The 72,089-nt window shown below is 37.7% G+C and overlaps 3 protein-coding genes across 4 annotated transcripts; 2 read left to right on the top strand and 1 right to left on the bottom strand.

Annotated features, from left to right (window-relative positions):
* Nucleotides 1-19,072: 19,072 nt before the first annotated feature.
* On the bottom strand, nt 19,073-24,108 carry LOC112553574 (UMP-CMP kinase 2, mitochondrial-like). The gene is given in 6 exon segments (XM_025220897.1): nt 19,073-19,925; nt 20,259-20,397; nt 20,400-20,488; nt 21,151-21,352; nt 21,662-21,800; nt 23,728-24,108. Coding segments are annotated over 6 exon segments (882 nt in total). The 5' UTR covers nt 23,917-24,108; the 3' UTR covers nt 19,073-19,801.
* A 2,245-nt stretch (nt 24,109-26,353) lies between these two features.
* LOC112553573 (asparagine--tRNA ligase, cytoplasmic-like) lies at nt 26,354-35,386 on the top strand. 2 transcript variants are annotated; one of them, XM_025220896.1, is made up of 18 exons: nt 26,354-26,514; nt 26,999-27,078; nt 27,214-27,276; nt 27,981-28,070; nt 28,372-28,461; nt 28,610-28,688; nt 28,939-29,009; nt 29,235-29,321; nt 29,609-29,695; nt 29,966-30,022; nt 30,406-30,483; nt 31,033-31,110; nt 32,354-32,475; nt 32,899-33,034; nt 33,242-33,355; nt 33,564-33,695; nt 33,931-34,062; nt 34,235-35,386. In XM_025220896.1, the coding sequence occupies exons 1-18, from the start codon at nt 26,475-26,477 to the stop codon at nt 34,364-34,366; spliced, it is 1,668 nt and encodes a 555-aa protein (XP_025076681.1). In that variant the 5' UTR covers nt 26,354-26,474; the 3' UTR covers nt 34,367-35,386. The 2 variants fall into 2 exon arrangements, with proteins under 2 accessions (XP_025076681.1, XP_025076680.1); XM_025220895.1 differs by having other exon boundaries at nt 26,996-27,078.
* Nucleotides 35,387-36,883: 1,497 nt separating this feature from the next.
* Nucleotides 36,884-55,113, top strand: LOC112553566 (conserved oligomeric Golgi complex subunit 1-like). The gene is made up of 28 exons (XM_025220879.1): nt 36,884-36,974; nt 37,376-37,463; nt 37,818-37,862; nt 38,721-38,787; nt 39,072-39,178; nt 39,808-39,877; nt 40,107-40,286; nt 41,685-41,732; nt 41,890-41,976; nt 42,301-42,448; nt 42,580-42,642; nt 42,949-43,011; nt 43,330-43,411; nt 43,756-43,861; nt 44,278-44,382; nt 45,557-45,651; nt 46,270-46,428; nt 46,685-46,861; nt 47,146-47,238; nt 47,395-47,499; nt 47,707-47,799; nt 48,040-48,133; nt 48,792-48,869; nt 49,111-49,187; nt 49,935-50,118; nt 50,417-50,548; nt 50,927-51,121; nt 52,196-55,113. The coding sequence occupies exons 1-28, from the start codon at nt 36,890-36,892 to the stop codon at nt 52,355-52,357; spliced, it is 2,988 nt and encodes a 995-aa protein (XP_025076664.1). The 5' UTR covers nt 36,884-36,889; the 3' UTR covers nt 52,358-55,113.
* The last annotated feature ends 16,976 nt before the right edge of the window (nt 55,114-72,089 follow it).

The following is a 72,089-nucleotide window of genomic DNA, read 5'->3' as shown; positions in this document are numbered from 1 at the left end:
TGGTCCTGAAAGTGTATTTCTTTATTTCCGTTCAAGATACTGAGAGGTTTGCTTTAGCTGTTTATTTGTGTGCTTCCCCTAACGACTCACGCCAGTCAAAGAACGAAGACAAACTGAATGAATCTGAGCATGCTTTAAAATGATGTTGCAGAGAAATCAAAACTATGTCTCCGAATACTTAAAAGGATTGCTATATGATCGTTTTCCTATTAAGAAAAAAAAAAACACAGGAAAGAGAGAACAAAAAAATTGGGAAACGTATAAAGACTCAGATTGACTGACACAGACTGACAGCTACACCTGATTAAGGCATGAAGTATGGATTAGAAACACATTCATTCTGAAGGCGTCTGTAAAGCAAGAATGTCATGTTGTTGAGTATTTAATGACAATATTTAGTTTTCGTGAAACTTCCTTTAACCCAAGTATGCTGACAATTGGCATATGTGAGTCTAAGTACAAAATTGCCTGCCAAAGGTGGGAAAAGGTAAGTTTGCTTTTACATCGCAAAATCTTAAGCAATCATTATAACGTATATTGGGGAAGCAGAGTAGATAAGTAGTAAGGAAACTTCCAGAGCAGGGCGCTGAAACTAAAGGGAGGCCACTTGTACTCCATGAGTGGATAACCGGATGCCAGTGAAGTGTCGTGAGCAGCTCAGTGGAGGAACTACGACGAAGCCTCGGCAGGTCTATGCGGGCAACATGGTTCAGAATTCTTTAAATTTTTTCCAGCTTTTCATCACAAAAACGAACAATGGACTCTGAAGACAATACAGCATCACAAGTCTTTATTGTCTTTCTCTGTCTACAATAGAGATAAAAGTGTACTTCGTTAGAAGCTTCCTTGAAGGATAATACAATACTACTGCAACAAAAACTATCACATCTTTTATTCCAAGATGGGAAAAAATTCAAATGAACTTGATGTCTCCGTTTTCTGAGTTAATCGTATTTACAAGATACTATATCTCGAATAGTATTTTTATTTTGTTTGATGATTTCATTTTTAGTGCCTTGAATGTTGACAGTGAGTCTGATGTTGGATAGTAGGTTGTAGTGTCGGGCGCACTATTCTACAAAAGGATTTAGTACATGTACTTTATGTAAGTATTCATACAAGAGTTGTAGAGACAAATGAATGTTTAAAAATGTATAGCTGTTAGTACTATGGGATTGACAACCTTAGATCAATAGGAGAAACATTATACAAATCTCTTGGTCAAAAATATATAGTTGAACAACTATTTTTTACATTTGGGATACTTTTTTTCTTCTTTTTTTCAGTATCTTCTTCTTTATTGCAGCCAAGGGGAGTTTCATTCGAAAAGGAGGAAAGTACTTTTTGGGTCCGTCATCCAAGCATCCTTTTAATGCAGCTGTGTAACTGCACATCTTTTTACAATAAATTCCTTGTTTGCTACACTCCATCCTAAGCGTCAAACGAAGACGAAAAAAGACGCCTTAAAGCACTTACAAAAGAAAAACATGAAAATATGGAAATACAGATTGAAAATGAATATCATGTGCATACAGTCTTACAATATACGAGTTTCCTCGTCAAATACTAGACATTGTACCTCGACAGCTAGACATATAGGTGGAACCTATATTACCCACTCTGACTAATCACATTAACGCGTTACTGTAAGGAAAACGATACATACGGTGTTCACAGGTCGTTCAGCGAAAATTAATCACACCCAGTTACCGAGCTTTCAATCCTGCTCTTCCCAGAATATTAAAAATATTTTTCTTAATATTATATAGGTTGTTCAAAATATATACTGTACATACATCTTTTGGCACAACTAAAGTACTCCAGTACCATCTTCTATCCTTGCTTCCACATACAGAATTCCAACAGCGTGTGTGGAGAGGTATCACCTAACATAAACCACCATATAAACAGAAAGGGGACAATTCTGTCCACGCAGCCTCTGCCCCTGTCAGACCTGTTAGGAAGCTTTCAGGAAGAAGAAGACCGACACCATCTAAAGAGATTTTAGTGAGATTACTGTGACTAACCGCTGCAATTTGTTGAAACAGGGAAACAAGTACCATACGGGAAGACTGCAGTTGCTGGAAGGGTATGGAACGTCGAAATCAGTTAATCCTTCACGCTCAATTAAATCTCGCACAGAAGATGTGAAGGTTTATTCATCTTTGCTTCTATATTTTTTTAGAAGGAATTCACTCTAAGGGACGCTCTTCTAGAAGATGCCAGTCAGTTTTTTCTACTGATGGAGCTAGCGTATTGGGTCTGCTCATTCATGCTTTTTGAACCTTTTAAAAAAAAGTCTTATTTGCAAAAGACAACAATACATTTATCATCTCTGATCGAAACTTGTAACCACTTATGCAATAAAGATAACAATGTGAAGCATTGCTACAAATATGTAACAAGTGCAAAATAGAAAGAAGAATGCTCCGCATGACCATGTCGGTAAAATCGTCAGCTTTCACAAACTGACTAACAAAATCAAACACGCGATCTGGACATGTTAGGACTACAAAGTTCAAGGACAAAATAATAATCAACGCTGTAAGAGATGAGACCTTTCGTTCCCGTGACCTCACCTGCGCAGTGTGTGCTGAGGATGTAAGTCTCAGTCGTGCAAATGTCACCGACATCAGCACCTGTCTCACCAGGACACAGTTGGACACTACCAGCAATGCGCACGGAATGAGGGACGCCATCAAGACATCAACCCATGATAACACATAAAATTTAAACAACATATAATTCTTAACGTGAGGTGGAATATTCTTTAAAAAAGGTTTATTTTTATACGTTATTTGGTAAAAGTTAATAGCGTATACTAACAATATTATTCCAGTTATAAGGCAAACAGTAACTTCAGGTCTCCTGTTTGTGCAGTGTGTGTGGTGACGATGAGGGAAAGCTACAGATATAGCTCTCTGTATAGTCAGTATAGCCAAGTACCACGACGACATAGCCATGCTAACATTTATAACATACTGTTGAATTATGTCAATTAAATAATGTAAGCGGTCAATGCGAATATCAAAACTAAGTGGGAGCCATACATATGGTAGTAAGTCTAGATACAGAACAGCTAAGTCTGACACTGCTAGCGCCGTGAAATACACAGATACAGTCCGATGTGTTTTAAGGCGACGAAAAATAACGATGGTCATCAGACTACCAAAAGTACCAAAGACCAGTAACAATGGACACGTGATCTTTGCAAGCCATGTTGCAACAAGCCACGCTGTGATTATGTCTTCTGACGGAAACCATTCTTGTTTGTCTGCAGTGCTCATCATGTGTGCCTCTGTTGAAGACATTATTTTCTCTTTTAAGGATGTACTAAAATAAGTTGATTTCGGAAGTGTATCGGTAATGTTTATTATGTATGCTTCTGCTGAAGACATTATTGTCTCTGTTAAAGATAATCTCACATACGCCATTTTAACTTAATTTTTCTTATGTCTAAAGTAGCAAGTTTTTTTTATAAGAACACTGACTCCTCCTTTCTCTGGATCTGCAAAAGCAATCATATAGATCGGCGTTACCAATATAAAACAGTTGTGTAATTAATAATCTGTTATTATTAATTCTTTTGGGAAAGCATGTGTTAACACGAAACGCAATCACATTAACTACCTGCCTTGCGTTAATTTAACGTAAGAAAATTGCTGAACTCATTGAAACCAAGTCTTAATACTGACATGGTCTAGTTGCTGTTACAAGTATTAAATATTCTAGCCACTTTTACATTTATTAAATATTCTAGCCACTGTAACAAGCATGAATACTTACTTTTAAGTAGTGTACAGTCATTTTGTTACCACGTCAAGGGTTAGTCTAATGGCACGATTTAAATTTATTGTAACAACAGTGTTTCCCATGATACTTTATCTTAGATCCGGATGCCATACTTTATAAATGTACTTGTCCATCCATTGTATCTGGATTTTATGCACGTATCTATATATATAGAGAGAGAGAGACAAGAGTATATTGACTCGTTAGTGTTTACTACAGCCACACGTAAATCTGTAATTATGCAGTGACATTTACATTCTTTTTAACGAAACAAAAATGGAACAACGAAAGACAAATAGAGAGCTCACATCTTTTAGCAAGATAAAATTTGCATAGCGCGTATGAACTATTTTACTTCATTTCCAAACTGGATAGAAATATTTGTTTGTCGACCAAGAATGTTTGATTCCAAGTATTATTTTTTTTTTAACATACAGTGTCTTCGGTCTATTCCGTGTTTGGCAAAAGACCCCATTTTTGTTATAATTTTTTGATGGCACGATCATATCGTAAATGTTTGATTACCTTTTACTATGTTTAAATGATCATTTGGAGCTTTTTGTTCTCAGGGAGGATGGGCATTTATGTATTTAGAAAATGCGAGCCTGTCAATCTATATATCTGACTGGGCAAAAATGTATGTGTGTGGTGTGGGCTTAAGGGGGAATAAAATTTAAGAGACGCTTATATTTAGTTTCGATAAAATTTAAATGTAATGTAGGGCTTATATTTATTCAACAGTATATTTAGATAACTAGATGGAAAAGTACAGACATTTTTTCTTGCATTTCTAGTTGGGGTTTTTTTGTGTGCAGACTTTCTATAAACTATGTGATTATTCTTGTGCCACTCGAGCACTCGATGCACTCGCACAAAAGTCTGTACAGAGACAACCTTCTACAGCACTAGAAATCCTTGTAACACAAATAGCGACTTAGAAGAAGGAGTTTGAGAACTCTGTCACGACGGACAAATATGATGGACAAGTTCATCGTTTTTGAGAAATGTCTTGTAAGAATTAATCTACAGCCATCACATTTCTATTTATTTAGGTTGGAGACCTATATGCAATATGGGTTTTGCAGACGATATCGATCTGATAGCAGACACCAACAGTGGATTGCAAGTCGCTACCAATAGATTGACAGACAGTTCAAACAAATACGGGGAAATGGTGTTTTGCCAATCAACAAAGGCTGTATCGTGACAAGACAGTCAGACCTGTAAACAGATGCCACATGCAGAGAAAGAACAGTGTACCCGAAACGAGGTCTGAACCCAAGACAGCCAACCTTCACTGTACTGGTGACAGGGACTAACCGTTGCGCCATTGACCGCCCAACGTTTGGGTAGGAGGAGAGTGATTGTAATTGAAAGTGCTTTTAACGAGGTTTATCATAAGAAGCCGTTTGAAATCACTGAAAGATGTTAGCTGCCGATGAGGGAAGTGTTTCGGGGCAAGAGTGACCAGCGTAGGCAAAGTCTTGCTGTCCAGAAGAGCATCGTACAGTGCGGGAGGAGAACGGAGCTTGAGTTAATGAATTTTTTGCACGAAGTGATGGGAATAAATTCTCAATTTCCAGTGGAGTTTTCCCTTGTTAACGTTTGAAATAAAGACCGATAACTTTGGCTTGCCATTATTTAACATCCACGTCACAGAATATGTACTAAAACCACAGCTCTCTGAAAATGTATACATTGCAGACAAACACACATCATACTTCAATACAATTTTATTTCATAATGAGATCGATCACTACTATTTATTACATTGATATTTTAAGGCTTTAAATACTGAAGAAAGTATTAGAGACGTAACACCAATAGTTCATAAAATTGCAATGTCATCAGATACACCTCTGCAAGAAATAGATAAGATGTGGAGATAAACGTACAAATAGGATATTCAGAATGAATATTTCACACAAAAGGTACTTGATTTAAAATCTATGAACAACTTCACGATTCTTTTTGCACATAATTTTTGTCTGGAGAACAAAAGGGGGTTGATACGTCACACTGTGGCTAAAGTTCGCCTCTGACATACAGTCGGACTTTGCTTACAACTTTATTTTTGTTTTGTTGAACCTGACACTTCATCAATAGATGACTACAGGTTTCAGGCTATATATATGATCATCCTGGCCTTCTGTGTGTTGTTGTTGTTGTTCGCATGTTTTGTATGTTTCAATGCGCTAATTGCGTCATCGCCGACGCCAAAAAATGGCCGGTGAAGATTGCGTCACGTTTGACGTAAATTCTATTCATACTACGAAGTTTCAAACATCCGGGGCACACTGAAACCTGTCACCTCACAAATTACTACAATGTCTACACACAAAGTGTCTGTCAACATGTTCCTGCAAAAAATGAATCCGATCTGATTTTTTTTTTTCTCTTCATCATACTTACGGTTGTCATGGTACTTTGTCTTGAAATCATGGAAATTTTTAATCACGGTGATAATCTCTTTTGTTTAGTAGGCAACGGAAGTCGTGTGTAAATTATGGTTTTCCGAATTCTAACATTGTTTAATGTATGCCAAGAATCTCAGAAACACCAACAGATTAACAACAATATATAAATTTTGCTTGATACTGAAAGATTTTTGTCCAATGGTGACGACCGTAAGATTTCACTGATTGTAAAATGTTGACTTTTTACATGCACAAGAACAAGATGAGCAGTTATCTTTTTAACTACATTTATAGACACTTCATGCCACATACCTGTAACAAATGTAGCAAAAAAAAAAAACCAAACAAAACCACCAAAAAAAACAAACAAAAAACTCACCAAAAAACAAGAGTATTAAAATTAATGTTATGACACATGATCCATTATATGGATCGAACTTTCGTCTCATACTTAAATTCGGGAGAATTAGCATCTTATACTAATCAATATTCTGTTAAGTTTCCGACACACATACAATAATATACAATTCCTAAAGATGACATTTGGGTGGTGATTAAAGGTAATTACAGGGTAATTACAGCATAAAACTTAGCTGATCTACTGTTTTGACTTCATGCTTTTGAACGAATGAATAATTCAATAAAACTAATACATATTTTTGAATTTTCGTTTATCGGTAAACAAATGGGTGAAACATGTTGGTGTTTAGTTTGACAACACAGTGCTCAGCTTGAAAGTTTTTGCAGTAATGGAATCACCAGGGATTCGTTTAACTTTTCTGCAGAATGGCATCATTTTCATCATTTCGGCGCGAAACTTGTAGGCACGGAGGCAGTACAGATAAAAATGCACAACGCTGTTGGACACATGCATGAGACGAAGAAGATGATAGATGAAGCAGCTGATGGGGAAATAATCGGAGCTCAGAAAGGGATAGATCAGGACGAAAACTCGGTCAGGAAGAGCTAAGATGAGGAAGATAGAAGACATAATCACCAGCATCACAGACAGCGACGACGCCTGCTTTTCGCGGTCGTTGACCCAGCTGGCGTGACCTGCGCTCAAGCTCTCCCGCACTTCTCTCACCGACGTCAGCAGCTTCTTGACCAGGACCCCGTTGGACACCAGCAACAAAACGAAGGGACGACAGAGGCTATCAAAAGATCAGCCCAGGACCACACGAACATGTAGAAATACATATAATAGTCGCCCCTATATTGGCAAAAACTGGATGATTTTTCCGATATGTTTTCATCGGTCCAGCTGATGAAGAACATGTGCGAGTACGCGAGTAGAACAATGCCAGTGAGAGAACAAACGACGAGAACAGATTTCTTATTCGTGCATAAAACATTTATGCGTAGAGGAAATATGACAGAAATTGCTTTTTGTGCTGTGATCGCTACGAGAAACCACGAAGATAAAGCACTGCTGACTTGCGCCAAGTACGGGTTTATAACACAAAAGACATTGTACAAGTCAGTAATTTTCAAGTCGAACTGGGTGGGTAGCCATGTCTGCAGGAATAGTTCAAAATACAAAACTGCCAAATCTGAGAGTGCCAGTGCTGTCAGGTACACCGTTGTTGCAGGATTCAACTTCAAGCGTCGGCAAATAATTATTGTCATGACACTCCCAAACGTGCCCAGCACAAGCAGAAGAGGACAAGTGACTAACAAAATCCATTTTCCAGCTTTCCAAAGGTTTTAAATTGATCCCTTTCTGGCAGGTCATTTATTTCATCAGAAACAGTTGTTGACGTATTCATTTTCCTTCCTCTAGCAGTGATATCTGTTACCTGTGGAGGAACCTTTCGGCTTCTTCACTCAGTCAATGGCAGTCATCTGAAAAGAATTTCAACGTATAACTTTTTGACATGAAAAGCAACAAACACAAATTTAAGGATTAAATTTTGAAAAATATAATGTGTCTTGAGTTTTGAGTCCATGAAATGAAACCTTTCTAAAAGAAGGCTACAAAACATTTAGTTCTAATCGAAATTCTACAAAGAAGTTTGCAATACGATTTTTCTTCAACTAGAGGATAGCAGAATCAATTTGAGAGTGACAGATTTCAAGACGGAAAGAAAAAAATGAGAAAAGGGAAAAAGACAAGTAGAAGACACAAAAAAGTCATTAAGTAGGAAATCATCTCTAGTATGACTGGGTTTAACTAGTTATCTCATCTCATCATCTCAGGGAATTTTTCAAAAGAAATCGTTTTAAATCATACATTAAAAATCTGATTCTTGAAATGGCATAAATGAATTTCCTGCTCTTATTTTTCATAGGTCAAGACAGGCAGACAAAAGTTAGATAGGGTTGAAAGATTTGAAAGAAACTCTTTAATTTACATGTCAAATGGATGGTGCTAAATAAGACAGTCGTTATTACCTCTAACATGGAAGCAGTTGTCAGTAACCTCGCGTGGAGCTGCTGTGCAAAGAGCACGCAAAGTACATAAAAGGAAACATTAACTTTTTTGTTGGATTTTTTCTCATTTTACTGGATATATCAGTCTCATCCCTAAAGGTGGATTAAAAACGGAAAAATGACACGAACAGACAATATGCAATGGCGAAACACTATCAAAAAATAAATTGTGTCAGAAGAGAAATTTCAGAGAAGGTTGATGAGTCTGATGCACAGGCTCCAAGGATCAAGTGCTTAACAAACACAAGTTATCAGTCAGACGATGATTTGGCGCGTTTTCATTACATGACCCACGCTAGTGCTCGTGTCATCAAATAAACTGCGGCATGGACCGAGGTATGAAAATGAAGCCCAATAACCTGCAAGGTACCCGCTAAGCAGTTTGGTCATCTCTCTATCAGTAGAGCAAAACATGATACAGCATGATACATTAGAAATAATCATTAAAACTTCTTTGGCCTAGTACAAATACAAGAGTGAATTAATTTGGAAACTTCCATGCATGGATTTTATATAGTTTTAAAATAATCTGCAGTCATCATTCATAAGTCTTTCCTTTACACCTCCCTCCCTTCTATACGTTCATCATTAGTTCATTTTAAATAAGATTTCAGGTTTCTGCATATATTTTCCTTCTTACTATCTATGCCCTGTGGCGGAATTCCTGTTTTTAAACTACTGTTTTAAATTTTAGGTTCCTACTGCTCTAGTCCTATGCTCACACTCGCCCGAGTGTTGAAACAAAGCTGCCAGGACCGATAGTGCAGTTTTAAGTATACTTCCTTTTGATGTCCAAAAAGCAACAATTAGTGATTATAAGTTCTAAACTTTTAGTAGGACACAAAAACCATCAGTCAGTGAGCTTGTCAATAAAAGTAAACAAATACTGAACCAGAAAAAAATTGTCATACCCAGTCGTGCTCCACCAGCTGTTTGTCCATTTGCAGCAACGATGCTACTGATGATGTCCGAGTCTGTGATGCCAACTAATTCCTCGCACGCCTACAATGGCTGATTTTTGCATTTCCATTTATGGTGTAAAGCTGACAGCATATCTTCCGCCAAAAAAAAAAAAAATCACGTTCTATTATAAGCCTGACATGATGTTGACAGAAGGTCGTCTTGCAAACATTTGTAATCACACTGTCAAATGTGATATTTGAGGAGTTGAAGATAACGCTGGCTGGGTGCTCCTCCCTCAATATTTAGTTTCGTGCCATCAACGTGCCATCAGGTAAAATTCCAGAGAACTGCAAGGATATTTTTGGACACGAGAAACTTTGATTTCAGACGCAAGTCTTGTATTTTTCTATTTCGTCGTCGTCCTCAATCAATCATCGTCATCATCATCGTGCACCTAATACACGTCTTCATATTCACCCACAGGAGCATTCAAGGCCCAATAAAAGCGGACAGAAGTTGAAGGGCTAACTTCTAGCAGGTCTCCAACGAACCAACTGCTACCCTGAGCGTGGCAGCCAAGCGTGACCATAGCAAAGAGCGTAGATATAGAGAGGCTGCACTCTGGCAGCATCACGTTTCCAAGGGACGCAACTTTTCTTAACAAGTAAGGACAAAGGTTCTACCCTCTCAGACCATAGTCTAAAAACCAACCAATTAGGCGAGAAGTCTCGCCTGTTGACGATCGTGATACTAAAATAGCAGAAATTTATCGAAATATGTAGATTTGTTTTTAAATCGTCCTATTAGGCATTTAACCGTAGCTTTGCATCAAATGTGCATTCGTCCTGGTCTGACTTTGTACAATACGAAATTTACAAAAAAATAATAATTTTATGTAGTAAAATTCGCGTGTCGTGGTCTACAATTTTGCACAGATTAAAAAAACCATAATATTTTTAAATGATCATATTTGGTATTTAATTGTGAATGGGAGCTTTACGCCGTGATAAGAAAGTTTAAAAAATAGATGAAATAAAGGTAAATGGAATATTGCGAACGTTGATCATGGTCTACAGCTTTGCACAGATTAAAAACAGAAAAACTTAATTTCTGCCTTTATGTCGTGATACGAAATTTTTTAAAATGTATTCATATTTATCATATATTGAAATATATACATAAGCTTATTACATCCGTCGTCAGGGTAACAGGACTTGTCCTCTTGACGTCCCTTCCATAACTTTACAGGCTGAAAGGTTTCTCAACTAGGGTAAGAATGAATGGAAATAACAAAAATCTGTGAACAGTGCGTATGTCTGTTTATACCGTGATGACCATTTCTGTCAAGCTAATATTGTGTCACACGTAAAAGCATTTAGAACTCGTATGCGGTGTATAAATCATATTCAAATGAATTACTTTTGTAATGGAGAAACGCGAAAAATATAAACATTTCCTAACATTTTCCTTTGAAATTTGTAGAAAGAGTCACGATGCCAGCACATCATGAAACTTTGTGGAACCTTCTAGATGGTGTAACGCTGCCGCTGATCAAAATCTTGCTTCCCTGGTTGATGTCCTGACTTCTGGAATTTATTTTTACTTGTTTTTTTTACCCTTTTTAGTACTTCTTTTGTGTGATTTATTTGAATGTTTTCTTTGCTTATTTCATTTTTTTGGCATGTTTGTGATTGTTCCCTTGCTTTGTTTTTTATTTTTTGCTGTTTCCACATCGCCATTAAATTTACAGAACATCCTTACTCTAAAAAGCAGTGTACGGTTATCTGCTCTTGGCTGCAATGCTGAGGACGTTATTATGTTCTTGGTCTGAAGGGGCAACAATCACGACCCAGTGTGCGCTGCACGTGACTTTGAAGAGGGGTGAAAATTAAAGCTGATTGTGTGCATCCTGACCATAGCTTTTGGTTTCCCGTGTGCTCCACTGCAACAACATTAGTTATCTGACACGAGCAGAGACAACAGGAGGAGATAAGCGCTCAGTGGTGATGGAGTCCTCTTCAACGTCAAAGGTCTCTTGGAAGCTCGTGGATATCTGGCGCCAATGGTGGAATTCCTCCCATGCAGAGCCCACAGCTTTTGATCTGTCCTTGTTATTATTTACTAGTTTATGTCCTTCAAGTCACCAACAGATTGCTACGACAATTGTTTGTATAAAAACATAAATTAAGTATAGTGTAGCGGCTTAGAACTTTTGAAAAGAATTTACTTTTATAAATAGCCTTACTCTGTTCTCTAGTCTAAATCTTTATTCAGTAGTTAGCATTTTCAGCATTCTTTTATTTGTAAATTACATTAATTTGATTGGTTCTTTTTGCAACGGGGTACTGCATCGGGTGAATTTCTCCTTTTGGCGCTGATAAGGGATCGTTCATTTATTCCACTGATAAATTTCGGAAAAAAAAGACATAATACGAAAGGATAAATAAAATTTTATTTAAGCTCATTATTAGAAAGCGTGTTTGTAACACATGGATCTTTACAACATTATTTAACATCGTAATTCGAAGTCTACTTATACTTATATAACTTAAATTATGATCTAGAATTGACGTGAAATATCACATTTCTATTACTAGAACTGCAGACAGAATGTAGGAAATAAATTCATTCTCCGTTATTTTTTTCAAATTTTTAAAATGATTTTCAAGATTATCATTAATTAATAAAATCAAGTTTTACTAAATTTCTCTCAGCACAACGTACACATTTTTTTTATCTACAAACGAAAGCTAAAAAAGGTAAGGTTGCCTTTAATGTTTGATGCGGAGTGAGAATTCAGAGACCATATATCTCCCGAGGCAGATGGTTCGACTGGGGAACAAGCATGACAAATTTATCATAGATGTTTCAAATACATTCAGTATAATCATGACCACCCTAGAGTTATATTAGTCGTTACGTGAAATTTTTATGTTTCGGCAAAACGAGAAAATTTTTTCTAGCTCCTCACGGAATTTGTTTCCAGTGAGACAATACAAGTAAAAATGAACAACACTGTTTCCGATGTGAAGAAGATGAAGAACAGCATAAATAATAGTCTTCACTTGATGTGGTATTCCCTCAGACATGGCGATGAGATGAAACACGTTGTCTGGAGATGTCAACAGAAGGAAGGTGATGGACACAGTAATGAGCATCACAGTCAGCGATGAAGCTTTCTTCTTCCGGACATTGGCTTGCATATCCGACTGACCTGCTGTCAGGTGCGTGTGTGCCTTTCTCACCGATTTCATCACCCTGTTCACTAGGATGCAGTTTAACACAAACAAAAGTGCAGAAGGTATTAATGATGAAATAACTATTTCTGTAATTTTTCTCATTTTGTAAAAATTTTGAATAGAAGATGTCAGCACCAAACAGTTAGTAGAGGATGCATTTGTTGCCTGACTAAAGCCACTATCTCGAAAAAGTTCCAGACAGTATATTGGTACTATTATACAGATGACAGCAAGGACAACAAAGCCGGACTTTCTATGTGTGCACAGTACTTGTATACGATGCGGCAAAACAACAGAAAGAGTTCTTTGTGCTGTGAGTGCGACCAAGAACCATGACGACACAGCATTGCTTATGGATGCTAGAATGTCAATCACGGTCCATTTGTCACCCAATGTAATGAATAAGGACAGCCAAGACAGTATGAGCAAATCGAAAATAAGCACGGCCATGTCTGCCATGGCCAACGCCACGAAATACACGGACATTCCCGGCTGCAGCTTCACTCGGTGGCACAACACTGTGGTCATGAGACTGCCGGTAGCTCCAAAGACAAAGAGAAAAGGACAGCTGATTTTTACTGTCCAGTTTAACGCTTCCTGATAATCAGGTACATATTTATCGCACGAAGAATTTGTTTCCATGGAAACAGATGTTGCGTTTTGTTATTGTGGATAGCACGCCTCAGTTCTGCTCTCTTGAAATAGAGTTTGAAAATAAGCTGATAGTCTGAAAATCTCTGCAAAATAAAATATATATATAAAATTTACATACAGTTGATAGATGTGTTGACTTTTTTAAATAGTAAACTGAATTTTATTGGATTATTGATGTCCCAAGAGTGAAAATAGGCAGTTTTTATTACTTTTATTGCAAAGTTTAAGTTCTCCACTTCCCAGAAAAATATAGGTTTCTCGGTCTAATGTTTCCCTAACAGCGGCAATAATAAAACAAGCACCACCCATTGTTATCTTCACCATCTTCAATTAGGCGCTATTGACTTTTTAAGCAATTATTTTTTATGGTGTGCTAAGAGAGCTAAATTTCTCAAACACTACCTGCTCTACCTGTACTGTTTTAATTCAGGATAATACGACTTCACATGGTGGATGCTGTCAGGACATATCGTGACGGGATTGATGAGAGAAGATATATACTCCAACACCAGAGGGACCAGAAATGGTCTCACTGTGCATATCAAGCATTATGTCTGATCATGACTAGAAGAAATGCAACTATCTCTCAAGAAACCCTCACGGCCATGCGAAACAAAACCCAAAATCTCTGCTTTCCCCCTTCCTTTGCACCTTTGTCCCATCTAGCATCCCCGCAATTCTCCTTCTAACCAGAGACCATCCTTTCTCCTTCACTTACCCCTGAAGCAAATGCCCGATAAATTTGTAAACTGTTTTTTTTAAATCATTTCAAGTTATGAACACAAAAATCCATATAAATATTAAGAGCCAAAATGTTTAAAGAAAATTTGTACTTTCTTATTTTATAGACAACACAAACTGATTTTTAAAGAATAATCGCTTTTGTTAAGTCCCTTGACATGTCCAAGTCATCGAAAGTAGGGTAGGACAGGCGTTATAAACAATGTTCTAAGTGCAGACGAGTTTTCAGAAAAATACCCATTTCTCCTTAACCTTACGACACATTCACTGAAAAAGTTGACAATGAAAACTGAGTAAACAAAATAATAAACAAATAAATACCTGGTTAGAGTTCGAGGTCTACTATCAACTGATAAGAATCCACCGACTTTCCTAGTTTGTGAGGATGGCCAATGTGCTGGGGTCTCTGACAAGCTGTCGGGTTTTGTCATGAAGACGACATCCTCTACCTCGTGTCCAGCGAAGACTTGCCACTTATTGTTTGTGGGCGTGCACGACGGCACGACACGCAATCTCCGGTTGTCAGCGCGTGCCTCGCGTCGCGCAGTCGCGTTGTTGACCGAACTCTTCATCGTCAAATGGTCGCAGGCTCTTGATGCACGATGAGGAGCACGCGGGCATTGAAACAGTCTGTTTGAAATGTTCGAGTTCAAGTTCTCTACCCCTGTTTGATTTTATGAATAAATGAAACGAAATATTCTGCGACAGTCACAGATTATTATTGATGATCAAATAAATAATTCGTGCACGATTATAAGTTGCACGTTTGGGGAAACACGCATCCATCTTTCCGTCTTTCCATCCATTATGGAGAGTTGTTTTACTTGTTTCGAAAGCTAATTTTGTGCCCACTATTTATGCTTCTTTACTTTTTTTAAAGACTCGTATATTATGAAGTTTGCAGAATACTAACATTTGGGACTGAAATAGTCTCGTCTTGTCATTTTGTAGTATCTGTGGACAGCAGCCTGCCGCAGAAAAGAGCAAGGAAGAAGAAAATGATTAAAGTGTTTGACTTCGACTTTCGTAGCCAATTACAACCGAAGTTTTAAAACGTATAAAAGGACTGGTTTGCAGAATTATATATATAAAAAAGATAATTACAGCTTTTTTAAACATGTCTGTAAAGGCACAGAGAAAAGAAAAAAGAAGTGAATATTCCAAACAGACGAAGAAAGATCTGTTCAAAGACAAGAGACCCCTTGTCGACACTTCAGTGTCAACCCTTGTAAGAGGCACACATGTCCAAGATAGAAATCTTCTATCAAAGGTCAGTTCTAACAAATCAGCAATTTTCTCAGTTTGAAAGTAACTCAAGAGCAGAAACCTATCGCTGGTGACAATGATCACGTGAGAAATTAGCGAGTGATACAAAGGTTCAGAAATCATTGCCATCTGATGGCACAAGAAGATAACACTTCCTCTCACGTCGTCTTCAAACACTTTGTTTCCAAGCATTTTTAGCTTGACTTAAAACTTGTTTTGAAAAAAAGGTTGAGGGCTTCGTTCATACATTTTGTTTTATTATTCTTTGAGTTTACTACAAGAACAGATAGTTAGGGCCTTGCGGTGGATCCCATGAGAGGTACTGATGAAGACGACGACGATGGTCATGATGATGATTTTTAAAGCACTTTTTGTATGAGGGCGTGCACACTGATCCTACCTATATCATTTCATTTTATCCAGCAACTTGCAGAGGAAGAACCAGAAGTTGTGGAGATATGATGAAGGTTCAAAGGTGAACTCAGCCAGCAACGAGGTCCCCCAGAAAATAGTCGGCCCACTCCTTCACCTTAGCCAGTTCCTCTTGTGATTGAAGATCTGCTAGTCCTACACGGAGTCCCAGCAGGCTAACCGGAGCCTGAAGGGAGGAAAGTCCCCGCGTATGGATGATGTCCCAGCAGAGTTGATCAAAGTTGGCGAAGAAGAAATAGTGAAGACTCTTATCAGACTGTGGTGGAGGATCTGAGGAACAGCGGTGCCCACAGGAGAAAGCGCGGCTGCTGTTTTGCTTTTCGGTCGAGGTCAAGAACACCTCCTTGATATGGTCCGAGAGGGCATCCACATTGCAGTCGGTAAGTTTTAATAGAGAGAGATTTCCCGATCACGACGAAGATGTCCTTTCTCAGTACCTCTCGAATAGCCATCCACCTACATCAGTTGCTAAGTAAAAGGTTACGACAACCAGAAACAAATTTCCTCATTTCAGCACGAAATTTGTTTCCAGTCAAGCAATACAAGTAAAAATGAATAACACTATTGCTTATGTGAAGAAGATGAAGAATGGTGTAAATATCGAAGCTAAAATTAAATTTCATCTTCAGTAAAGGGGCCAGAGTAAAAACATTGTCTGGTGTAGTCAACAGAAGGAAGGTGATGGACACTGTGATGAGTGTGATGGTCAGCGATGAAGCTCTCTTCTCCCAAACGCTGGGTCGGTCAGCTTGACCAGCTGTCAGGTTTGTTCGTGCCCTTCTGGCTAGTTTCAGCACCCTGGTCAGCAGCATACAGTTGAATACAATCACGAGTGCGGAGGGAACTAGTGATGTGATGATAATGTCACTCAAGCTCCTCATCACGTAGTAATTTTTAATAAAACTCGACTTCCATCTGCAGTCATCATCTAGCTCCCAGTCAGTTGCATTATGGGTAGGATGGCTCTCAGTCGGTCGAAGAAATTCGAAGCAGTAAATTGATATTATTATTAAACTGACACCACAGACGACAACAACGGAGGTTTTGTGTGTACACAGTGCTCGTATGCGATACGGGAAAATAACGCAGAGAGTTCGTTGTGCTGTGAGGGCAATCAAGAACCACGAGGACAATGCATTGCTGACTGATGCTATCGTTTCAATCTGGAAATGCTGGCCATCGAAATGGAGGTTGAATTGTACAGGAAGCCACGTGAAGAGAAGCAAATCGAAAATGAGGACGGCCAAGTCCGACATGGCGAGGGCCGTAAAGTACACGGCCATTCCTGGCTGCAGCTTCAGTCGGCAGCACAAAGCAGCTGTCATCAGACATCCAGCTGTGCCAAAGACAAGCAGACATGGGGAACAGATTTGTACTATCCAGACCATAACATCACAGTCTTTGTTACTATGATGATTGCAAAGTTCATTCATAGAAACATTTTTTTTATTTTTCATTATGGATGGTATATTTCAGGATAGCTTCTTTCTTGGATCATCGCATATGCGATGAAAAAGCAAAATCTCAAACCGACAGTCGAGATGTGGATAACTGCTGTCTGAGGACAAAGGTATGCACTTTTGTTGGTTTGATGTTCGGGTTTATTGTCCAACTTGTAAACCTTGCTACCATGTCACGATGTCCACATCACAGGTCTCCACGAAGCTCTCACACTCTGTTATAACGATGCCGTCAACTTCATCATCTCTAGTTTGATACTCTCACGAAAGCTCACAATTTTGTATAACGATGTTGTCAACTTCATCATCTTCAGTTTGATACTCTGATGAAGCTTTCACACTGTTATAACGATGCTGTCAACTTCATCATCTCCAGTTTGATACACTCACGAAATCTCACAATTTTTGTATAACAATGCTGTCAACTTCATCATCTTCAGTTTGATACTCTGATGAAGCTCTCACACTCTGTTATAACGATGCTGTCAACTTCCTCATCTCTAGTTTGATATTCTAACCAAGAATCAGCACGATTTATTTATAGGGTTGCTTATCAGTCTAACACTTCGCTTGAAGGTGTCAAGAGACTAAGGCATGTGCACTTGTAATGTTGACCAAGCTGTTCTCTGTGAAATACTGCAACTCAGATAACAAACCTCAGAAATATCGAAATAATAGCGCAAATGTTAATCTCTGGACAATGTTTTTTACAACAGTAAAGGGAAAATACAATAGCTTCTTATCGAACCCATACCAACGAAGTGAAGACCGTTTCATTAGTTTCAGTTAGTTAAAAACAACTCTGAGTTCTGCTGAGGAAAAAGCCACTATTCTTACACAGGGAGGTCGGTACATTGTTTTCTGACATTATTCTGCCTGAGCATGTAGAAGCCTGATTGAACATAAAAACAAACAGAATGAATTAATTAGAAATATTATTACAGGTTGAGGTTTACTTTTCAAGTGATAAAAACCTGCAGAATTTACTAGCATGTAGCGAGGCCTGAGGTGTTTCAATATGTAACGTACACTTACACACATAATAACTTTCCACATCTTTCTACTGACTGCTGGCCATTGCCAATAAAGATGGAGGAAAATTAAGAAGCAAAGGCCATGAATTATGCACCCGCCACACTTCTCTAATCTTACTCAGATTGGCGAGATACAAGACAGCAGAAAGCATTGCTATCTGATGAACATGAGACGATAACAGATCTTTGCTATCTTCTTCACTCCATTTTATTTCTAAAACATTTTACAAAACAAACATTTAGTTTCAAGGCTCTTGGGATAAAAAAAAACCCACTAAAAAACTTTAAAAAAATGAAGATAAAAAGAAGTCACGATGGTTTGTTGATTCAAATCAGTGAAATGACTTGACCTTTAAATCTGTTTTAATAAAAGTATAAAAGAAAATCCTCCCTACTATAATCACTAATCCGAGTTGATTTAGTTCTTTTTTCATTTATTTTTAATCAATGCATGACAAAGGGAGGTAATAAACCAGAACCCCTCCCCATTAAATTCAGTATTTGTTTTTGCCACATTATACTAAGTATGAGACCGTGATGATTGATGACAAAGATAACAATGGTAAGAGCAATTGGATTTTATGTGCTGTCGGGACAGACACTGTCACTTTGTTTATCTGGAAGTCAATTTTATGGCAAGAAAACATCGCGGGTACGAGACCTATGAAGACTAGACCAGACAAGAGAAGACAAGCATTTTATTCATAATCCATTGCAAGCATTTGGAACAAAAAGCAAATGTAGAGATAAAAGCATCTAATAACACAATATTTATATAAAGTATAATTTAAAAAGCAAATAAATAAAATACTGTAATCTCTATTCACCAATATGTAATAAAAACTATTGTGGCATTCAAAGATCACAGAAATTACCTCTGCCGCGACTAGAAAAGAAAATGAAAAGCAAATAGGCATATCCAAATAATTTGTAAGAGATCAGAGGGCTAACATTTGATGAACAAACATGACTAACATTTACATCCATGACCGTCTGTAAAACATCACAAAATTATAAATAACTACAGTAAAAGAAATGTCTTAAGCCTTCACTGAAAACAATGCTAGTAACATGACCAAGGAGAAGACAGTTCAACCAGCAACACCTTCAGTCAGTTAATTAATAAATTAATGTGCTAAATTTTAACTCATGCTTCTCCCATTCAACTCCAGGCAGTTTTTTTTTTCGCAACTGCGATCTTAAGTCGTTTAATGTGGTTTAAACAGCTACTTAATGGCTGATAGTTTGCACATTTAATTCTTTATTATAAGCCTTCCTTTTCCAGCAGCTGCCTTGAGTAGATTTGCTAATAACAAGCTAATACTTCCTCCAACCAAAGACAATAATAAAGAAACTGTGACAATGGTGCCTCAGTTGGGGTTTGATTAATATCATTCATGTAATCAGGAACAAACAGGAAGTCATGTTGATCATTCGATGATCTTATGTGCCCGTAATTCAGACATAACTTTATCCACCACTTCTTCCTTTGTTCCGCAAGCATCTACCTCAATAATTCCAGGTTCTCGCATTCTTTTGTATGCTGTCAATACTCTGTAACAAACAAACATTGGAGAAAGTGCTGCTTATGTATCAATGGGAGTTTTCATGGGAACTGTGATGAAAGGGTTGACCATGCACAAGAGTCCATGTCACAGAGCAAAGGTTCATTCTAGCTGTTCTTACAACATTTTATATGGATTAATAAAAATGACAAGTACAAAAAGAAGGATATATAAGTATGACATCTCTACACATGAAATTACTTGTCTTTGCTAGGCGCTTTCTGACTGACACATTTTCATGAGTCATAATAACAACTTTGAGGATGATCGACAAGAAAACTGACTAAAAAAAAAAAAAATAACATCTCTGATGAAAACCTACCTGTGTCGAAATTCCTGGTCTCTGGCGAGATTCTTTTCTTCAAGCGTCGACTGCTCTCCGTCACGTCTGTGGAGTCTTGCTACTCTGACCTCCTCTGTCACGGTCAGGAAGATGACCACACTGGGCTGCGGCAGGTCCTCGGCCAACGGTAAACACGGTGATTTGCCGCAGGCATGTCGGCGCTGCTTGCTTCATTGGCAATGGCGTATGCTGCACTGCTGTGCCAGTGTCTTAGTGAAAAAACAAACAAACAAAACGCAAACTTTGAATACGGAAACACTTATTTTAATGTTAAAGACAGAAACATGTATCACAAAGAAACTTTACTTTGTTGGTGAACAACAGCCAATGGTGTTTAAAAACGCTGGAGAAATTAATTGTTATGTCTATCCTTAGTTGTCACTTCTCTGGTTCTTGTGAAGGCTATTTTTCCTCCTTTTGCCCCTCCACTTAAATACTTCGCTCCGACGACAGCATTTTCACTCTGCGTTTGTCCAAACAAAAACAAAGATCCAAAACTTTTCTCCTGTCCATCTCCTGCTTAAAACTCATCTTTCCTGTAAACATTTCTCGTAATATTTTCACTTTTACTTGAATCTCTCTGTAAAAAGATACTGTAGATCTCTCATTAGTTTGTTGTTCGTTGGCTGGATCCTTTAGTTATAATTTTATTCTTTATTTTTTGTATCGCAAAAGTTGCCTGATCTTTTGGGATGAGACCTAAAGCATGCATTTTATTTAATACGTCTTCTAATCTGAACTCCGTATGCCAGTTACTACAGTTTGTTTATTGCGGGTGTTAATAACACATATGCTGGAAAAGAAAACGGGCTTTAAGATAAAATATAAAGGATATTGCTTATTAAAGCTTATGGTATGAAAAAGTGCTCACCTATCTAAAACTACAGGACATCTCTCGCACTCTCTTGCCAGAAGTTCTGCTGCTAAGTAATTACCCAGAGAGTAATAGGCTCTGCGCACTATCTCCGGTTGTTTGTCGAAGAAACTCCGTAAAGGCCGAATAACTTCTATCGGTGAAGTGAAATTCTTGCCTTTCAACTTACTTGCTAGTCCTTGAACCAACGTTGTTTTCCCTGCAACCATTTGTTATTTCTTGATATGAGCACTAAATATGCTTTGACATAAAATAGTCAATAAAGGAATATGTCATAATCAGCTTCATTTGAGCTTAAGAAAAGAGGACCAGAAAGGATAGAAAAGAAAAAAGGTGTGGTTGTGTGGATTGATGGATTGATAAATATTAATACATGTATCAATGTAGACTTATGTTTGTGTGCGTGCGTGTGTGTGTGTGTGTGCGATACAAAAACAGCAAACAGCACAAGCATACTAAAATGCATTTAAGAGAGAGAGAGAACATTCTATACAGAATACTGCTATACCTGATCCATCCATTCCTTCGACAACAATTAGAGGGTGTTTCAGATCGTCCTTCGGCTTTACCGTCCGCTTGCTTTCCTTAAAATCAGGTACCTCATTCAGGACGTTCCTCCAGAGCTCCTTTACTTCACTAAACTCACACTGAAAAAGAATAATAAGTAGAATATAATAGTAAATAATAATTAGAAAGTGCTTTGAGAAACAACAATTAAAAATCACTAAAAATGGGGATAATATAATAAAGAACAACAACAAACCAAAACAAACAAAACAGTCACGCTTAAAAATAGACAAGCAAATATCAACAAACAGAATAATTTACAACGTCCAGCAAAATGCAACATATTAACTTCGAGGCTGGCTTTCCGACAAGGAACAAATCTTTCACTCACCTTCACTAATGAGTCCAAGCAATTTAAAACAACAGCGATGTAGGGAAATAATTCAAACACAAAGCCAAAAATAATGGCTCCTGTTCTTAAAATTCCTATGCTGTACGAATTTTAAATTTTACACAAAATTATCCAGAATATGTGTACGGTTTGGGTGAGATGTTATAAAATATTAAATGTATTAAGCCTAGTTCACAATCTAATTTAAGCCTCCCTTGGCTTACGGATGTGACACATGTAAAGGAAGGAGATGTAAGTGCTGTGTAGTGTTTCTGCAGTTGTGAAACAAGTGTTTCTTTTTACTTGCTGCTATGTTTTACTTCCCTCAATTCTGTCATTTAGAAAGCAATCATTGAAAAGTCTCTTACAACGGGAAGTTATTTCTTGTCTTGTCTTTATTTTAATAGAGAATTATTTATATGTCTATTTTAAAAGGATAAAAGCATAAAATAAGGATAACACATTAACATTTATGGATTTATTTGTAGAGGGAGACCACCTGGTAATGACAAGGTAACACAATTCATCTCCCCTTATAAAATCATAAGGTACAAAAAGAAACTTGTCGCTGCAGGCTGGAAGAAAATAGCTCGATCATTCCACGAACTTGTAACCGTGATCCCAAGCATTGCTCATGGAAGATCTCATTTTTAAGAAAGAGAGACGGTGATAAGGAAATATTATGCTAAGCAAGCGTCCATGACAGTCGTCGATTCTCAAATTCATTCAGTCAACAATGAAGTGTTTGGCTTTTATAAAAGTATGAACTCTTGTTGTCGAAATGATTATGACAGTAGTATAATTAAATTTCGTATTTTTGAGTTTAAATGTTCCAAAGAGCAAATGCAAGTATGCAGGCCCGTTCTTAGCCCCCGCGGGGCCCGAGGCAAAGGGCATGTGCGGGGCCCTCACGCCACGATCACACGGTTTTAGTTGGGATCTAAAGTCCCTTTTTTCCTCAGGGATATCTCGTCTTTTATCATTGACAGCACGCTGCATACACATTACAACATAAGCCTACGATTAATTTATTTGTAACGTTCGTCAATAGGTTACAATCAAAAGCGCGGGGCCCCTTGAAGCGCGGGGCCCTAGGCAGATGCCTCGTCCGCCTGCCCCTAAGCACGGCCCTGCAAGTATGGTTGTTACAAGGATACTCCTAATCAAATTTTTAAAGTTCCGTGTGGAGCAGAGTACTTCCTTCAGCTGAATCAAGAGTTTAGGGATATCTAACCCCAGGGATGGTTGGGGTTTTTTTTTAAAAAAAAAAAAAGGTGGTGAGATGGGTGGGTGAGTGTGAACATCTGGTCCCAATATGCGTGGCTATCAGTTACTTGCTTCCCAAAGTCTGAGTAGCTACAAGATTACTTATACCTTTCACCTTTTTTTCCCCTTTCAATTTTTCATGGATCAAAATAATCTTACATGCAATAAAACTTTGAATTATCTGATTGTTCTCAACTCATTATCAGTAAAATAATAACTGATCTCCAGTGTAATAATAGTTATCAAAGTCAATGTGACATTGGAGATTAAAAATATAAACTTTAGTTTCTATTACTTTTAGTTTACCAACCGCATAGTCACAGAGACTGTTCAATCTTACTGGGTGAAATGACTTACAGTTTTAACAAGAATAAGTTATTATGAATCGCCAGCTTTCGCTTAGTACTCACCATGTCTAACGTTCTGATAATCCTGTTCTTGTCGTGAAAAGCGGGACTCAGATCAACCTCGTTGAAGATAGGAGATATTGTCAGGTCTCCATCCGTGACCGCTTCTAATATCTCGCTCCCTGAGTTAGGGCATCCATCCAGCTCCCAGAATTCCGTAGCACTTGCTGTGGCTGCATGTTTGCGATACATCTTTATTTGAATATTTTCGCAAACATCTTTGGCATGCTCTTCTAGATCCCCAAAGATTTGTGGAATGCCACCTGACGTAGCTTCACCTGGTGGGGTTTTCTCTAAGACGAACAGTTTTCGTCGAAAGATCGACTCTTGACATTTCTCGAGGCCGAGTGCTGGTGTAAAATCGTTTACAGACGATAAGTTGGCTAGAAGCTTTTGAGCTGCTATGCACGACAGTACATAGCCTTTATTAGTGTCATTCTCGTGAGCAGGTGTTGCCTCGCTAGTGCCAGACGACGGTTCAACGACGAACAGTCTAGAATAGTCAGAAAGGGGAGTCTCGGACTCTTTACCTTCCAGTAATGCAGTCTGTTCTGTAACTTTAATGCTGCGTGAGATATCGCGGACCCTTAGGTACACCGGCTCTTCTGTGAGACATAGATAGTACCTGTAATCAAACATTTTTTAAACAAATACCTGCAGAGGCAGCGCGTATATAATGTTCCACAGCCCACACAAACTACGAGCAAGTTTGGGCATGCGCGCCCGCGTGCATGAGCGTGTTATAGATCTTTTTCCTGGACTGTCTATTTTTGTCCATACGTAAGCTGCCTTCTAGTCATCGAAGTCTCTCTAGTCTAGTCATCAAAGGGGTAAATATAGTGCAATGACGTCAGGCCGCCGAGAGCCAGCACGGGCCCTGGAGCAGACGACCTCTACGGGCCCCTTTTATTTGTAACCGTAAATTATTTTCCCAGTATATATTAATATGTTTACAATCGTATTGTCATTATCTACATTTTATTCAGTAACGTAATATAGACTGCAAACATTAGAACAAGTGCACTAGGATTTACATCACTATACTTGCACATATTTATAGTTGTTCACAGGTGAGGGATTAGTAAATGAGAAAAAATAATGGTAAAGGGTCAAACTTGTATTACCCGCTACATAGAAAAATATCCCCAGAATAAGGAATGTTACTTCAACTTTTCTTCAAAACAAAAGGAAAAGAGGAAGAAAAAAAAAACCCCATGGACTGACCAAGGCGGGCCCACTTTAAAGCCTCGGGTACAGGCACACCAGATCACCCCACTCCCCCTCGTCAGGTCTGCATGACATCACAGATACTACTTTGCCTTACTTTCACTTTAGTTTCGTTTTTTTGGTTGCTTGATCTTAATTACTGGGAAGGCAACGAGATGGAATAGCATTAGACAAGTACGTGAGACAGAGAAATCGAAAGTGCAAGATGCCTATAGAAGCAATTAAATTGACTAACAGTACTAACAGTACAAATATGTGCACGCTATTTATAAAGGAATTACAGAATTACATCATATCACAGCTATGGTAATGCACGACTTTTTTTATCTGAAAGACATCTGAACAACTATGAAAAAATAAGATTGAACAAAACGTTTTATATATATACTTGAAACAGTTGGAAGAAGCCTTTATATAGGCTGTTTTAGGATAAAGGCTGCTTCAGGACAAAGGGCGCAAAAAGGTAAAAAAACTTTTAAACAATCCTGATCAGTCCCCAAACTTTAAAAACCATCATACGAGAGATTTTATTTTTACTTACACGTCAACCAAGATTGCCGTATCTAATAATGAAGTGAAAGGTCAGAAGTCATAATTAAGGGAAAGGGTACGTGGAGAATTTACGGGTTTGGGGAGCGGTAATTATCCTTATCGTGCGTTCACTAACTTGCAGGTTTTTGGATTTGTAGGCACGTTCGCACACACTAATTGTGAGTGTATTCTTGAAGTATTTAAAATCCTCGAGACTGCCCATTCTCCTGCTGTGAAATGGAATGGCCCGGCTTTCTGCTACCTTCCTAGTTGTATTGACAAGCGAGTTATGCGTGACCACTGCATAGCATCTTTATAGTCAAACCGTCGCTGTGTAGAGCCTAAAATCCTTGTTTTAGCGGCCTGAGGCACCGTGTAGCGTCAGTGAAAATCACACAGAAAATTAGTCTAAATCGTGCGTGTAGTTTTTAGCGATCTTTATTTTTAATCCGAGAAATGCCAAGATAAATACGTGCGATCAAATCAGTGTGACGTTTGCCAACAGTACGTGAACTGATAATTTAAGTGCAAAACGCGAGATGCATTCAGTCCTAGCCTGAATGTCGTCTTTGATAAATAAAATTTATCAGTTTCATCACATTACATCATTTACGATGGTATTAGTAACGATTATCCGCATCCTAACATGCTTCTTGTCTCCACAACCCACGTACACTATAGCAACTGGAAAATAAATGAAAATCGACCATGTTTATAATAAACATTGTACTTATTTTACCAAAATATAGTAAATAGAACACAAAACCAATTTAAATTAATAATATAAAAATTTATAACATTTTAAGACTATTTATATGAAAATCTTTTAATGTATCGTTTATTTTTAGAGGTCGTTTTTTCCAGTCGCGCATACTTTTAAGTATAGTGTAGTTGGACACGCGTTTCATCATCTATCTGTTTGTTAGTTCTCGGAAATAGCATAAATTAAAGAGAGTGTAGTCAGTTTTGTCTTGAATTGTCAGCGCCAGGGAATGACTGAGGTCGAAAAAGGAATGGATGCTCTGACAGTGGGTAAGCTTCAATTGTTAAAGCGAAGAATAGACAGACCGGCTGGGAAGAAGTGTAGCTTGTGTAAAGCTTCGTGTACGTGTAGGCTGGCTTTAGAGCAACTGGGAAAGGCAGTGCCTTGCAACAGATTTCAAAACAGCATAGCCATAATTCGCTAATAATAATTCATATACGTACTTGACCGTAATTGTTACTAGTAGAAAAGTTTTATACTAGTTTTCCAAGCTACAGGTTTGTAGTAAAATGATAAATATTTGATCTGTTGACAGATTTCATAATCATTTCAGGCAAAAGTGGGAGGGGAGAAGAATGCACATTTAGAGTTTCCACATGTAATAGTAACATGATGTAAGTTCATTACATATGTCGGTGAAATCTGCAAAAGTGAGGACTTAATGTGAACAGTGTTTGAATAGTACAAGGAAAAAAGAGGAATATGTTATGTTTTAAAGCTAAGGATGTTGCATTGTCTTTTCACAAACAGCAGAGATATACACCTCGGAAGCAAAGGGGTGTGATGAAAGTGGAGATGGTTCAAAACAGAAGCCTTTTAAAACTGTTTTACAGGTAAGCTGAGTTCAGCTATCCTGTCTTGAAACCTTTCTTGAAATGTTTTGTAGCTGTCAACATTTTTATTTTAACTTTGTATTTTTCTTGTGAGATATAGATGGTATTTGAACAATTTTGTTATTTCATTTTTAGGCAATGCGTAAGGCAGTCAAAGAGCCATTCCCACCTATTTATGTGGATGGAAAAGAAGGAGAGGTAAGGGAGAAACACAAATTTACATAAACATCTATGAAAACAAATATTTAACAGTTAATAACAGATTTAATGTAAAATATAAAATAACATTGATGAGATACAACTTTATCCCAGAGGGCAAATAGTAGCAGCTCTCTAAGGAAGTAAAGGTTAGAACCAGAGAGCACAGCAACAGTAATACCATAACACATTCATACCTGGCATATCTGACAGTCACTCATATAACCAGACTCACATGTGGTCTATATTTATTTGCACATGGTAGTGTGCCAAAAAACGGTCTGTTGATCCTGCATGCAGACACAAAGAATTGGTGGCCTGACGAAAGTTGATGGAATTTTCCTGATATGTTTATCATCACGTAGAATTGCAATGATGATTTTTTTTGCCTCTTACACATTTTCACTATTCAATTTCTTTCACTCTGTGAATGTGAAATAGCAATAATAGTAACATTCAGTAAATATATGTGTATGTGAATGCTAGATGTACATATTACCCTGTATAATTATGAATGCATGCAGACACTCATCCATATAACTAATACGCGTCTTGTCACCTTTATCAACCATACTACCACACCTGCTGCTGTTAAAGCTCATTGCATGTAGGATTAATAAAAATAGTTATGCCCTGCAATATATACCTCATAGCGATGTTATCTTTTCCTTGTTTACCTTGGATTTATCTGATTTTCATTTAAGTTTGATCTGGTGGCTAAATCTCAGCTGAAGAAAGTGCACAAAATATGGCAGAGAGAACAGTATAAGAAAATTGATGCTGAGGTGAAAGCTGTAAGTACCTGCTAACTATTTCTTCCTCTTTATTCCTATTATTTCAGCTTATGACCATCACACATAAATCCTCTTTTCATACTTCATAATCTTTTCAGTGAATTCTCAACTTAAATATCAGGATCTCTGATAGTGGCAGGTTCATTCTAAAGGTTGCCATGAGGGCTTACCAAAGACATAACAAAGTTGCACATCTTCATCAGAACATATTACATAGAAACCATATAAAATAATTTTTTTCCAAAACCTTCTGGTATATCAGGTAAATACAAGTTTGCATTAAATAACCTTCATGTGACAGGCAGAAGATGCAGACAGGCGTGAAAAGAATCTGGAAGAAGCGAAAAAAACTGTCATTGAATTGGATAACAGCCTACCTGCTCCAAAAAAGGTAGGTGGAATGAGAGTGAGTAGAAGAGAAAAGAGCAGGAGGAGTTGTTAGGGAAAGATAAGAAAGTACTTCCCCAAACAGGAAGACTGCATGTCTTTTCCTTGAAAATTGAGGTTCGGTGTAATTTTTTGTGTATATGTGTGTTCAGATAAAGATCAGAGACACAGTCAAGAACAGAGAAGTGAGAGTCCAGATTTTTGGATGGGTGCATCGCTGCAGAAGGCAAGGTAGATCTAGTAGCTTGAAGTGCATTCCTCAGTGGAACTTTGAATATGCCTTTTTTTTAACCTCTAGATATACTTGTCAATGATAGATGCAAATATTTATTTCTTTCATGATGTAGTCAGAATGAAAAAGAAAAAAATAATGTTCTTTTCTGCAGCTTGCTTAAGCCATTCTCAAATAGTTATAAACCGACAACATTTAATAAAATAAGCATATGCAAATGTCTTAATGTATCTCACTTGTCATTTTCAGGAAAAAACTTGATGTTTGTAATTCTTCGGGATGGAACTGGCTTTCTGCAGTGTGTGATGGCAGATAAACTGGTGAGTGAAATAGTGCAGCAGTTCAAACTTACAGTACATTAAATAATTCTGATGATACTTCACTGTTAATAAAGTGTTAAGATGAGTGCTGTCTTTCTGTGGGGGTTTCCCCCCCTCCCCCTTCTTTATGAAATGAAGAGATAGCCATGTTGATTACATTTAACTGTTTACTTTTTAATTTATTACTAGTTTTCTTATAGGACTTTGCATTTTTATTTGTTCCAGTGCCAGACATATGATGCTCTTGTCTTAGCCACAGAGTCAGCCATTGCTGTCTATGGTACTATAAGTGAGCTTCCTGAAGGGAAATCGGTAACTGTAGTTTTTGATACTTTCTAAGCTTGAAAATCATTTTATCAAACCAGTATTGTGGACTTGGCTTTCTAGTTATAACTGTTGCTGCAAAGTTGTTCAACTATTTTTTGATGTAATGACAAAGTAAATTTTTCGTTACTGAATAAGTCAACTTTATTTTCCAGGTATATTGTGGAATAATTGAAATGTCTCCATCTTCCCCCAGCATACATTTTGGTAGTCTTTGTTTCAACCAGTTTGAACACATTTCCTTGTCATTGCTGATTTTATGGATTTTTTTGTAGGCGCCAGACAACCATGAGATGAAAGTGGACTACTGGGAAGTGATTGGAGCAGCCCCATCTGGTGGAGCAGACAATTTGCTTAATGAAGTTAGAATTATTTGTTTTATTTCTTTTTTTTTTTGTTCTCTTTCTTGTTTTGTTTTGTGTTTTTTTTTTTTTGTCTGTGTATTTCTCAATGTATTTATGTTTCATTTAGAATTTAGAACCAAAAGACAAGAATTTTTTAACAGGAAATGTTATTCCCAAAGCTAAAGGCCTACAACGAAGATTGAAATATTACTTCTTAGCATGATTACGAAAAAGAATATTTTATTTGTATGTTTCTGTTTTTGCTAGTGATATTTTGGACTGTTTCAGGAGGCACATCCAGATGTACAGCTGGATAACCGCCACATGATGATTAGGGGTGAAAATGTGAGTGATGTTATGGAATTTAAAGTGTTATTTTTTTTCTAGAAGGCTGAACTTCACGTGGCAATTTTTTAAATGGTTTTGCCCAGGTGAGGAAGGGGAGGAGTACCCACGGTGTAGTTGCTAGTTGTCAGCACCGCAGTACTCCTACCTTCCCTTGCATAGGAAAAACCATTCTCTTCCTACAGGCTGAAGAAGTTGTGCCTTTAAAGATGTGAACTTTGGTGAATGTGAAAAGCAGGTCCTGAATGTAACATTTTTCGAAGACCTGAATATCTGGAAAATTTAGGAAAGTCTGTTTTGCTATAGTTTGTATGTTGTGGGGAGAGAGAGAGCAAAAGAGAGATAAAAATTGAAGTAAATTAATCTTTCAATGAATCTTGCAGACTGCAAAGGTTCTGAAGATGAGGTCTGTCATCATCCAATGCTTTAGAGATCATTTCTTCAATAGAGGCTATTTTGAAGTAAGTTTGTAGCTCTACACAACTGGCAAAAATTTGGATGTCTAGATGTAAGATTTCCTAATAGACTAATAAGTATTGACTACCAAGAGCGACCTCTTAGGCGGGAAAGTGAAGCCACGCTGACCCTGTTGTATCTGCTGCCACGCCCACCTTCGAAGACTATCAGCAAAATTGATTCTCTTTGGTATCAGTGTTTGAAAAATATGAAAGCATGCACATCTGATTTTTTGTGTGTGCCTGCTGCAGTACACGATCATCAGAACAAAGGTGCAGCACTCCCGAATCTAGTGATATGTACTTGTCTAAACAGGTCTTGGGCTGGAATTTTGCTCTCGTATAACAGGGGTCACTCTTTGTATCCTCTTTGATAGGACTTTTATTTGATTTTCCTGTGCAATATAATGAGCTTATTTTTTTTGACAGTGAAGCACACTTTAGCAGTGCACTTTTATTACTGTAAAGCACTTTAAGTCCTGCTGTTGTTGGAGAAAGGTGCTATATGAATGTGCTTATTAGTGTTATTTTATGAAATTTCTATTTCACTTGCAGGTGCATCCACCAACACTGGTGCAGACTCAAGTTGAAGGTGGCTCTACACTTTTCAAACTGGATTTCTTTGGTCAAGAGGTTTGACTTTTGGCTGTGAAAATACCTGTGTGTGTTTGCGTGTGTGAGTGAACAAGATTGATTTAATCCAGGAGTATTGTCCTACAGAAGGGGAGAGAATAAGACGATGTTACAATCAAAATTAAAAATAGTATACAGGAGGAGGAAGGTTAAAGGTGTAGATGTCGTATATATTTAACCATATTTAAAGATTTAGCTAAATCATACATAAAATCTATACTAACAAGGCTATTTCTAAATGTATAAAATAGAATGGCAAATTCTTTGTTGTTTTAGCACATTGAATTAGGACGCAGGGTGAAATGACCAGTGACCATTTTAACACTGTGTGAAGTGCCATATGTACTGTAATACTATTATCACTGCTGTTAATATGGTAATCCATTCCTGCCATTTGCAGACAATTTAAAAAAATTTCTTAGTAAATATATTAATATTTTTTTCCAAGAAATAATTTCATTTTAATATTAGACACCCAAACTGCTTAGCCCTTCTATCTAAATCATATATTTTATTGTCTTTATAAGGCAGTCTTTCATTATTCATTCTAGTAAATTTTAACCAATAGCTAATACTTTTAGTGACTAAATTCACTCTTACTAGATACTGGTGTAGTTCACCATAAACTAAATCACAAGGTGTGTATCCATCTACACCCAATAACTTTTTTAAGGGCAAAAAGAAATACTTTAATTGTACTACATTTTCTAGGCCCCGATATTTATTCACTAAGATTTACAAGTTGGACGTGCATCAAACAGCTTTAAAGCTAGTATTATTTTTAGGCTGCTATATAGATTAAGAGGCTCTAAGATTTTGCATATAAGATGTAAGTGCTTTCTTCCCTCTACTTCCCAAGTCTTGCAGCAGGAAGAGTCTTGCAGCTTTGTTGAAAACAGATATTTATAAACATTAACATCTGGCATAGCAATAGCATGATAATAACTTTCCCTTGCCCCAAAAGACCCACTCATGGAAAAATCCCACATTACTCTTATGTAAGTTTTCTTTAAATTCGAAGTAGGTGAAAAATCCATGTTATTTAGCTGGTATATGTGTTTTAGAGAGATCCAGAGTGTAAGGGAAGGTAGTGAGTTGGAGAATGTCTGTGTGTTAATATTGTTATTGTATTGATGTTCCATTCTTAGCTGTTATAAGAACTGGTATGATGAAAAAAATACATTGCTTTCTTAACAAGAATTGGCTATCTCAAAATAAAATAACATTCACACTGTTCTGACAGGCATACCTTACACAGAGCTCACAGCTCTACCTGGAAACAGCACTTCCAGCCCTAGGAGATGTCTTCTGTATGGCACAGTCATACAGAGCAGAGCGTTCACGTACTCGTCGTCATCTTGCTGAGTAAGAAATATGATGAAGCTAAATCAGCACAGCTAACAGTATTTCACTGTGCTGCTAGAAAGCTGTTTTGTATTGAGCATTAAAGAGAGGAAATGTATTTGACAAACATCAAAGTTATATTTTTCATTGATTGCAATTTTCTTTAAAGTTCTTATTTTCAGTTTTATTTATGAAAACTAACTAGCATTGCTTGATATATTAGCAGTGAGATCTGCACATACGCAGTAACAAGTAACAAAACCGCTGCATCTTCACCTAGAGTATATACAGGAAGCTGCCTTATAAATAGATTTTATAAAAATAGCAAATATTTCACTCCACCCATTGAATCATAGATTGGTGTGTAATTTGGCTGGAGAGAAGACATAGATTATTGCAAAACTTTAAATAAGACTCTCACAGATTTTAAAACTCTATATGCAGATACACACACTGTGAAGCTGAGTGCCCTTTCATCACATTTGAAGACCTTCTGGACAAGATTGAGGACCTTGTGTGTGATGTCACCGAGCGAATTATAAGTTCTCCTTTTGCCAGCATTGTCTATGACCTACACCCTGTACGGCACATTTGAACCAGTTTTTTTATAGCTTTGCTAGGGGGCTTTCACATGTTTACTATTTTTCATCCAAAGAGGCTTACAATTCTATATAAAAGGTTTTCATAGGTGTGTGCATGTGCATGCTATGTAAATGCCTTTAGGTTTGTTATAAACTGATGACATCACCTCTTTTTAATTTGCTTTCGTGATGCAATGATGTTTCAGGGATTTAAAGCTCCCAAGCGTCCTTTCAAACGTATGAACTACACGGATGCAATACAGTGGCTGAAAGATAACAATGTCACAAAGGATGATGGCACGTTTTATGAATTTGGAGATGTAAGTAGTTTTGATTAATTGTTGGCATACTTAATTTTAATGTCATGCGGATATTTCTTTTGCCTTCTTTCCTGCATACTGTTGTGAAATAATCTCCAGTTGCATAAAGTTAAATTGACATTGTTTGATAAATTTTCTGGAAAAATCTTTTTTAGAACAGTTTGTACATTTTAATATTTTAGTTGCAAAATTCATCTGTTATTGTCAGGACATTCCAGAAGCCCCAGAGAGGAAAATGACAGACACAATAAATGAACCTATCCTTCTGTGCCGATTCCCAGCTGAAATCAAGTCATTTTACATGCCTCGCTGCAAAGAAGACAAACGACTAACAGAATCAGTAATTGGGCTTTTGATCATTTCAGTTTTAGCTGGACATCATTATGAGAAATAGCTTTTAGAAAAAGGTTTTTACCAAGGCAGTTTTTATTTTTCACAGAAATTTAAAAGCTAGTTTTAATAGATGCTAATAATAATCTTGCCAGGCAACAGAGCTTATAGGTGCACACTGACTCTCATTCTGTATTATTGCTGCAAAACTTGCCATTCTAGTACAATAAATGTTGGTTGGTTAGGTGGATCTGCTAATGCCTAATGTTGGAGAAATTGTTGGAGGATCTATGAGGATATGGGATGAAGCACAACTTACAGAGGGATTCAAGCGTGAAGGCATTGATCCTACACCATATTACTGGTACATTGATCAGGTAAGGCAGTCACTTATTTTGCCAAAAAATATTTTCCTAGCAAATACTTTTTTTTTAAATTTGTGTAAAATTAGCATTTAATGAAATTGTTATATGATACACTTAAATGCAGTTATTAATTTCTCTTTTAGCATGCTTTATAAGATTACCAAATCTTCATTTCTGTCAACAGCGAAAGTATGGATCTTGTCCTCATGGAGGCTATGGCCTTGGTGTTGAACGTTTTATGTGTTGGATACTTGACCGCTACCACATTCGTGATGTATGTCTGTATCCCCGCTTTTTGGATCGGTGTAAGCCTTAAGCAACTCAAGGAGCTCACATCATCATCAGCGCCAGCAAAGACAGTTTTAAGAAGACAATTATGATACTAATGCTGTGCTTTTTTCCTGGATCTGCATTGTTTATTGCTTCTGTAAAAAGCAGTTTGTTTATAGCAGTCCGTGGCAAATAAAGGTTATCTTCTCATTTCTATAAACAGCAATGGTTCTCTTGAAAGAACACCCATCTTTTGTTTCTTCAGAGATCATTTGTTGTGTAAAGCTCGTCATTCTTTATCAATAGTTCTCTTGAAAGGTATAAATCAAATGAACAGCACTATTTATTCATTTTTGTGGTGATGAAAGAAACACATTTGTAATCTGCCCAATTTTTGCTCTGCTCTCATGTTTCTACCATCACACTAGAATTTCACGCAAGATTTCTCTGTCAACTCCCATTTGAAGATATCCAGCATGATCTGTATTTGACACTGCGTTATGAAAAAGAAAAACTATGCTCTTTTTTCCTATCTTTTTAAAGAATTTTTGGAAGTAGTTGGTAAGTTCACAGATATTCTACAATCAAGTTTATATACCAGCAGGCTGTAGCAGTGCTGTTTTTTATTTGGCATTTGGTCCTTCACCATAGTCAAATGCTCAAAAACTAGTTTTGTGTTGCCTTTGTGTTCTCCGATATACCCCGAGCAACAAACTGACACTTTTATTAAATGTATTTAAAATTGTCTTTATGTCAAGGATGTTTAGAGACACCTGGCTTTTAGGAGTTCTGAGTGTCAAGAGCATAAATAATTTAACTGGGGTGACATGGAATGCATTTTTTTAATGCATTGGCTTGATCCAGGCATCCAAAAGCATGGTGCTGAAATTTGTTAAACTGTGTGCATCATTCTTCAACTGACCCCATTGCTGTCAATCATTCAGGTGTTTACAGTGTTCTGACCAATACTGGTTTGAGAAAAAACTTGAAAGGTAATAGAGGTTTTGTTGATCGATCTTGCTGTTGCGCTGTTCTATTCGTAATAAAGGCTTTAGATGTGAAGACATTCTGCTTGCTCATGTGTATTGTATAGTTGTATACTTCTGAGATGGAATGCATGAAAAGGCTGAATTCTCTTACTACCATTCATTTGACACAAAAGTTGGGCCAGTGACAAAGATAGTGACTTATTGAGGGGTAACTTGGCAAAAATATTCCTTCTACAAAGTTGGTCAAATAACATGAATTTTGTAGATACACAGTTCATGGTTCACATAAACTTACCAGTGAATACTGATTTGTTTAGTAGTAGACAGCTCTGGGAGGAAAACAACAATGCAATCGTATAAGGTCTTTCCCTTTCTGAAGTACAATAAACTAAAAAATGTCATATTAGACTGATATACTTTACAATACCCATCAATCCATCTACTTTTGAAACTAGCCAACACCGGCTGAGTTCCTAAAGTGCTGTTGGAAAAAGTCAACATTACTGTCTGTTTAGGTGTGCAACCATGAAGATTGGTTAACTGGTTGCTGACATTTACTGTTCTAATGATAATGCATAATAATAATGAACCACTCTCCATTTGCTGGTAACTATAATTCTCATGCACATCAGTCTATTTGCCGACACCAAATCAGTAGTTCTTTGCATGCAAATTTAAATTGTTTAACATCTGAGAATAAAAAATATAGATGATAGTACTGTAAATCGTCTGAAAAGCAAAAATTGTGGATAAGAGGAATAAATCACTTGTTAATGCAAGAAGAGAAAATGTCAAGGGAATAAAAAATAGATTTTAATTGTAAAGCTGTTTTGTAGCATAGTTACAAAGAATCACGTGAAGAGTTGAATGACAAATTATTTCACTTGGTGGATAACCTTACAAAAAAAAAAAATTCATTTACAGAAAAATTGCTTCAAGAAAATCGGATAATACAAGTGCAACAAAGCCACCTTATACAGCGTTACTACATCTATTATTTCTACGTCCATTATATTTATCTTGCAAAACATTGCATCTGCACATCATTTTATATGTTCAGTGCCTATCATATGATGCAGGCGTGTACCGCTCCCATCAACTCTTACTCATCTCACCACTGTACAGAGCTGTCGCATTCCATACAAGTAAATGAATCGGGGAACAATAAGTGTCATCAATTTGCAGAGAAAGACGAGCAGGCGGACTAGTCAATCAACTACAATCACAACTATATAGACAGCTACGTTGATTGGTGTAAGCCTGTAAGGAGTAGTGGCGAATGCTCAGGGAACAGATATTTATGGTGGGAGACTGAACAAGAAAATTTTTACTGCTAAAAAACCAACCACGGACTGCACATTTTTAAAACTAAATCATGTAACAACAAAATTGGATCGTGATATATTGTTACATTAATGGTAACACAAAATCAATACAAAAACGTACTCAAATTCCAATTGTTAAGTAAAATAACATCCATAAATTTGTAAATCTGAAATTTGAATATAGCACTGATGTACTATTTTCTTTATCCTTATACTTCATGGAACATCTATATACCCACATAGACATGTTGCATAATGACAAACATGGGGGGCTACTCTTATGTCGACTGCCAACTTCCTCTTGACATGGCCAACATGGCGTCCAATCGTCAGTATCCAGGTAGTTTATTGAAAGCATTTTTTATTATTTATTTATTTTATCGTGTACATTTCCTTATACTTTACTCTTACTTTAATAGTAAGTGATATAAATTTCTGTATTTAATGGCTCATAAAGATCGTATGTCTACTGTTACTCTCAAAGGTAAATGCAGCAGACGACACCCACTATCATGACTGTTTTTGTTTTTTTTCGGATATTGATATCGTTTCTAGTTCTACCAATGCAAGCCCCTTGATGTTATACCATGAGAGTATTGCTGGTGTATCATCGGAGAGTTTTGTATTTGAATGAGTGCAATAAAAATATGTCACTAAATTTTCTGATAATATTTTACTGTAAATAGACACCGAAGGGAATCCCTTTACCTACATGTTTTACCTTACTTTTTTCTTGTTTAGGTCTTCTCAAGGGAGACATGCTTGATACCAACTCTCTCTTTGAAAAACACACAATAGAGGAGATAAGAAATACAGAAAAGAAAACTCGGTAAGACTGATTGTTCGGGTATACATGCTTATTACTGTCTGTTAACGGATGGGTTTTGGAGGATGAAATTTACAGGTTAAGTTTATATCTTCTGTATCTACGGATACTGTATCTACCAAAACAAAAAAAAAACTCTAACCATTCAGCTTGCTCTTTAATGCATATGTAAACGCTTGTGCTTTCAAGAGCTTGACAGATATACTGAAAAGGAGTTTAAAACTTGTGTTCACACACACACACACACACTCAAAGCAACATCTGACTGCTTGTGTATTCTGCACTTCGGTCACTGTTTTTTTTATAGATTTGTGTTTTACTACCGTAATCATGTTCATTCAAAATATTTTTTCTCAGGGCTGAGATAGAAAAGAAGAAAGAGGATCTGCGGATGATGGTTGGGTGAGCATTAATTTGGGAAGCACAATTTAAGAAGACTCAAGATGAATTATATTTGTAATTTTTAACCCTTAAAATTTTGTAAATGTTCTTATGATTATACAGTCGAACTTCGGTAAGTTGATCTTCAGTAAGTCAAAATTGTCCCTAATTCGATTTTCAAACATCAATTGGTTGGTTTCCCATTAAAACAATTCATATTCAACTTCCGTAGCTCGAATTGGCCTAGCCAAAAACTTCCACAACTTGAATAATTTTAAGCTGGTCAGCATATTTAAACTATTTGAAAATACACTGGAAAGTGTAAAATTGTGTACTCCTTCCTCATCAAGTTTGGGCTCCCATATTCTCATTTCTGTATAGGAAAACGTGTGTGATAAGCACAACTCCGTCTCCACAGGGTGCCAGACAGTCTTTAAAAGAATAACAAGAAATGAACACGTGGTTAAAATTAAACACCCACAGTGAAAAATACGTTCCTTTTTTGATGAACTTTCTTAACTTGAACTTCTATTTTTTTTTTTTTTTCATCAGTCCCTAGAAGCTTCGACTTCTTGAAGTTCGTCTGTATATTATTTTCCTTGCACAAGAGACAAATTAATTGTTACATGTTTGTACACATTGATTTTCTTAATTAATCATCATTTTAATGGCATTCACTGTGTAAATTAAATATTAGCTGCATTTCTCAAAATGTATCAAATCTTTATTTATCAATAAGTTTATAATGTATCAAATGATAAACTCATCAACTTTATGGTTTTTCTAATGCTCATATTTTTTACAAGGGATAAATGGTTAGATACAAGTCATTAATTCAAAAAAGAAAAATTAATTCTGGACAATAAAACTTGTCCATAGGGAGCGGTACAGAGATTTGATTGAAGCTGCAGACACTATAACAGCAATGAAGACAAGTGTGGAAAATGTAAGTGAACACTTCTCTTTCTTCTCACCATTATCCATGCAAAATCCTTTTAGTGTTTTCACAGATGAAACAGAAATCCTTTTTCTCCTTGAAGACTTATTAAACATGTGAAGCATTCTGGCATTTTTATGTTCAAATCAACATAACTAAATTTGGCATATTGTACTATTAAATGGATTATCTTTGGAGCAGAATGTGGCTTTTTAGTCATTTTTACTCTTTTTTACATACATTCAATTAGAAATAATGCCTTTCTGATATTATTGGCAATGTCATAATAACAGGTGATGAAATCCATCACTCATATGGAGGAGCTGTGTCAGAACTTGCACCAGAAACATATGATAAAAGGCGCTTCATATCAACAACCAATGAAATCTGACAACTCCAGGTAAGTTCTCCACATACCTTAGAAACTACTGAAAGGCTTATTTAAAGGCTGAACTTTCATCTTCCAATAAGAAAGAATGGATTTGATACTTACCAGTACAGATAAGAGCAGTAAGGGAAAATTAAGCATTACTGTAGTCATGACTTCATGTGCTCCTAACCTCCCTCCCTTTGGTCAATCAATTCTCTCCAGCCATACGTTAAAATGTAGGCCTTTAAGTCTTGGGAATACTGTCTTTGGCTGTGGGGAATCCTATATCTTTTGCAGAAAAGGAAAGAGAAGCATGCAGGCTTTATTGAGTTTACCTCCACACCCAGAAATGTCTACTATTATTTTTTGATGTTAATTAGCTTAATTTTTTTTACAGATATGTTTTATGTTCTTTGTCATGAAAATGTTCAATGTTTATATTGCTGATATGTTTATGCAAGTAAAGTTTGTTTTCAAATGAAAATGTTTGGTAAAGCATCATCACATTTCTGTTTTAAGCTTTTTATGTTGTCACTGGAACTTAAGCCTCTATTATCCCATCTCTTGTAATTAGATGATCTCTTATATGAGTATGTCTTACTACAGTTATTAAATAAAAAAACCAATCAAAGCACATCCACAAATGTTATTTATTTCAGAAAGCAACAAGAGGCCAACTTCTTTGGTGTTGCTGCACAAATCAAGTTCCTCCTTGATATGCCAGAAAAGGTATGCTTTTACCTCTATCTGTGCCTGTGCTTGCCTCTTTTCTGTCATCTAATGTATAATTTGGCTCATTACAAAATATAATTAGATGGTTCTTTGTTTCCTTGTTTTGCACAGTATATTGTTTTTAAGGAAAAAAAATTTTTTGAATTGCAAATACGCAAGCAGGTTGATCATGTAGTTATTTCAAGAATGTTTGATTTTTATGTGCTTTACTTCTGTGTGTATCTAGATCTGGAGCAGTGTGGAAAGCGGAGATTACCTGGCCAGTACACAGCTGTACCTGCTGGCTCGTCATGTCAATACCAGCTTACATCTGGATAGCCAGCATTCAGCAAAGGTCTTATCGTGGTTTCCTGTCTTGACCAGACAGTGGGCTGCCATCAGTCATTTTAGGTCAACCATTCTGCAGGCAAGTACACCCTTGGTCTTAATCACAGCATGGAGTTTATTCTTTGTGTAAACTGAAAGCCATACTTACATTTTTACTCTGGCATATCCCTTTAATGAGCTCTAGACAGCAGGTATTATATTTTTTTAAAAAAGATAAAGGCTGAAGTCTTTCTAAAAAAAAGTTAGTTTAATGTAGAAGTATTTATTATAAACAACATGCCTGTGACAACTACAAATTCTTAAGTTCTTAGCAGTACAGTGGTACCTCGACATACGAGTGCCCTGACATACGAGTGTTTTGAGATACGAGCCGCCGAGCGAGCGATATTTTGCTTCGAGATAAGAGCAAGATTTGAGATACGAGGAATCGCACACTACACCGCAGGGCGGATGTTGGGGTCGTGTGCAGCATCTAACAGTTTCTCCCACCTCAGACTAGACCTCAGTCTGTGTGCTTGTTTCCCTCGTTTTCGAAGCATTTTTGATAAGTTGGGTTCACGTTTTTTGCTTTTAGTACATTTACAAAACATTATCACATTTATTTTTGTAACCATGGGTCCGAAGAAGAAGATGATGTCTATTGAATTAAAGCGCGAAATCGTAGAAAAACATGAGCAAGGTGTGCGAGTAATTGACTTGGCGAAGATGTAGGGGTGTAGCACATCAATGATATGTTCTGAGCTTAAACAGGAGTTGATAAAGGGTATAACACCAGCTAGGGGCGTTACAATAATTTCTAAGCTCCGGACTTCTCTCCATGAAAAGATGGAGAAACTATTGATTGTGTGGGTGACAGAGAAGCAGCTTCAAGGAGGAACCTTAACACAAAGCATCATGTGTGAGAAGGCACGAGTGATTTACGGTGATTTGCTGAAGCAGATCCCACACACTTCCACAAACGAAGAATTTAATATGTTTTTATAGAATATGTATTTGTTATTCATAAATAAATGTTTCTTCTTGTAAATACACTTTTTCTTATTCAAAAACACTTAACAAAAACAACTGAGGTGGTGTTTTGGGAGCTGGAACGGATTAATGGCATTTCAATGAATTTCAATGGGGAAAATTGCTTTGAGATACGAGCAATTTGACATACGAGCAAGGTTACAGAACGAATTAAACTCGTATGTCGAGGTACCACTGTAGTTCGAATGGTAAAGTGATTTTTTTTTATATAAAATATTCACAACAAAAGAAGAATGGACATGTTCAAAATAATTTGTGGTTTTATTGATGACGTTAATAGCTAAATTTTGATCAATATTTAAAATGTGTTTTGTCATTTTTATTTGGTTATTTTTTTCTTAATGATGGAGTCCAAAAATGCAGAAACTACAACTGCTTGATTCTGAGATTCACAAATAATTATATTTGTCATGCATAAAGTAATGCTATTTTTATCATCAATCTTCAGGGCTGCCGAACCCTTCTGACTGACACAGAAGCAACATATTCTGACGAGGTTTGTGCTTTCTGTATTTTAATATATCATTTACTGTTATTCAGTTTGTAAGTGTTAATTTTATCTATGTAAGCTGTTTATAAGTTACTCTTTCCTTTTTACAGTATCCAAACTAGAGACAAATTATAACTGTAAGATTTGTGCTTTGTGCCAACAGAAAATGGCTCAGATCCTTTGCTCTGTTCTACTGTTAGACGACAGCAATCCGCGGCAAGTCTTTAATGAATTCCTGCTAGCCAGAACAGTAAGTATATGTGGTTCTATTTTTTGCATTATAGCTGCATTCTACATTTTGCTCAGATCAGCTGTTTAACATACATATATACACATGGAAAACATAAATAAATGAGTTATATCTGATCTGGCTGGTCCTTAAACAACAGTTTACATAATGGCAGAGGGACGCAATGACCTGATGCACAATGTTATTTAGATGCTAAATGAGCAACTTTGAATCTTTTTCAGCTTGTTATGATGTTTGTATTAGGGTACAATAATATTTTTGAATTTTTTTCTCTTTTAAAATCATTTTGCTCTTAGTCTGTCAATATTATATGTGTGTATTTAGAAAGCTTTACAGCAGACATTGCACTGGGGTCAACAAGCTAATGTAAAGGACCAGGTGTGTGGTGTCATTCGTTTGCTTAAAAGCACAATTCGTCAGATTCATGCTGTTTTCTACAACCCTGGCTCTGGCACTAGCCCTCAGGAGGGAGGTAAGCTACATTTTATTGTGATTTTTGTGCCGAGTATTTTACAAAACATACACACACACATGTGAACAGACACTGAGTATTAATATACCTGATATGCAAACATTTAATCATTTGTGATTTTATACTCACAGATTCCTACAACTTGCTGCAGAAAACACTTGCTAGCGTTGTCAACACAGATGCCCTGAGCCAGTGTATGTGATTTTTTTTCATTTAAAATTTCTTTTATGCATTAATATCTTTACATTAATTGTTTTGTAAACTACTTACATATGAAAAGAAAAGAAAATATGATGTCTTACTGTCAGTGGGACTTTCAGATCCTTATGGGATTAAATGATGAATATGTATCTTTTTACAACATACGAGGTTTTTTTATTAGTTATCTGTTTTGAATAAACCAAGTTGTACAGTGATTATGTGCACTCTAGATGCTTGCACCAAATTAAGTCTACCATTTTTCCCTTAGTTTTATTACAATTTTCTCCACTTGTTTCCAGTTTTTGGACTGGATGATGTCCAGGGTTCTTTGTCTATGAAATATGTCCCAAAATCTGTGAAAGGTAATTTTTTTAATTTATCTTCAACAGCTCTATGATATGAGTATCATCGTGATTCAAAAAAGAGCAGACTATTCTGGTCATCTAGGGTTTTCTTTCTAAGAACTAATTTTTTATTCTATTTTTCTCTTTTTTATTTTATTCTTTCATATGTGTTATCTTAAGAGTTAATGAATAGCGTAAAAGAGTCTCAGGTTGAATGCCATAGTTATGAACTATGTTCTTAATTTAGTCAACAGTATGTCATTGATTCTGGATGGTCAGCTAAGCTAAACTATTTGTTCTGCAACTAGAGTCATTTTCCTTTTTTTCTTTGGATAGACTTTCGTCCAGCACTTCGCACTCCCGCAATGTCTATCTCAGTGGAAACCTTGCAAGGAAATTGCCAGCAGTGGATAAATACGTAAAATATTTTGTCAACATCTTTTCTTCCAAACACATTGTGTGCATTTGTATCTTTCACAGATATAGCTTTTACCATTACTTGTTTATTTTACATACCTTATTACACAAGACTTCCCCTAGATGGATTAAACGAGGCCTTAAAACTATAAAGCTGGAAGTAGCATTAGACTCAACAAATAAAAATAATATGCAATACCAGTCATTTAAATAATATAATAGGGATTAGTGAAAGGTGGTGCTTTGTTAAGATGCATTATTTATCAAAAGACATACATTATTCTAAGGAGGAACATAATAATGACAAGGCCTCAGCTGATAACCATACATGTCCTATTGTTCTAGGTGTCTCCAGGATGTTCAGGCAGGTGTAACCAAATTATTAAACTATGTCAGCTCAGTGAAACGCCTGGCAGATATACGAGATGATGTTTGGAACATTTTATCTGAGGTATGACACATTTGTTCTGTCATTCAGAGCTGTTTGAGTAAGTGTGAAAAATATCCATCTGTCACGTGATCCATGAATTACAAATGAAGAACTACACTCGCCATAGTGAACAGTAAATTTATGATAAAACCACTTTGGGTAGAGTTTCCCATCTGAACTGAAAATTTTTATGTGAATAAAAAGATGAAGAATTTGCACATTACCACAGACATTTGTCACATATGCTTTAACATATTGTTTTGTGGATGGATTCAGGAGCATACTTAATAATAATCCATAATTTGTAAAGCACCTTTCCCATATGAAGTTGAGTTTAATATGGATAAAATGACAGCATCAACATTGTTTACAGTATAACAGTATAATATTTCTTATGTATACAGGATAACATAACTATTTACAAATCTGATTCACAGGAAGGGAATACAGAGCACTGGGATGTGATGTGCAGGCGGGTTGTGAACAAACCTCTCCACCTGTGGCAAGAATTTCTACAGCCACTCTTTTTAAATAGAGTGAAGGTAAGTAGGTCAAAGATATCTTTCATATTACCACACTGATTGGGCTTTTTTTTGTTTGTTTTTATGCCCTTAGGAAAAGTTTGAGTGAATTCATTTTCTTGTACATTTGTCACAAGCACATGGTATAATGTGTGCTCTTTCACAACACAAAAACATCTTTCCCACCAGGCGCAACAAATATTATACTAATAATAGTAGTAATGATAAAGTGTATAATCAAGCTCACAAAGGAGCATGCTCTCAATACTTAAGACAATTAGAAGGCATGGACAGAATACCAAGGACAGAAGGAGAAACAGCTATGCAGACAATAAAAAACAAAACAGAAAAGAGGAACTTAACATAAGCAAACAAATCATATTTGGAATCTTTAAAGTCACTGTGGTATAGTAACACATACATAGATACACTCACAAATATCAATACCAACATTGACCACCATCTTCTTAATAATTAATTGTTCATAAATTGTCAAATCTCAGGACAGTTTCAATCTATCAACTCAGACTACCTCCCAGTAGATTTGTGAAAAGTTCATCGCTCAGTTGTTGATGCCATAGAAAGTTTAAACACTCTTATGTACAACTGGGGATTTTCTCTTCTGTGAGTCCCTCGTAGACCTGAAGCTCTGGTAAGGTTACAGGTACTCTTTTGTCTAGTCTTCCCTAGCCAAAGAATTAGCCAATGCTAGTAATATGTGAGTGCCCCTCAGGTGGCGGTCTCATGCCCCTCTTCTATGAGACATCTTAAAAATTAAGCATGATTATATCCTCATATTTTGGGAATTATTGTTCTAAAAGGAACTTAACCTGATTATGAGGAAACAATTGTTGCCCCTTAAGGGAGGCTATCCAGTTCAGAAGTGTAAAGATAATGATTTTTGAAGTTGCATCACTGTAATGATGTGATCAATTTTGTGATCAATTTTGCTTTAAAAATTATGGATTATAGTTGACATAAGACGAAGTCTGAAGCATTCTACAGCATGTCAAATCAATGCAAGAAGCTAAATGCCACATATCCTGAAAATGAAGCAGACATCCTATCCAGCAAACTTCATTCTACTAGAAATAGGATGGAACACTCTAGAAAAATTAAAATACAAATAAAATGATCTTTCAGGAAGATTCTTTGTTGAGGATTAGTTTTCCTCAAGCTTTTTTTTATTTTCCAGGCTCTCATTCAGTGTCAACTTGATAGCACAGCAGAAATGACAAAGCGCAGCATGTCAAAAATTATGATGGAAATGGCTTCCAGCGTCAAGACTAGGTCTGTAACTAATAGCACTACAGTATAGGGCCATTAAGCCGTGGTGATTGGAGTCCAAACTGCTTAACTGTGGCTTAGGTGGTCTGCAGCTTAAATATCTTTTGATAATGCATAAATTACAATAAATAATAATGCATTTGGACATCCTGACTATCAGTCCAAAATTGTGGTATTTCCCAGTTTTAGACCAAATATATATATAATAATATAAATGTCTTTCACTTCCAAATTCTTAATTCCAAACTCATAAGAGTTCAACTCACCCAACTGTTTATTTGTAATGTCATATGCATATTAAAACAAATTACCATAAAATGTTGATGTAATACAAATGATTCAATCATAGTAAACCAAAGACATCTCCGTAACTCACTCTACCCTTGATACTTCTACATTGATTATCCAGCCTGCACGTGATCTTACGTTTTCTCCTTTCATTTTCCTTCTTTTTCTGGCAGACAGTGCACCAAAATTTTCACATCCCCATCTTGAGTTCCCTGAAGCCCATTCACTGAAGTAAGCCTCAGATGCTATAAAACATGGTATTGTTTTAACCAAATTACCTAGGTCTGAAATGTTGTTAAAGATAAACAGCATAGGATCTGTATCTATGTTTAGCCAAATGATATATGAGGAAGACCTTGGGCAGTTCCTTTGGTCAGAAGGAGCTGGTGACGTGCAGATGAACTTTGTGTGGCAGCCAGCAGCTTCTCGCTGTATTACTGACAGTGGGGGGCTTGCATATAAAGCGCGGGCTTTCACACCTGCTGTGCAACGGTAGGATTTAGCTGAAACGTGTTTGTGTTAGCTTCTGCCAGCTTCTCATTATTTTTCATGTTGCTTTAATTTTTGAAAGCTTTTTTCCCAACTTTGAGATGTTCTAGTACCATTAATGCACATAAAACAGTCTGCATTCTTTTTTTTTTAACAATATCACAGAGAAAAAAATTCTTTTCCATTTTAATTTGTGTAGATAGCATATGGCAGCCTGAATGCTTGCTTTAAATTGTTTATGCAAGAAATCTTTTTGCAGCTTATGTCAGAGTGTTGATGGGAAGCTGAAGGCCATGCTGGAAGACAACCAGCTTTACGTCCAGCCCTCAGAGGACACCTCAAAGGAACCAAGTACTGCTGGACCATTTGATCGTTATTCAGACGCACAAGACATTCTGCGCTTTTGTCAGGATGCAAGTGCCAGCTGCATCCAGCAGTATGTGTAATCCTTATTCTTGTTGACAATTGGAGTTTATAATATGCGAGGAGAGAGAGATAGTTTAGTCCTTGTTACTCCTCGAGGAGCACAAGGGCAGCGAGGAGAGGGAGATATGTGCACTTTATTAAAATCTGACATATAGTGGTTTCTTGTATGCAGTTTACTATCAATGAAAATACAGGATTTCATCCTTTATTATAACCACAGACATTATCATGTTACCACAGACATTATCATATTACTGGCATTAATGTCATTTTGCAAAAATTGATTTATTTCAGAATAGTTGATTATTTGATGGAGCAACTGTCTCTATGGGAAACAGCACTCAGAGACATTCCTGATGCCACCACACAGATCATCACAGAGCATAAGTAGACAATATTTTTTTTATTCTTTACTTGTATCTTTTGTTGATATCTTTACCAGTAATTAGCATCTTTTATTTATTCTTTGTTCGGACATAGTAGACTAGTTTAAATCTAAGAGGCATGGATTGGCTAAATTAAAACTTACTAACTGTTATGCAGGATTCTTTTTGTGGCTCGCACCTGTGGAGCTCTGTCTGAACTCACTCCTCATCTGCAAAAGTGTTTTCTGGGTGTGACAGAGCACCAGCGAAATGAAACAGGAATGTAAGTGCAATGTTCTTGACTTTTAGAGAGATATATAATGATTTTACACTATGCACATGCTTGTGTGTTTGTAAAGGGCACTTTTTAAAAATCTGTTCTGAAGGAAAGGACTAATTAAAAAAAAACGTTACAGATTGATTAATTTTAAGTTGGGACTAATGATGTGTCTTTTATTTTTTTGGTTTGATTGTTTTTAAATATTGCCAGCCGAAAATCCCGATCTATGCAAAAATCTCCAGGATCACAAGAGTGGCAAGCTGTAGTGCAGAAAATGGAACAGTGTCGCGCAAAGTCGTACAAGTAAGTGTTTTAATAAAATTATTTCTTATGTTTCGGGATCAGGATGAGTTTATTACAGGCATGTCTTTGCTCATTATAAACCAATGTAAGGCATTGTTCTTAGGCAAGAAATAAAAAATATCATAGCACAAAAATAATTATCTTACAACTTAAGTGTGTGTGCGTGTGCATGCATATCCGCATTGATGAGTGGGTAAATGTGCACATCTTCTCTTATTTTAGTCTTTTTTCTTCCCTCAGGATTTGGATAGATCATACAGTTAATAGCATCACCAAAACCTTCACAGAGGAAGTGACAAGCACTCATCACAATTCTGTGATCGAGAAATCTACAGTAAGCTGAAAATTATCTCACCTCCATTTCTTGTTCTTTCATTTTAGTATTTTTCTACCATAAACACATATTTGCAAATACTAGTTTAAGATCATTAAAGAATACTATTTTTTATGATAGAAAAACTTGCAAATAATCATTCCTGTTTGCTAGCTATAAGACTTTAAATATTAATGATTTTTATCTGCATAGGAAGAGTTCAGAAACCTACATGGCACTGTAGTGCATTGATTTATTTACATTCTCCCATTTGCAGCCCCTTCAAGAGCTTGAAGCACGTGTTACTCTTCCTTTTTATGTCATAAAATTAAAATTTGAACCCAGATTAAGGATCTGACTTTGTTTTAAGAACATTAAATTTTTGGCCAAAATATTTGGAGTAGAAAGTTTGCTAGCAGAGATTTATGTTTGATTGTTTTTCTTCATGATATTGGTATTCTGAGTGTTCAGTTTGGTGGTTTTTCCCCTAAGAAAATGCTGTAAATTGTCTTCATTACTTCTTTATTGCATACAAAGAGCACCTCCTATACTTACAGTATAATTTTATTTAGTTTTGTTTTATTTAACCATGGTTTGTAATCCAATACCAAGATAAATGTAATTATCATTTTCTGATATTTCATTGATGTTTATTTATTCTCTTGTAATCTCTGAGCAGCGGTGGGAGGATGTAGATATCATGGAAGAGACAGAGGAAGGAAGAAAACTTTCTTCAAAGATCCACGTTCCCATGCAGGTACTTGGCACATCTCCATCAAAATGTAGGAAATACCAAATCATTTGTAGCAGGAGTAAATACCTTATACATGTAGCAGTAAAAGGCATGAGCTGAATTATTGTAAGGTTTTGAAGTAAATATACTAGTTCAGGTTAATGTTATAAAATGCCAGGCACATTGCAGCTCATCATCAGTGCCTGGTAAGATTAATGACTGCTGAGGTCCTTTATAAGCTCCTGGACTGTTACTTGTCTGGCAGGCATCCTGGCATGTGCATTCAACATTATTCCACTTATGCCAGCAGTTGAACAGAGTCGGATCTCATGCATTTCCAAGGTAATGGCACACAGGCTTCATACACTTGTTTTTCTTAATTTATATTTATTTAAATTGTCTCTGCTTTCATGATGTTGTATTTTTGCATTGTTTAATCATTTTAATGCTTCAGGTAGTTGGCTCTAGTAGTAGTTTCGCTACTGTTCTTATATTCATTTATAGTATTTTACTCTTTTCTCATTTTATAATTTAAAAAAAATCTAGGTCTGGAATTATTGATGTATAATCTTTAAAATTCTGTAGTGATTTTGTTTTGTTTTTTTTTGATAATTGTTTTATTGGAAAGAAGGAGTTGAAAGAGAAAAATTAATGGTCTTATCAAAGGGAGAAAACTCCTTGGTGTGATTTTTGGTTCTCTTGTGTGGACTTTTATTCCTTATTGTAATTCCTTGGGTCATGTGTAAAGTAGGCAATAAATAGATATGCAGGATATCTATAATGCTATGGGATTAATCTTTAGAGGAGCTGCAGTCCAGGAATTGGGCATACATCACTGTTGGAGTACGAGAGAAGTAAAAAATAAGTGGTAAAAAAAAGAATAAGATGAACTAACTTCCCTGTTGTGTTCCATTATATTTGTTATTATCTTGGGGTTTCTTATTTCAGAGTGGAATATGCACAGTTATGGCATAAAGTTTTGCAATATTGTTTCTTCACCATGCACTTAAAACTTCTAATTTTAAAGATCATGCAAGATTTGCAACATATTTATTTATGGTCCCAGTTTAACTGCCACATTCATTCCAGATCTGTTGTGAGAGAAATCCTGCTGAAGATATTGCAAGGTATGCTGATGGCATATGAAAAGCTGCTCACTGTTAGAAAGAAAGGGAGCAAGAGTGAGCTGCCCTTGAGTCAGCAGGCGGCGCTACAAACTTTATTCAACGTGAAATACATAATGAGTATGATACCATGGAGGGATGACTCGGAGGTAAAAGAAGGTCATAGTTGTGATAGATATGTAATGTCTTCTTCACCATTCCCTGCATTACATTATCTCTTCAAAAGCTACTTTATTTTGTGCATACATGAGAACAATAGTGCCCATCTAAATATAATAAGTATTTGTTTGAATCAATATATCATCTGTATTTCTATCAATAGCTTTGAGAATACCAGTCTTCCTTTCTGCTTCTTATTGGTATGTGTGCATGCACGTATGCTTTTGTGTGTGTGTGTACGTGCATGGCTCATATTTGCACTTGATTCTATTATTTTATGAATTGCAGGCTAGTAAAGTGTGGCAACAACGTTGCCAGGTGATTGTGGAGGGCCTTGAAGAACATGTGGACCCATTTGACCTTGACGTTTTTTCACCTTACATGCAGGCCAACTTGATGAAAGCTACACAGCGTAGTGCTGTTAGTTCCTCATTCTCTTTTGTTTTTGGTTTTTTTTTTCTTACTTCTTATATTTGCAGCTTTCATAATGTACTCGACTTCATGCGTTCCAAAACTTTTGTTGAATTCTTTGTGAACATTTTCAAAAATAGTCTTTCTTTCTTGAATTCATCTTAAGTTCAGAAAGTAGATGGTGCAGCTGACTTTTCCAGTCAACCTACATTAATTAGAGTAGAAATTTTTTAATTCAAGTAGAACTGATGGAGGTTTTTGCTATCTGATGTTTAATTATCAACTGTGGAGACTATAGAGAAAGAGCTTGTGTGCATGATGCTGTTTAAAGGGAAGATGTTTTTTATTTCCCTCTCTGACCTCAACTTGATATGTTGACCTTCATAGGTATTGTTAGGAAACCTCTCTATGCTGGACAAGCATGCTATCACGGGTTCTGGGCGACCACCAATAGGAGGTCAGGAGCAGCACAACATCCTGCCTTTAACCACTTGTTCTGCTCGCTTTCCGCTACTGCCACTAGGATCACAGCCTTCACGCCCCAGTCTGCAGCAGACAGTTCTTTCCCAAACCATTAGCAGAGTGAGTTTTCCACTATTACTTTGTGTGGTGGTTGTCCCCCACCCCCCCCCTTGTTTTTTTTTGTTTTTTGTCAGCTGTTCATCGTGAGTGTGTAAGAGAATGTCTTAATTGCATAAGTATGCCTGAATTTTCTTTTAGACAGCAGCATATTTGTGATTTTTGTCCCTGCTATGAAATAATCTGAGGAAAACCTCAGCCTTCAATGACTGTAGCACCAGTTCACTTACTAATAAAAAGTTCATTTATATATTTATTTATTTTTATTATTTTATTTATATTTATATACTACATTTTCCTTTATGTCTATTGTGTAATTTTGACTTAAGTATTGTTCTTTAACTCTTTGGGCCTTGACCTTTGATTCTGATTCACAGGTTTTCATGAATTTGAAGTATTTTTTAAAAAATCACATAATTTAAGCTAAACATGTCAGGAAGATAAAATTATAATTAAAAGTCTAAGTTAAGAGAATGAAAGTGTTCCTTCCTCATTCAATTTTTTGAAATTGCACTTTCTTTCCAAAGGAAATTAAGTAAATCAAATTGTGCATCTAAAAAGAAATTTTTAATACAGGCTTATTATACACAGTTGATGATCATTGTGATGTTAAGTCCTGTATTCAGTAGATTTTAATGGTTAAAAACCTTTTTGGTATGAATAAACATAGCTTTGATGATTTAAAGAAAACTTTAGTATCGGAGATAGGCTTGAAGATGATGAAAAATTGCTAGCCATAGTTGTATATGCACTCGTTTTTTATATCTGGAAAAATTCAATATCTAATTTAATTTAATATCTTTTTATTCCTTTGTTAAGGGATGTAATGCTTTTTCAAATGTGAAATGGCTACATGATTGGATTTCATCCCTTTTGTTTACATAGTTTTACAGTAAAAGTTATTGAATATGATGGGCATAGGTAGGCGGCTCAGACTTAGTTCATGAAGGGCCTAGACTCAAAGAGTTAAACATAATGTACTTGAAAGTGTGTGTGTGCGTGTTGGGAATGTGCAGATCTTTTTTAGCTTTTAAGTTAGCAGCATGTAAATGTTAAACAATTTCTTGATCTATTCAGTCTATAGAATCACTGGGAGCAAATACACTGACATCAGTTGTGGAAGCTACTTTACCCAAAACATCATCCCAGAGTGACTTAAGCAGCTCATTTTATGACAAGCTAGACCGACTTGGTAGCATGGGTTCTCGGCTGTTCTCCAATATTGGTGGGAAGTCATGATTTTTAACTGTGTTCATATGGACCTCGGAACTCAATAACCTTTTTTGTTTTGTCTTTGTTTTTAATTATTGCCCCAGACATCTATGCAGGCACAGCTGCTGCCTGGCAACAACCAGTAGTAAGACATTGGGGTTTTTCCCTCTGTGGGAGTGTTATGAATATCAAATGGTTGTATGATTCAAGTTATTTATCTGTCATCACATGTAAAGGATGGGCATGCACCTTTATGTCAACATATGTGCCTATGGGCTCAGGGTGTGTGGGTGTGTTTGTGTGAGTGAGAGAAAACAAGCATGCATTATACGTTTGCATATATACATATACAGACATTTACCGTTTATAATTAACCTTTGACATTAAGTATGTTGGTGAAAATAACTTACTTTGTCTCTCTAGATTCTTTAAATGTTGTGATCACAGAATCTACCTTTCACATTAATTTGTTACTGGAAAAAAGTCCTTCCCCTAACCCTATTTTATGCCTTGTATAATAATTCCTGAGAACTTAGGACTGTTGCAGAAACAGCATCATGCAGCTGGTAAGACCACATCTTACAGATTATAGATTCTTCTCCTAATGAAAGTATAACTTAAGCTTTAGGTTTCTTTTTAAATCTCTGAGATATATATATATGTGTGTATGTTTAAAGAATAACGAGGGATATATATGTATATTACACCATATGTGTGTGTGTCCTGTCATAGAAAGTTTTATACTTGAAAAAAGGCAAGAAGTTTCTCCCAATTTTTTATTTGATTTTTATTTTTAATGAATAGTAGAGGAGGAGGTCCGAACTTGTATTTGTCGGTCTTCTGTTCAAAAGTAAGCTGTTCAGACATGACAAATCTGAGATTGTGTTTTCTCGTGTGTGTTGATAATTAAGAAGGTTAATTCAATATGGTCTTTGTTCCTTTGTACCATGTTAAGTTTGTCAGTCTGATCACTGACTATATTTTAGTTAGCGTTTCGTACACCTGTGTCACTTCTAAAATGGGTTCATGAAACATAGGTGTGTGGGTATTTTTTTTTTTTTAATGGGCTTCTTGTTAATGTTAATGTTGATCTTTTTCCCTATGTTTCTCTGCCTTTATGTCTGGTTAGCATTGTGCTGTTAAAGATACAGTATTTTTTTGTATATTTTACTCTATGCAAAATATGATGATCTAACAGGAACATTCAGTAGTGGGGTCTGGAGGATAAGCATGTGTGTATGTTGACAGGTGCAAAAATAAAGATGGAGAAAACATTGATAAAGAAGAATTTTTAATTCACGGAGCTGTAATTTTGTTTAGGAGCAAACTTGTAGATGATTTTTCTTCTTTCTGAACTTCACCTTTCTTAACTCTACCCACCTTTTATTTTATTTTCTATACTCTATGCTTTTTTTTTTTAAACAATCTGTTTACATTCACTCATTACAAGTCTAATGTCTTTGAATCACTGGTCTGAAGGTGATGTGCTAGTATCTGGAACTTCTGAAAACATTTATCATATTCCATCAACTTAAAATATAAATATGTATATATGAGTTTTGTCAAGAAGAATCTTTCAGCCTCCAAATGGGTCTCTAGATGGTTCTTTCCTTAGGATAGTGTTGTAATCTAGAGACAGACCTGTAGGGAATGGAAAGAGAAAAATTTCATTATAACCCCTAATAAGTTATATTAAGTGATTGGATCCTTCTCTGTTAACAAAATGCAGGCTGCTTTAGCCACAGTAAACAAGAGCAGATACCTCTATGAGATCTTGTCTGTGTGTTAGCTATTCAGATGTCTAGGATGATGGTGCTGCTGTCATGCTTTGGCGTGAGGGGAGATTGAACATCTCTCTCTCTGATCAAAATCGGATCAGAGCTATCTCTATGCATGTATTTTTATAGCCGCTGTGTCAAACTTATCCACAGCATCCTATCCTGGTGGCTAAGTTCTCATCTTTGGTCAGTGAGAAATGGTAACATTGGATGATCTAAGCAAATTAAAAAAAAAATCTTATTTACTGTCTAGTAAGAGACGCACTCACTCTGTGGTAATTACTGTTTGTCTTGTGCCATCAGTAGTTCTTTTGATTAGTGGCCTAGGGGACATGCGCGCAATATAAATAGGCTCGAAGAGTAGATCGCGCCAAAAAAAAAAAAAAGGACGGATACACGGTGTCTCAAAAATGTATTGCCATCAGCGTACCAAGGGACACAAACCACATGCCTTTGATGCTCCGCCTCCTGTTGGTAGCCTCCCATGTAACATCGATCATGGCAGCGGAATACTTTCACTGAGATGGAGCCAAGAATTTCTCACTTCATTTCTGTTGTTTGAAGCTTCTCTTGGGAGACCTCTACCAAGTTAGGTCTTATTATCTCTAAAAGCCTGTCCAACGATGGGCAGTGTTAGTATGCACGCCACAGTTTTAACTGTTAGTGTTTATTCTCAGCAGATCTGCACGTTTTTACCCTCCCAGCCCTCCCTTTTTGGTGTTTCACTTCGTCTTTCACCCCTTACCAACCCCACATCCATCCATTTGGCATGAATGAAGTTTTCTTTGCAGTTTTCACTGACCACATTTTTCAGGATAATTTTTTTTACTTGTCATATTTTTTTTTAAACTTGTAAAATATTGTGGGGCAGTTGTTGGATTTCTGATGTTTATAAATGTGGGAGAAAATAATGGTGAATTTTGGAGTTGTTATGAGCTAAGAATATTTGACATTTTGCACGTTAAACTGTTTTATTTGCCACAAAATAAAAAAGAATTTATTTTGTGTTTTGCCTGTTGTAATTTTTGGCAGCCATCGTCTCCAATTTATTGCACTTTGACAGAAACTGGTACGTAAATGTATACTTAGTCAAAAACACGTTCGTGGCCTATGCACTTGTTAAAAAAAAAAAATACGCACAAGGAGGGTTAGATAAGAACTACGTCCTTATTGAGCATCGAGTGGCAGTCAGTTGAGAGTTCCTACAGAGAATGAGCAGGAGATACAAGCTCGCGTCTGTATGAAGATAACGCCAGAATGCATCTGATTACAGATTGAGGCTCCACACGTAGGCTTGACATGCTTCCCCATCACCACACTGAAGATCTTCCTTTGTAAGTCGCTCCTCCTGATGACATTGCAGAGCATATTAACATTCTTCCTTGGTTCAAACCTTTTTTTGCTGCCGCCATCTTGTAACGAAATATCATCCGTCTAGCGATATAAGTGTAACAAGCTCGTCCAAGCTGTTTGTTTTCTTTCCTTTTTTCCATCTCATGCCATACAATACTAGATGATTATGTTTTTTTTTTTCCTCTTCTTATTGTTGGTATTGGTTGACAAATCGGCTCAATGATATTCATTCTCTTCCTCTTCTAAACATCTTTCCGCAGTCTGATGATCTATTATCATGATCTGATATGCCACAAAGTCGGTAACGGTGTTTGTGACGCAAACTTGTAACGGTGGTAACCGGTCAGGACTGCCTAACATCACCAAGTCGCAAACGAATTATCAGGTGGCATATTACCGTAGGCAGCTGACAGTGAGAAATCGCTGTCGAACTGCACTCATCATGGCCACGGAGTCTGGAAAGGAAGTGAGTAGCTCTGTTCTGAAAGTCTAGCGAATGGCATTGCCGATTGTCGATGTCAAAATTACTCCCTGTTCTAAGAACAAACAGGACTGGTCGATGGCTTTTTAACAGCACGGAACACGAAAACGAAATTCTTCCCTAAAGTAAAATTAGTTTACGTAAGGTTAGCAATGGATGCTATGTTGACAGACACCAATGGGAAAAACTACATATTTTTAACCAAAATAAAACTAAACACCCTCTTGACCAGTACCCCAAGGATTAGATTTTTTGTGCTTCCTTTCTTCCCTTCATTCTGGTTACAAAGATGTAATATTCTGGAAGGGGTTCAAACAAGAGCCATGCGAAACCTGAGATGATGAGAATAGCTGTGGAATTTCTGTTCACTTCTCATCTGGAGCTCAAGTGTGATAAGGAATGAAGCGCGAGCCTTCAGCGGTATGTTGTGTGTGTGCGCGCGCGTGCGTGCGTAAGTATCCATGTTCGAATGTGCACGGAGAAGTGAATGTGGAGCTGATCCTATTCGGCAGAGGCCGACATCATTTAAGAGGAAAGAGGAACTAAGACCGTGTGAAAAGGAGGAAAAAGAGCGAAATGACAAAATTGCAAAAAACTGTCGCATACATGGATCTTTGATTAATAATCTCTGTTCTCAGTTTTCAATTTGTCATTTTCAGTTCCTTAAAGCTGTAAAGGTTAATTGGCTGCCCTGGGTTCAGCTCTCGTCTCAGGTACACTGTTTTTCCTCTGCATGTGGCATCTGTTTATAGGGCTGGCTGTTTTGCCATGATATAACCTTAGCTACTGGCTGGGCATAAAAAAACACCAATCCCCCCACCCAATCCTCCTCACAGCTGTGTCCTTAACGACTCCACACAGAATCTGAAAAATCTTGATTACTTCCTTTCAGTCGCCATCAATGACAAAGATTAGACAAGGCGTTACTCCATTTAAGTTGACGTTAAGAACAAAAATTCATTAAAATGTTGTTTATGTCGAGGAGCGGCCGGTAGGCCGACATTTGTTGGTAGTTTAAGTTTTGGCGCTCGAAAGTCATCGGCGGTGACTTGCTGGAGCATCCACCTAATGGCGGGGAAGTGATGATGAAGCGGAGAAGGAACTGGTGAACACGTGTCACAGCCAGCTGTTGTTGTTGTCGAGCTTGAAAGGGAGAGTGCTTCCACCTGAAGGCGATTTCGCAGGGATACCTCCCTTTTATATTCTCACTGTACTGGCGACAACTTTCATCACTGCGTCGTTGCGCCATCCTCTTTGACAGCTCTATAAACCTCCCCAATAAAGCCGAGGACATTAGAAAATGATTTGTGGAGAATTATGACGAAAAGATGACAAACACAAGGAATTATGCATATTTGGAAAGCTATAATGCTAAAAACCATGATCGTTTTATTAAAATTATCTTCACTGGTATGGTGGATGAATGGTTAATAAACAACAGTTGCTAAGGTATCGTGATTATCACCATCATCGCTGCTGGCGTCCTTGCTTGCTATTCTTCATTTCAGTCATCAGAGAGGATGGTGGGGGTCAATGTTGTCACTGGAGGTTCTGGGATGGAGAGAAGGACTGCCACTAGGCCCACAATTTACGACCGTGCCGGCATGTCCCGGACAGTGGGAGCAAATGCCGTTGCCATGGAGCCGCGACGAGTGGCGACGCCTGGCTTTCACTGATGTCCCAAAACAGGAGCAGACAAGAACTGTCTGTTATTTTTAGCTAAATAACATGATGGTTCTTTATGGCTGAGCAAGTCATTTCTGGGTTTAGTGTTTTGGGCTGTTTGTTGAGATAGTTAACCTAATTTTACCCGTGAAAATGTCTGCCGTCTAATATTGGGCCATAGTTGAAAAGAACATCAGACGAATGTCACCCTAAAACTGAGTAAAAATTTGTAGACATCTTCGAATGCCAAGTCCCATTTTCATAGTTGAGTGTCTTTTTTTTCCAGTATAATATTTTGAAAATCTTGTTTATATCTTTTTTATCCAGTTAAACTATCAGACATCTTTGCCCAGGCTAATTTTAGGCCTTCTTCGACCACTTCGTCAACCAGCATGCGACTCTTGACTTTTATCACTCCTGACTGTCTGTAAATAACAAACCTGTCATTTATCATAAAATATAATAAAAATTTTCTCTCCAGATATATATATCTGTGTCGACTTTTGTCCAAACCCGCTTGGACACTCGAAGTGAAGACGTCATAGGCTGATGGTCCATCCAGTTTGACACATATGTATATGCCATGTTTTATGGTTCATGCACATCTTTCACTCGACTGAACTTTACCTGAGCTTTAGCAAATAACCTGAGAGTGCATCTTAGGTTTGAAGGCGCAATATACCATCACAAACAAACAGTAAAAGAAGATGGCGAAATCAGACAAACAAAATGGCGGGGATCAGGGAGCGTCAAACCCCGGAATAATCAAAGAAGAATCAGCTCTTGACGCCAAGAAAAGAAGTGATGCGCAGTGGAAGCAGCTCGGGATGCTGGCCGGCAATTTGGCCGCGCGGTCTCTGGCGTGCATTTACATAACCGCTGATGCTTGTTCGCATGATGCGGCACGTGCGCCCACCGCCGCCAAATGCGCGCGCAACACGCGTCATGCCCCTTACTCAACGAGACGGCTGCCAAGTGGAGAGAAATTCCATTTCGTGAAATAGCATTACCCGACAAGAGAATGTTTTATGGAGGAAAACTTCGTTTTGCTATATTGATTTAACCACGGAGGTCATTCACTGGGGCTCGGGGGTGGGACCTACAGCTTTATCATTGTTTAACAGCGCTTTTCCATTTCTCTCTACACTCCCCCAAAACGATGTATTTATTGACTTTTTTATTTATGCATTAAGCTGGTTTTTTTCCTACCCCTTAGACCATCAGAATTTCACTCTCTCTGCATCTCGATATTTTGTCTTTTTTGTGTACTTTCTAAAGCCTGGTTCATTCTCTTCTTTATTAAAGAGTATTTAGTATGACAGGCAAACACTCCTTCGTCTTTATCTTCTGCGAAGTTACGAAGACCAATTAACGACAAAAAAAGTCCTTACAGAGGTGCTTTGATTATTTAAAGATAAAAAGCTTTAGCGACCATTAAAATTTAATCACTTTCAAGTGCTTGACTACTTTTAAGCTTGCTTATTATTTTAAATAGAGATAAATGTCAAAGGATCGTGCGGTTTCCTAAATCGGAAGCTAAGTGCCTAATTTATAAAATTGCTATTAAGTGTACGCCAAGAAGCCTTACGCAAAAAAGCTATTATACAATTTATGCTGAAAGATTTTTTAAATAAAAAGTTTTTCTTTCTTTTTTGATGAAGTACAGACAGGAGAAGACGAACAGCGAGGACAAACATAAGCGCTGTGTGTTGTTCAGTCTGCTGAAAGCAATGTGAAGATTCGTGTTTTGCTGACTTGGAGTGTAAAATGTCTCTTGAAGCAGTTGATCAAACAAATTTCAAGAAACACATGTCATTTCCTTCCAACTTCATTTTTCCTACTACTTTCTTCCAACCCTTACCTTCGAACTGTTTTTCCAGTCACAAGGAAACAGTAACAAGGACGGCAAGACCCTGTGGACCAGTTGAAAGACCTTAACCAACCATACAGTGTCACAGCATCACATTATTCCCCATTTCCTTATAAGTGCCAGCGAAATGGCAGCTTCTTTGTGACCTTCACATAAAAAATTGCCACCACCCCAATATATGTCCAGTTAAAAAGGCCCTTTACACTCGCGTCCAAAGACTTCAATCATGCGGAGTAATCAAACGGTTGTAAACCTCAAAGGCTGTGATTTCCACTTGCACCTCACTCCAGCCACTGGCTGAGAACATCCCACAGAACTCATGCCAACACTTGAGCTGTTTCTGGCATGGATTGTGAAGAAAGACCACCCGACCCCCCCAAAAAATAGTTCTTTTCTGTCTCAGCCTTGAGACACTTTATCTCTGATTTTCGCTTTTTTGTGTTTTTGGTCGGTGTTAATATTGCATTAGTTCTTCTAATCGAGAAGACTGATTGTTTTGCCCTGTAATCTCTTTAATCTGTACATTTCTGAACATAGTAAGATTGGATTTTCATTACTGAATGTATTTGTGTCGGATTTTGTTTGGTATCAGTTTTGTTTATTGAAGTCCAGAGAATCTGAAGTAATAGCAAAAGGTGGTTGAGAGTGAGTAAGGGAGAGTAAACGAAAAAAAGAGTAAGCAGGTGAGAGAGTGAACGAGTGAGTTTGCTGAGGTAGTGAATGAGAGTTGTACATTTACTAAGTGAGTAACGGGTCTTCAATGTTTACATTTACTCAGTCCAACTAAAAGTCTTTAATCAATTTTACTAGTAATGAGCAGTCTTCTAAGTCTTCCTCGGCCATGACTATTCAAAGTTTTTATTTTCACTAATTGAACTGTGAAGTGTAGGAGTGTAAGGCAGTTGCCACTCCTGCAAGCTCCTTTCAAAGTCCGGGCGTGCCGAGGACAAAGTTGCCTTCAGGCTACTAACTGATGGAGATGGTGATATTCCAATCACAGCCCTGGAGTGATCCTCCCTCGAGGAGGGCTGTCGTTGATGGCTGTACATATATTTGTGCCTGCATTTACCTTGGTGCAGGCATTTGTCAAAGTATACTAACCTTCGCAGAAAGATGTCTGCGTGTGTGTGTGTGTGCGTCCATACACATAAACCAAACGAACCAGAACAAGCACATTCAAGAGTCAACAAATAAACAAAGAAATCAACAAACAAATAAAAGATTTGGTTAATCGTTTTCTATTAGCACAAAAAAGAAAGAAAGAAAGGAAGAATCAACGAACGAACGAAACAAAACAAAAAATAAATGAAAGAGAAAAAAAGGTAAAAAAAAAAAATTAAAGAATGAATGAATATCGACAGAATATTTTTTTTAGAAAGAAAAGTCGTGAATGTGTATTAAAATGTATTGTAAGATAATTTTATCGCCTTTTTTTCTAGCAGAATAATATCGAAGAACTGCTGTACGGTGGAGCGTGCCGGGACAGCACCGTGCAGACAGACTGTGGAAATGGGACAGATGTTCTCTCCACGGATCCCAACCCTCCGCCCGGAGGCGTGATACCTGTCGCTTTTATTTCAGACCTTCTTCTAAGCACAGATTACTTTTGCAGACCTGAACGGGGCGCTTGGGTGGAGCCAGACCTGTCTGCGCATAATTCCTTGTTCTGTCAGAGACCTCGCTCCCTTCCCCAGGGCCTGCTGCAGACGCTGACAGCATCCTCGGGTCCCGGGTTTTTATGTTCACCAACGCCGCGTGGTAGCGAGGGTGCCGGGGCTGTGGTGATACATATCACACACTTCACTTTAAAAAGATGTAAAGTGGCTAGAAGTCTTGCTGCTATTCGCAATAAATTTTAAGATTTATTTACTTTTAAAAAAAGCAGAATGAACACTTTTTTCCCCAGAATTTGTGTCTAGACCATAATATTAATGTAAATGGAGAGGCCGTTAATCACTGTTTGTCTGTTAACGCACGAGAGGTATATGGTATACCTTAACAAGTCATCTTTTGCCGGTATTTTGATCATCTTACGAAAGAATATCACACAGCAGGGCGTCTGGTCAGTTGAGACTACAACTGATGTTGCGTTTATCGTTAAACCCTCGGTAGTCGATGGTGAACAAAATTAATGACTGGCGAAAAAAAAACTGCTTTGACACAAAAAGTGATAGACGGAGATATAAGCAAAATACAACGCAAGAAAAGAAATGTCCTCACTAATGTGGATTTTGAAGGCAGTCGGGAAAAAGCTCTCCATTTCAGAGATTGGAATAAAATGAATGGAATTTAATCCGGTAAGGGCTTCCTTGTTACAGGTGGACAACTTAGTTTTATGAATATTTTCTACATCAGTAAATAACGAAAACAACAACAAATGACAACAAGATTTGTTCTACTTCGTTCTTGAAACCTTTTTGTGATGTCGAGTTCGTAAAGATACGTTTCGTTTATGCTTAAACCAGTTGAATTGAATCAGAATGTGTCATAAGTGCTTATGAAATAATGTCAAAACGAGGATCAAGCGAAATATCAATGCCCAAGTATTGATAGAAATTTGTACAACTTCAACCTAATGACCTTCGAAAACCAATGTCCATTGCTTGACTAGCATCCTTCAGTAAGAAAATAACAATATTTGATTTCTCTAAGTTTACAGAGGGTCTAAGGCGTTTGCATGTTTTGCTAGACGGTCAAACTGATGCTGCAACCCTCTGGTAGTATCAGACACAACAGCTTATGTCGTCAGCAAACAAAACAACAACAATATTTATTCAGTCTGGAAATAACTGGACATCATGCTGTTCGTTCGCCATGATCTCGGTAGCATCTTTATTTATTAGCAGAGAGAGAAGAAGAGGACTGGTTATTTCACCTTGCCTAGTCCTTCAGAGCAAGAGGAGATAAGTCCATGAATGCATCCCATAATTTGTTTATGATGTTTGAGGCAGTTTTGGCCATAGTTAACTCAGTAAACATATAATCTACTGTTGTGATCTTTTCTAAAAACTGCTTTGTCTGGTGTAATACATTATCGTCTTCATCCAGAGCAAACAAGCGCTTGTTTATGCTGAAACTATATAATATATAATATATATATATTAATATATCATTTAATGTATACCTCTCAATAGTTGTCTGGTTCATTTAATGCTACCTTTCTTATACAGTGGCTGTGTCTGTCCATGCCTCGAGGTATTGTCCACACACACACACACTTCATACACACGCTCATACAAACTCACACTCACACACACTGTAAGAGAGGAAGAAAAGAAAGGAAAAGTAATAGCTCTTGTTTTCTCTCGTTTCTTTTACTTCTGCAGCTGTTAAAAAAAACCCGAAAGGTTGAAGTTTTTCCCCTAAAGAGACTCAATAAAATTGCCTACATGTTTCCTTGCTTCATGAAAAATAATTTCGCTTTAAGAATTTCCTTCCTGCATCTGGCATCTTTCTTCTCTCTATCTATCTCTAACTCGCTCTCGTCTCCCAATCTTCTCTCCATCATTTAAACATCTCAGATATTTCTGTACCTCTCTCTAGGTCCTGTTTAATCTCTTCACTCCAAAAAAAAAAGCAAGAGAAAAAGAATGAGCTCCCGTCTTCCCTCCACACCCACAAAAAGTGTGATTGTTTTTGCGTGCTGGCAGATGTTCTCACTCCAGCTGCGCGTGCTGGTATCAGCAAACACGTGCGCGCGTGCAGGTCAGCGCGCATGTCATCACTAGGGGGCGTTAATGGCGAGAAAAACAGAGACGAGCGGACAGACATCACCGAGTGTTTTCTTTTGGAGGTTCGGGTTTTCCAGGTCGTTCTCTCTTTCTCTCCAGCAGGCATCCCCCGTGTCTAAAAATAAGTTCGCATCCCCTTCTCCTAGGATCTGTAATAAAATATTTGTGGAACTTGACTGATGAGTGAACACGCGACAAGAAAGAGTGTTATCTAGATGTATCTCTATTTATCTATTCATTTATTTATGTTTATCTTCACGTCATTTTCACCTTCACCCACCCCAAAAAAGTAATAATATTTTTGTAAAAAAAACAAACAAAAAACCCCCAAAAAAACCGTGGAATAATGACAGTTGAAAACAAGTACCAGAACGATTCCCACTCGACTTGCTGCCTCAGTTGGGAGACAGAAGCTCAGCCAGCACAGACTAAAGGACCAGCCAATGGACCGAGGACTGAGAGAATATCAGGATCACTGATGCGGATCGTTGTCCGCGTGTGTGTCGCGCTGCCTGGCTCTGCCTCCCGGTGACTGGCGACTGGCAGCACAGGAATCTCTACAAACAGATGTATGTGCAAACAGCAACAGGACCAGGCCAGCGGAATCGACCCAAAATAAAATTTTTAAACGACGTCCCCGATATCACCATGGAGACGAGTGTGTGCTCTCGTGCACGCGCGGCGCACGGCGCTCCGTCATTGCAAGCACGCATGCGCACTAAAGCAAACAGGTCCGTGTCTTGTTAACTGTTAATTGTATCAAAGGTAATGAGAGTCAGGACATGGAGAAGAGTTGCAGGAGGGGGAGAGAGAGATGGGAAAGGTTGCAGGAGAAGGAGAATGTAGGTCTTCCTTCTCGGATTAGGTTTTCTTGTGATTGTTCTGAAAAGAAAAAAAACTCATAGCTGAACAACGACTGATGAAGTGCTTAAAAATGTTTAAATTCTAAATTCATGCTAAAATAATAATGTTTTTAAAAATAAAGATTTCCGGAGTTCCATGTCTTGACCTGTCAGAGGTACAGAAGTAGAAAATGGAAAAAAAAAAACACTAACAAAAAATCCAAAATGTAAGAAAAGCTAACTCTGCTGGCCCAAGCTGATTGCAAGCCGTTGATAACAATCCATTTTAATAGCAAGAAAATGCATTAATTGCCTCTGTTTAGAATGCAATTAGTTAAAGATCTGTCTGATAAAGAAATACTCAGCGCAAAGCATGCTGGGTGCATAAATATGTACCTCTGGAAACTCCAGCAATCGTGTGTTTGACCACTCCCTGTTGGATATGCCTGGAAAGGACTCTTACTTTACAAAACTGACTGAAAGGCATTAGTTTTCTTCCAATCCGGCGATTGGAACTGAAATTAGAGAAAATGTCTGATTTCTTTAGTGCCTTGAGAATCAGTTAACGATATTTGCAAGGGAAATTGCGGTAGAATTCTGTAACAGCAATTAAATGAATGGCAAGCAGCAGTTACGAAATGAGTGTAAAGTAGGTTGGGTCGTCGGAAACAAGAGCTGAATCTTTAATTTGAAAAAAAAAAAATCTTGTCAATAGTAATGTTAACCCTAGTGGTGTCACATTGTGCGTGGGAAGTCGAAGCCAACAACTGGCAAAAACATTTTCTTCTGCTTTCTTCTGCAGTCACATTTGAATTTTAAAAAAGTTGATTTATATTTTTTGTACAAAGAGCAAAATGAGGATCTTTCCTTCTCTGCGAACAAAAGTCACAAAATAATTACATTTGGACGCAAAAGTGAGTACATCCCTTCTTCTTACCTAAAGGTCCGGATTAGGCTTGTAAGACAGACAAAATGAATGAAAGAAGTGCTGGGAACAGCGCTCATTTACCCGAAAATATTATCATTATTCTAAAACATATTTACAAAGCAATTTACCTCTGGTTCTTATGTACCACCAGACATGCAAGTCTCTTGTTCGCGTGAGAGCATGATGTATTTCAGTCTCTTTCTTCCAGGGATGTGCGGACATTGAACACACGAGACTTCTGAAAAATTGGAAATGATTAGATGGAACGAGCAAGCAAACAGAAAATGAGAATCCTCTATGGTGTTCTGCCAACATGACCACCAGACAAGCGGTGCAGTGTGCAGCCAGCAAGCATCCACATCAGAAGCAAGTATTCAACTCAGAAAGCAGGGAGGAGAGACCACACTCGAGAAATAAAGAGCTGGAGGAGAGTGTAAACAAGCTGAGGGACCGGTGGAGGGCGAGGAGACATATGTTGGTTTGTTTGCGGTGAACGCAGTGGCTGCTGCAGAATTTTATCACAAAACACACGTGCATCCCGCTCTCGCAGCCTGAAAACAAACAAAAGCCTCGAGCTGACAACGGAATGGAAAGAATGGTTCTAGATTTAACAATGATTTCTTTTACTCACTTCCCTTGTCTGAAAACACACAGCGAGGCACAAAAAGTCAGAAACATTGGAAGATACTGTCAAACACTCATAGAAAATGTAAATAAATACAAGATAGTAGACAGGAAACATGTTGTTGCTAGAACTAGTATACTTTCATCGTTCATGCTTCCTTCTTTCTATTATACACAGAGAAGGGCTGCCATGGGACTGAGGGGTAACATGGCAATCTCTAAGTCAAAGGAAAGTTTGTGGGGAAAAAAAAATCCAAGAAAATCTGAGTGTGTTTGGCAATTCTCTGGGCAGGAGTGTGTCTGCTCCTTGATCCACAGCTGTTTGTCTGGGTCCCGAAAGTTGGGGGGGAAGATGAATGGAGGTACCACGTTTCTGCTGGGTACAGCAGGCGGGTTTGCTACGTACATTTCGGGTAATTTCATTTCCAGAATCGTTCACACATGCAGTGCCAAAGTGCTGGCGGTAGAAACGCCATCAGGTTCAAAGGGTATCGAGAATGAGCAAGCAGAGACAGGCCGCGAAGACCACAGACATATCCCCCTGATGGAGAGGGCGATACAGGAAATCAAGCGAGCCACTGACACGGCGATAGGAACCTGAATAGATAGAGCAGAAAATGTGCAGGAGCGGGGTGAGACGGTGCGTCACGTGCCGGGCGGGGTGGCCAACGAGTGCGTCACCTTAACGTTAGCAAGACGGTGACGTCACACAGCCTCGCATCAAGTCTCGTCAGCTTCGTTTTTCCTCTCCCTCGGCTGTCTTTCAGCTCCACTTTTTGTTTCGTTGTCATCCCGAGAACTTAGCTATGTTGTCGTTTATTGGTTAAAATTTATTCTGGACAAGATGCTGGGATGTCGGAGGCTGGTGGTGTCTAGCCTGCCAGACACAACGCAGGCGAACTCAACATTAGATGATCAGGGCAGATCGCCAACGAATACCAGTGCAAATCGGGTGAGAAAAAAGCTGTGACTGTGAGAAATATGTTTCTAAATAGCTTCTGACAATGTCGAAATCCAAGAAACTTAGCGATCTTGGAAAACCTTTTTTTTAATCTGTCTGTCAGCTTGTCTACCTGCCTGCCTGTGTATCTGTTTGTTTATCCGTCAGTCTGTCAAGTTCTTTCTCCCACAACGACTCTGCGATACTCAACATACACACGAATCTCAAACTTTGGAAAAGGCTGAACATATATTGTGATTTAAGAGCGAGGCAACTAATCATTGTTTATGAAAGACTCAACGATAACAGAATGGACTTTTTTTTCTTTTCTCTAACCTTCAGGGCAATAATCCTGGCAGCACCAGACCACACACATCCGTGAGATGTACGAGCAGAGTCTATCGTGAAATTAAGAAGTATAGCAGGACACACTGTCGGTGTGTTTTGCAAGGATTCAGGGATAAGAAGGAGAAATACTGCAGCCGGCAGTAGAGGGAGAAGAGATGGCAACCGACCTCACAAACACCAGCCCCGAGATATGTGTGGTCTCTAACACCTCAAACCCATCCCCAAGGAACTAAAAAGTTTTGGGGAAGACATTTACCATTTTACCAGTATTCAAAGTTCTGATAACACAGCTAAAGTCTGTCTCAAAATAACAAATATCCTCTTAATAACACATTCTCTAAGAGGTTGTCTGCTGAAGAAGAAGTTAAAACATTGATAAAAATATTTATCCTCTTGCGTGCGTGGGTTGCTCGAAAGAGTACAACTGTGAGGAAAAAAAATACATAAATGCACACACTAAGTCGATCAAACACAACAAAATAACAATAACAGATGCAGGCAAGTTTTCTAAAACAAAAAGAAAAAGTGTTAGTCATCAATAAAAAAAAAACCCTGAAACTTTCACACTGCAAACCACTCACCAAACCACAAGAGCATCTTCAATAAAAAGCACACAACTAGGGTGTTAGCAGTCCTGCATTTTTATTGGACAATAGAAAAGAACAACTGAAAACGTGTTGCAGAAGTGGAAGAAGAGGGGAAAAAAAGTCGAGTCCTGCATTTCACTTCATCATCCGGGCTCCTCCAGAAAGGAAAAAAGCAGTGGGATTATGGGGGATGCGACTTAACCGTTGTCATCCGTCATACCTACATTTGCTTAATTTGAGTTTCCCCAGATTTTTTTGTTATTATTTTTAATGTTTTGGTTGCTTTCATCAATTTTGTTTTTAGTTCGAATAAATAAAAATCATTTTCACCAGTGTACTCACGCAGCTCTATGGGTGAACAAAGTGCTTTGTAGATGAACTAGGGAACTGGCAAAAACTACTTCGTGACCGATTGATAATTTATAAATACACGATCGTGTGTGTGAACACAGACGGGATAATTGAATTTACCTCCATGAAATGTAATTTGTGTGTTTTTCCGAAATGTGTGAACCTTACACAAAATAAAAATGAAAACGCTTTCATTCTTTTTTTAAAGGACAAGGCTACTCTAACAACTAAGGAAGAAAATCGAAGACAACAAAGGAAGATGTAAAGAGAAAAAGTAAATTTTTAGGACCTGACAATGTGATGCCCTAAGAATGGTATTAATAGGGGCAGCCTCCAGAAAATTAGAAAGTTTGCCCATATGAACTTCCTATTCACGAAGGATGTAGGAGGCTCGTCACACATCAGAGAGCACCAAACTTTGCCAGCATCATCAACACAAGGCAACTATGGTATGGAGGGTTTTAGGATCCAAACTTTTTCGTAAATCGAGGCCTTTTCCCCCGAGGATGATTGTAGGTGGTGGCAAGACTTGCCTGTGTGTGTGGAGGCTGACGGCCCACCGGTGGAGTATCGTCACGCATGGCTGCACAGCTAGTCGCTGTCTTCACTGGCGTCATGCGAGAGGACAAGCGAGGGACTATCGATCACTGTGCTCTGTCTCCTTATCGATATGCTATCGTTTGTCTGTCTGTCTGTTCTTCCATCTGCTTCGTTGTCTATGTTGATATTTGTCTGTCTGTCTGCCTGTTCGTCTGTCTTTATCTGTTTTATGTGCCGGATGTCTGTCTACTAGCATGTATACCAGGGAACAGTGTGTGCGCAGGAGAGAGAGAAAGAAACAGAGAAAAAACATCATTTCTAGATTGCTATTTGATACCAGTGCACGCCAAGGGTCAAGGTATCGTCCTCTGTGTAGTTTTGCTTATGAATATGATTAATGTGTCAGGCGAAGAAGGATTTGTGTTCTCTTATGTCTCTTATGCTATGTATGGAACGACTGCTTTTCGCTTGCTTCGAAAAGTTTGGTATGCATGAAGCGTTTTCTACTTGCTTGTTTCTGCAATTATGTCGTGGAAAATCTTCCTTCACAATCTTGTTTGTTTCTGAGACATCTGAGAGAGACAGACTTGCATCCGCGCTGTCGTTAACTTACTGGTTGTGTCCAAAGTCTTGGAATAAAATTTAAAATTTATTGTTTGTTCTCTATTAGGGTTTTCCTCAAAAACAACGTAAAATAAATACATTATATTTTAAAGGAAACTGCTTGTTCATTTAGTCACTTGTCATTTTCAATCAAAAACCATGTCTTCCCAGTCACACCGACCATAGCTAATATATAACTGCATTGCCATCTCTGAACTGAGATTTTCACAGCAAAGTTGTGTTTAACCTCAATCTTCTCCTTTAAATAAAAAAAAAGTATTGTGTCTGGTATTTTGGCACTCATGTCTTCCCTGTCGTCGTTTTAACTCCCGCAGTCCACATACTTGAAGCTGGGTCTGTTTAAATTGTCATTTGACCGAGTCAGTCTAACGGCCGGACTCCAGTGACAACGGTTCGAACCCCATCGCAGTGAAGGGGAAGAAGTCCACGTGGCATCCAATTGTCTCTCTTCATGCACCGACCCTTGGCCGTTAATTTTCTGAGGCTCGTTGCTCGTGCACTCGTAACAGCGGCTGAAGGCGAGCATTTGGCGAGCGGTAAACTATTCGTTACTGTAATTAAGTGGCCGTTGTGTCGTCTGCAATTTCCTAGTAAAACTGTCGGGAGCTGCAATATTTCAAAATATATCGGCTTTCCATGGAGACACTTTTTGATGTCACCGGTGGAAACGACATCATTCGGGAAATATGTCAACAAGGTTACTTTTCCTTGCTGTTGAGTGCATATTGTCATAAATAAATAAATTAAGGAAGACACGAGGGAAAGAAGGAATGCATCGATAAGAGAAAACTGACAGATGATAAGTTTATCAAGCGCACTGCAAGAACGAAAGAAAGAAAGGATAGACTTAGTGAATGAATAATCGCAGTACTGGACACATGAGGAGAAATAGTTTTCTTTCAACTTTTTATGTAATGATCTATGCTCTGCTTCCCACCTTCGTTTCCTTCCATTTCTTAAACATAGCAGATTTTAAACAGGTTGTGACAATGTTAACCTCGAAAGTTCAGGGGCTTCCATGTTGAAAATTAATCATTTAAAAACCGCAGACAGACTTTGTTTGTTGGAATGTCTGTCTCTCCTCTTTGTGAATGTAAGAAATACAAATAAATACATTTTATAAAGGACATCTTTATGGAAGATCTTTGTGCTTAAAATTGGATAGACAATTTGAAGAAAGTTTCAATAAGTATTTAAAAACCTACACCAACATGCACTCGTATGAATGTGTATTTGTGAGAGGGTGTGTGTGTGTGCACGTGGGTGTGTAGGACAGACAGGGAGACAGCTACAAAAGGAAGAATGAAGGTTATCTAGAACTACACGCACCTGTCCAGGCGAACACGCACGCCCTGAAACTGGAGAACCCTGGCAAAAGAAATTCTGATGAAATTGGACATTACTTCTCGGTCAGGGTCTTCAGGTTTGTCGTGTGATTGGCAATTTCTGCACCAGGCCGGGCCAGCCTCTCTTTAGGTGCCACGTCAGGCAAGAAATTGCTGGCTCTTTTGTCCTCCGACTGATGGCCCCCTGGACCATGTCGAAACCAGCTCTGCACGCGACAACGACAGAAAATAAACACGAGCATGACCCGTGACCTCCAGGACAGGGGGATGGTACATGCAAGCGAGAAAGTTTCGAGAATTTGCGCGTTTCCCGAAAAAAAAAAAAAAAGTTGCCGAAGAGCAACTGCGTTTAGGCTATCAAGAGGAAGTGCCATGGAGCAGGGGACTTTTGGGCGCACTCAACGTTGCAGAGCAGACAACAGATGACTGATATGACCTTTGACCTGCAGGTAATCGTTTAGAGATCAAGGGTCAGGCTTGCGCTCGAGTCAAGTCGTGTTCGCCGTAATGGATTTATTCATAGAGCAACTTTCAGCGCTCACTTTGCTGTCTCGGAGGATCAGCGTCTTCCATTTCTGCCTACCTCCACAATTTATGCTCTGGTGTTGTTTTTTTTTTCTTCTTTTATTTTTCGGAGATATATTTTTTTCTTCCTTTTCTAGCTTCACGGTTCGCTCTTCTCCGCCTTTCCCGTTCTCAGCCCCACCCTTCTATCCATCCTTCTCCTTTCAATACATCTCTCTCCCTCTCTCTCCGTGGAGCGGGCCGGCTTCCACCCCGAGCACCATTCTGTGCAAACACAATTTCGAGATTGCTTTGACCCCGATCATGATGTCTGCAAATAGTTGATGTAGAAACGACGGGTGTTTAATCTTGGGCTGAATCAGTTCTCATGGAATGCGCACCAGAGCTGGGAGGGATGTTGTTAGTTTGAAGCCAGGTTGGAAGAGTTTATCGAACGCTTTCTGCTTGCTGCTCATTCAGGTTTCGTGCTTTTATAAACTTTTTTTTTCCTATCTGCTGCAAGAAGAGGTTTTGAAAGTTTCTGAAGATCCGCCGCTGGTCAGACGTTTACAGAAATACAGACAGTTTCGCTGGAAAAGTGCGCAGTAGGGTTGTAAAATTACACCCGCATGTCAGCAGGGTGCACCCGACCACCACCCTCACCACACACACGAGTATGAAAGGAGTTGATGAGCGTGGCCAGATGCTACTGTCTCATTCAGGAATTGCAATTTGTGAAATTATTTAAGGGTCTTCTCTGCTGTACATCAAGTGAATGTTAGAGGCTTACCCAGCGGGTGCACGCACGTTCACACACACACACTTTAATATTTATTTCCCGAAAAATTGAGCTTTGAAGAAAATTAATTGTAAAGGACGCAGAGGAAGAATAAGTAGAAGATGCTCGCATTCATTCACCCGTCCTCTTTTTTCTGTCCATTTGCTGCCTCTTTTCCCCTCTCCTCTCTACCCTCTCTTGCTGGGTTGATAACAGCAACTATATGATATTAGATACCTTTTGACAAAACCATCCTTGTCTATTTGAAAATATGCAATAGTTTATATTTAATTTTAAGATCTTCCTTCACTACCTTCAACTAGCAGAACTACCTACATGGGATTTAACCAGTTTGCGTTTCCATGGAAGGGTATATGGTTACCAGAACAGTCTTTCCCAGATGAGAGGGATCATGGCACTAGACGCAGCCCCTGACCAGCCAATCCTGGTGTGACTAAGTTACACGTGA

The sequence above is a fragment of the Pomacea canaliculata genome, linkage group LG13 (assembly GCF_003073045.1).
Source record: "Pomacea canaliculata isolate SZHN2017 linkage group LG13, ASM307304v1, whole genome shotgun sequence".
NCBI lineage: Eukaryota > Metazoa > Mollusca > Gastropoda > Architaenioglossa > Ampullariidae > Pomacea > Pomacea canaliculata.
Note: the sequence above shows the minus strand (reverse complement) of the source record. Positions and strands in the feature narration are given on the sequence as shown.

Coding starts and splice junctions, on each gene's coding strand:
- LOC112553573 (XM_025220895.1), top strand. CDS start 26,475: ATGACTGAGGTCGAAAAAGGAATGGATGCTCTGACAGTGG. Junction 27,079..27,213: donor CTTTTAAAACTGTTTTACAG/GTAAGCTGAGTT, acceptor TTTCATTTTTAG/GCAATGCGTAAGGCAGTCAA. Junction 33,356..33,563: donor CGTTTTATGAATTTGGAGAT/GTAAGTAGTTTT, acceptor TGTTATTGTCAG/GACATTCCAGAAGCCCCAGA.
- LOC112553566 (XM_025220879.1), top strand. CDS start 36,890: ATGACAAACATGGGGGGCTACTCTTATGTCGACTGCCAACTTCCTCTT. Junction 43,012..43,329: donor TGTCCCAAAATCTGTGAAAG/GTAATTTTTTTA, acceptor TTCTTTGGATAG/ACTTTCGTCCAGCACTTCGC. Junction 46,862..47,145: donor AGTGCCAGCTGCATCCAGCA/GTATGTGTAATC, acceptor GATTTATTTCAG/AATAGTTGATTATTTGATGG.